The following is a 52,959-nucleotide window of genomic DNA, read 5'->3' on the forward strand; positions in this document are numbered from 1 at the left end:
ATTTTCCTTTTTAAGTCTAAGATTTGAAAATTCAATACAAGATTCTTCATGAGTTTGTCTACTTTGATCAAACAAAAAATGTCCACTGGAAAGTCAAATTAAATTTGTATGAGCATTGAATTACAACATTCGATATTCAATCAATTTCTCTTGTACCAATTCTTATTTTGTTGTTATTCAAAAACGAATGATTCTAGAAACTTGAAATGTTCACCATATACGAGTATTTATTTTATAAATTCCTATACTTGATAAAACTTTAAAAATATTTCAACTGTTTTTAAATTATTTATTGATACGCAGTTTTCATTTTTTTTCTATAAATGTCAATAAAATTGTATTCGTTGGGTCAAAAAGCTTGAAATTGTAATACAAGGTTTCTACTAGTTCGATTTTGTTGAAAAATTCAAAGTGTTTTCTATTGAAAGTTATTAGAGGTTTGCTTGAATTACATTCGGAAATTTACCAAGAGCTGTAATATAATATTAATTATTATTATTATTATTATATACTATTTATTTTATGCAATACTTATCTGAGGTACAATTAAACTATAAGATACACCGATGCAACGCAATATGTATAAATCAGGGGTGGGCGGGGTGGCCAACTTGCGGATCGCGTTTTATTAAAAAAAACCAATATTTTCTAATTAACGATAACATACTGTAAGACTACAAAAATTATAAGATGTATTTATAAACATTTTGGCTCTTGATATCGTTGCATTTATCTATGTCACTTTTAGACGTATTCATGTTGACCACTACTGGTATACACCTACATTGACAATTTTTTCCTGGTAGAAATCGGTTTATACGACCAGTGCTGAGGTATGCCATCTAAGGACAGATTTCAAAATTCTGTTTTTTACAAACGTATAATAAATATTATATTTCATTGTCCATCGCAAAATAGAAATAAAATGTTTTTCTTCGCGACTCTCTTCTCCGCAACAAAACGTTGGTTTACCGTTTGCCGCGTATAGTGGTCTTTACATAATTTCACTATTTTTTGTCTCAATTATACTTCGAATCTACGTTTATTATAATATTAAACTTCTTCAATATTGTACCTATTAAACTCATTGCATTAAAATATCATATCACAAAAGATTTAATATTTTACAGTAAGTTGTGTCCACCTTTATAATATTATAATGTTTGTGTTTTTTGGAAAATATTTTTTTACACAACACAAAAGGCGTACGATTTCTTATGATTTGTTTACTGTCATTTTAATATCATATCACCCATTAGGCACAACAGCAATATCATGAGAATGTTTCAATCGTTGTAAGGTCTTAACAATCATAACATGGTTACCATGATGAAAGTTACCGAGGTAATACATTGTCGGCTATATAAAGTGGTCATTTTCTGTTTATTATCATTATTTGCGCATTATTGATGAGTCGGCGGTATAAGTAGTCGGATGAATGAAAAAATATTTACCTACGATTATATTTTATTCCAATTACAACATCGACGCCAATTCGACGGTCATAGGTTTGAGGTTAATACGAATCGAGTTTTTTAATTTCAATCACAATTTCTCATATGGCTCCATCACGAGCAATCGCAGTCCACCAAACTGCAATTTCTAAATCTCATATTAATACATTGTCGGATTAATGTTTAGTCTTAGCTAAGATTAATAAATTAATTGATTTGGATGGTGTCTTAAATGTTTGAAGAAAACATAAGACATGCGAAACGGTGAAAAAGACGATAACAATAATTTCGTTAACACGCATAGTTTGTGAAGAGTAAACGCTTTTTTGGTTTATTTATTTTTTGAAAATTGTACTTAAGGAGTTGTCAAAATAAACATGACAGCAGTATAATATGAATTAAACAAATATTGTTTTTATAATATGTATAGATAAAATATAATAAAGGTATAAAGATGAGTGCGAGATGAAGAATAAGTGAAGTTCATGACAGATAGACTTCGACGCACTACTGAAATGTCGCTGCCGCGCGTTTACTGCCGTGCGCGCTGAACTGTCGCCCGGAAACGGAAGTTCAGAACAAGTAGTCTTGGACCAGCGGACTAGGGTAGGCGTAGGCGGCGGGTGCGTAGATGGGTGCGGGTGCTGGGTAGCCGACAACGGCCGCAGACGGGACGACGGCGGGCGCGACTGCGATGCCGTTGTAGTTTCTGGCCACGTACTGCGAACTGTAGGCAGTGACCACGGGTTGGGCGGGGGCGGCCACGACCGGTGCGGCGGCCACGAGTGGCGCGGGAACCAAGCCAGACGGGGCGGCGACGGACATGGCGACCAGACAGCAGGCGACGACGGCGAACAGTGACTGGAAAACAATAATAATAAAATATTAATAATGTTTTATTTTTTTATATAATATTATGTTGGGTGTATTCAAGTATGGCGGGCGGTCATGGGCGTCTCCAGACATTTTTCTAGGTTAGGGCAAAATTAATTTAAAAATAAGTGAACATTTTTTATACATTTTAAAAGTTATCTATTTTTACCAAATTGGCACGTTAAAGATAATGCTTTAGAAAATAAATTTAAAATCCAAGAGGGGGCAAGAGCCGCATCGTGCCCCCTCCAGGGACGCTCATGCGGGTGATGAAGGTTCTTCGAGTTGAGAGCTTATCATTATAACCTTTTCGAGACGAACTAAAGTATAATATAATAGAAATCAAAAATTGATCCGAATCTCATCGATCGCATATTGGATAACGAAAAAACAATAATTTTGAATTTTTTAAATATATTTTTTTATCTAAAACGGTTCTTCAATTTGAAACTAACCTGATATTTTCTAATAAGAACTAAGAAGTAATAATTAAAGTAAATTTTTAATATATCGTTATATGTCCGCATTCATTACGAGGAGCATTTATATTTTTGGGTAGTACGTTTTATCAGCCGCACATGCGAGCAATGTCTGTAGTGCAAGCATGCGGAGTGATAACACATAAAATGTTATCAGTTGTTAAAATAATAATAATAATACTAGTAATAATTACCATTTTGATGCTCATTTTGATTTTGAGTTAATCGCTGGCGATGATGGAATATAATACGATAGCTAGGTTGACTGGACGGATGAAGACTGATGCCCTACAGGTGTGTTGGTCATGCTATTTATACGGATCGCGAGGAGCTGGTCGGACAATAACAATAATAATTATTATTATAATAGAAATATACAATGCATAGGCGAATTTGTCAATGTCACATTAATACAATAATATTATATTATGTTACTTTCGCGTATTATAATTTAGTAATTGCGGATTATATTATTATTATGTTTTAAATCCGTCGCCCGAATAGATTATAATGTGTTGACTGTTGACGATTGGTATGTAAAACACGTGGACGACGGACGACGGCAACCGTGGGTGGTGGGTGGTGGGTACCTATTCCAGTGACCAATATTGTTATTTTTTTGGCCAACGACCAATTTAATTATCGATACTCACTTTTACCCGTCCTCGTACACTGGACGATATGACCTGCACCCGAATTGTATCACAATAAAGTCGCCTTCGTTATTATGTCATTTTTGGTTCACAGTGTAATCAAATGTTTTTTTTATTTTAATAATTTATTTATTTACAACGCGTGTCTAATGACGAAATCCGCAGCCGTTGCCAAATTCGACTGACGAGAAATCGGTACCAATGATAAAACTTTTTTATGGATGTAGAGTTGAATTTTTGAGTGTTTTGTACTGCTTAACGAGGTGTGTCCTGTACTCATTTGGTGGTTCAAAGTCTAATTTTCAAACCAGGAACCCTCCCCTCGTTTTGTATTGAAAATTGTTGAGCGGACAATTTTCTCGAAAACGTTGACGTATCAAAATTAGATATTTATGATAATCGGTCTTAGATATTGTTATATGGAGACAATGGTGATTGGAAAATTTTAGTACCTAATTAATATCGTTTAATTTACAGAAATTTTCTAAGTATGATATTTAAAAAAAATTATTTTATCATTTTATTCTCTTACCATAAACATTTTATTAACTGAAATACTATACTTTTAAATATTGATTTTTGAATTTGGCACATCAAAATGTTTAAAAACAATTATCGACTAAATAATTAATTCAAAAAATTCAAGTGGATATGGCCACAGAACATTCCTTAAGTAGGTATTACGAAAAATCTCAAGTATCTGATGAAGTGGTCTTTAAGTACATTGAAAAATTCCAAAAATCAGAATTATTTGAACAAATTAATTATTGAAGGAAAAAGCGGAGTATGACAGTATGCGTATTAAACACGCTTGGTGAATCAATCTGTATATGCACGTCTATTAATCAGACATATTCCATGCATGACAAAACATGTTTTGTATTAATTTCAATATTAATTAATTGAATTACAAAGTCTTGCCAAATAAGACAAGAATATAAATCATATTTAGAAAATATTTTTTTCACAATATTTTAATTGAATGAAACCTGAATGGTGTTATAATATATAACAACTATAAATTTATTTTTATTTTTTGATAACAATTCTCTTCATTATAATGCTTTTTTCCTAGAACAGTTTTTTTTTGATTAGATTTTTCTTTGACAATTATTATAATATTATTATACTATACTCAGATAATAATAAAAATAATTTATTTTAAATTTGATAAAAATATATTTTACTCAAACTACTTTTAATAATTTGAGAAAATAAAATGCGATATTAATTGAAAACTGACATTTTCGATTAAATGAGCATTTATTTATAATACATTTGAATTGAAAAAATTAAAAGACAACAATGAAAAATCACATTTAAATTAAAAATAAAAATACGCGAGAACAGTTTTCTGATGAATATCATAAATGTAAAATTCACATTTATAGAATTGTGTCAATTATTACTATTATTACCTAATGAATAATAAAGGTTTTTTTCTTTTTATTATAATTGACTTTTAAGTTACCAATGATATATCGGCCCATATTTGTGTTCCATATTCAATATTCATACGTCAAAATTTTCAATCGAATATATTATGTTCTACCTTAGTTCACGAAGTTAAAAATAAAGATCATGTGGTTTTAAAAAACAAAAAACACAAAAGTAGCAAATCAAAAGCGAACGCATGCAGTGATTGATTTCCTCTCAAAGTTGCAACTTTATTATATACAATTTAATGTAAAATGTATGTTATGATCAAACTAAGGCTTTCAGAAATAATTATAAATAAGTAAATAGGTCATAGTATCTACAATACGATCGATCATTATTTTGACAAACATTTATTATATGGAATGGACACTTTTATTGTTTACGAAATATATATAAATTATTATATAAGTCTTAAAATTTTTCAGAATGTTATTTTCTAAAATTAGAAAGTCTATAAAAATATTAACAGTATAAAAATTACCACGAATATGAAAATAGGTTACATTAGCGTCCGCAGGATTTTTTTAAAGGGGAGGCGACAAAATATTATAGTTTTTCAATTTTTCGTTTCTCTAAATAATAATCTGAACAGTGATGTATTTTTTGTGGTATATTTTATTTCATATAGATAGGAAATGTAAAAATTATTTATGAATCAAATGAAAATAGTTATAGTTAAAACTTAATATGTAATTTTAAATCTACAAATTTATTTTATTTTTATGAATAAATAAAATGTTACCATTGATTTGATAATTTTGGGTTTATAATTGAATCGTTCTAGCTCACTTGGCCATTAATAGGAAAAACTTGAAAGTATTATTGCATGCAATCTATAAAGATTTAATTTTCTTTTTATCGAAAAAGTAAAAACTTGGTTACTTGATTGACACAGCTATCGTCTTTGCTCTATTCCATTCCATAAATCTATAAAAGCAAAGTACTTAGTTCTAATAACGTTCACCACCGAGCGTAACAAAAATCACTTAATAAATAAAATTATTCAATTTGTTATAATTATAATAATTTATACTACATAATGATTAAGGATGGGATTTCCATGCATAATACATTGTTTTCGGAATTTTGAGATCACATGAATGATATTCGTTTTATAACATATTTACATATTACATTTAGTTTTGAATCAAAATAAGAGTCTTGGCACATTTTTCAAGTTCTTCAATCCAAAATTTGAGTTTGAAATTTAATTTAATATAAAATTCGATTGAAATAAACATTAAATAATGAAAATAAACGGTTAGTTCAGTCTGTAACTTTTATTACAATAATTTATATTAAATTAATATCTAAATTATTAAAAATTAAAAATTAATTATTTTTGTAGTGTATTATTCAGAACTTTTAGGACGAAGCATTTCTTTAAGGCATTCAAATTCCAGTCTTAATAATGATTACGATAATCCTAAGGCTAAGTAGTAGGCAGCTGTCCCTACTTGCGCACCCTGCGGACGCCCTTGATGGGTTATAAAAATGGGTATAATGCGGGACGAAAGTATAGGCTATATGACAAAGTTTGACGTTTTCATCAATCCGGATGCAATTTATCTAGAAAATGAAATCTGAGACGCAAGAAGTATATATATATATTATATATATATACATATCCAGGTCAGTAATAGGTACATGTAAATCCCATCCAAAATTATCAGGTAAAAAATTATATTAATAATCATACATAACTTAATTAAATAAATAAATTTATGGAAATATTGTTAATAATGTACAAAATATCATAAATCGAAGTGAAATATATTGTATCGATGTTTTACAATAGAAATAAAAATAAAAATGTGTCTATAATTAGTTGCCTATAATAATTTTTGTTACCAACATTGTAATAAATTAAACTACAATCATAAATTATTGCCAAACATTGTGAATAGCTTTTTACTTTAATTAACAATTATAGCCATAGCCCAAAAGGATTGAACATTTAAAATAAGATTTCTTATATAAGTACTGTTAATAACGAAACCAAAAATCTAAAAAGTATATAAACAGTTTTTATGTGTATAATACAAATTTGAACGAATTTAGCCGATATTCAAACAGAGGACAACAATTTAAGTCATTTTGTTGGACAGGTTAAAAACTAAATCAATTTAATTATCATATAAGTGACGGCATGTCAGGGTAGGTATTTTACTACTCTGCAAGTTTTTTTTTACAAAACGAACATTCAATATTTTCATATTAATGAAAAATTTAAAAAAAATGTATATCAAAAGTATGCCTTGTTTTATTATCAGGTAAGTTATCATTTTATTTTTTTTATCATAAATTCACTTGCATGTACCCTGTTGGAATATTTTTGTCTTCACATATACAAATAAAATAAATCTAAGTGTGTGTGTTGTGTTTGAGTTGTTTGTCTATAGCCTGCCAATTAAGTATGCGTTTGCTTATTATGCTAATTCTTAGAATTATGATGTTGATGACCTAAAAAACACACAAAAATGCCCTAAAAAAAATATGCAAAAATGCCCTAAAAATTAAAAAAAATTACCTTAAAAACTGACAATAGTTCCTTCTACTGCAATTATAAGCACGTCAATCAATAGGTCTAATGTCTATGTAAATCTTAATCTTGCTTATCGGATTTTTTCCATGCAATTTATAAATATAATACTCGATAAGCGTAACGTTTGATAAGCGTGTATGTTTGAAAGAGCACTTGTTTGATCAATATTATATTGAAAATATGTAACAAACCAAGTCTCAAACTTTAAATCCAAATCCAAAGTTAGATATTAAAATTTTAAATAAATTAAATTTGTTTCTGTTTGGGTCTGACATTTGCTCTAATTCAAAATTTGAGAAAAATGCTCCCCATTGTTTAAAAACTACAAAATGACTTAAAAATGTTGAAAAATAAAAAATGCAAAATAAAATTAGAACATTCTGCATCAAGTGAGCATGAAACAAATTTTTAGCTAGGATAGCATTGTATATAGAATCGAAGGAAAAAAAAATCAAAAGTCATCAACATCCTAACTCTACTAATTATACATAATATAAGGGTTGGGAACATTTCGTCTCGTCCATTGCGTCGATTGTATAATGCCTACGCCGCAAGTGGAAACGACTAATCGTAACTAGTAAGTATTCGGTTTGATTAAAAACAAATAATTTGCGTCCAAAACCTATCCTATATGAGCAATTCTTGTAGCACCCGTCTATTATACGTCGAAATGTTATGACCATCACTTCGAGATGACACAACACTCATCAAAATGTTGATTATTGTGTCAGTTCAAAAATGGTGTCACTGCGGCGAATATATAGTAGACGGCCATAATATAATATAATGTAATGTGATGTAAATAATTCGTTTCGACCAACGTTATTATTTCGCTCGTTGAATCTAAATACGGTGTCACCTATGGTCTACGGCCTTACAACAAATGCGTTTTTAGAATACTTTATCAGTAACCCAAATCCCAATCCAGATTGATGTTCAATATCCGATACGCGTACCGTCGTGACACACACCGAATTATATAACTTTATCAGGTCTATTATGCGTGCGCAGTCAATGCCAAACGACTTTACATTGTACGATAAAAAATTCAATTCGCATACCAACGAGCGATTTAATGATGAAATATGGTGGTCAGCCACAACACCAACACGGGTGGGACACTTCCAGAGTTTAGTCCCGTCGGTCCGTATATAAGCACAAGTCCGTCTCGGTCCGAATATCATTCGCTCGTCAACAGCTTGTAAAGCAATATCGACTTTCATCGACCCGTCAACAGACCGAACCAAACAAACATCTGCAAAAATGAACGCCATCATGAAAATCGTAAGTGTTCAACACCTGAAATTATTTGCTTATAATCCTAACGCAGTAAAAATATTAAAACGATATTGGTCCGACGACCAAAGTATTGTTTTCCGAAGTAATTATATTTTATGACAAAATATTATCACTGTGCGTGTGACGTTATAAATTTGATATTGAGTAGCATAGAGGCTAATTAATTAACTTATTTTACGTATCATATTATAATTATTTTTACCGAGAAATTATAACGAAATATCGCGAAGGAAGCCTAAAATTGATTTTACAGAGTTGTTGAATTAATTAAAATTAATTTAAATGAATTCAAATCATCGTTACTCGTTATCGAAGGAAAAAATGCATTTACGTGTTTTTCAAACACATTGATTTTTAACAAACAATTAAGTGATTAATTTATAGAAATAAAATTGAAATTTCAAGAGTGTTCTGTTATGTCATTCGATAAACAAAACAAAAAAATACCGCTTGCCAAGTCGGGTTCGGCGTTTAAAATTTCTTGATTATTAATTCTCAGAAAACTATTAACTTAATAATGTATTATTGTTTATTACGATTACAATAAATGATAAACAAAAATGCACTTTAACCGATGTTCGAAACAGGTAGGTTTCGAAGTCAAAATGGTATTTTTTTTCAAGTACGCACTGCGGCAAACATTTAAGTGTTCCGTTTATAAAATTTAAAATACTTTTTTAACACTTGAGTTGTACTATATGGGACGCATATCATACTTTTTAGCCGTCTTAAAATTTGAATTAAACTTTGGTACTCAGTTATTATCTACAATCTACACATCATATGACATATATGTGTGTATGTTTTTTTGATGAACAACTTTTAATGTTTGTAATAAATGAACTAAGATTTCCGACTAATAACTAAAAGGTTACTTACCTTTTCACTATGACTTGTACATTTTTTTTAAACATTTTTCTAATTTTCTACAAATTTTTGAAGTTTCAAAATTCAGATCTTTTCGTTCGAATTACCATAGTAGGTAGGTAGGTACTTACTTGATTGAAATTCAAGGAAGTAAAACAAAAAAAAATCAAATCTACTGACGTTTGAAAGTGTGATGTAAATGTGTGGCCGATCTATCGTTCCTTGTATCGAACCCGAGTTGATACAAACCCGTAAAATATACAATAATCTTTGGAGTTTTGTTCGTTTCATAAAATTGTAACGATCAACTTGATCATCATCTGATACTACAGTAAAGCTGTACACACACACACACACCACCAGGTGAATTTAAAATTAATAATATCATTGTTATACGATTTTCGAGTATTTCGCTTGTGATCTGCACAAAAATTGCCTATACCGAACCCCTTGAACAAGTGTTAGAGTGAATCGGACGACGATAAGTTATAATATAATATCTAACAAGACGTAATGACTAATACAGTGTGAAACTTCTTTTAACCGACACCTCTCAATAGCGGACACCTCCAAATGGCAGACATCTCCGAATAGCGGACGAAATTTAAGCGACCGCGAGTGTCCGTTATTTAGAGATTTCCCTGTAATCAATAAATATTACAATAATAATACTGTTTCGTATTTCATTGTACGTTCTGTGACCTAATGACTGATATTCCAATTCGTTTTCAAGAAATGAGGTCGTTAGTTGCAATTACACAACTTACTTGAACGTTGAAAAATTTGATCGAATCGTCAGTTGTTATGCCTAAAATTGTATTACTGTACACTAACTACAATATTTAAGTTATACAGATAATTAATTCATTTAATACTCGACATATTTCAAACAAATGGTTTTTAAATTTGTATTTTAAACTATAAAAAAACCAACTTATTCTAACTTATACTCCGCAGATATAACCTAAGTTACCATTTTCATCAAACTGACTTCTGACCGAGTGATGAGGAATTTGGGAAATTTCAGAAACTGACTTACATTCTAGTTTAGGTAGTTTTTTGTATTTAAACAACTTTAATAAACTCAACTTTAATAATAGTTGAAAAAAATGACTGACTATAACAACATACCTATTACGTGATATTAAATGTCATACTTGCTCGTCGTCCGAGAAAACTACCGAGGCCGAACGACGCTTACGATTTTTGTATTTCGTGTTTCTTGCAGACATTGGCCGCCGTCGCAGTTTTCGCATCCACCATGATGGCCATTTCCGCCAAACCAGCTGGACTCGTGCCCGCGGCCGCAATCGCCCCGGTGGCCGTCGCTGCGCCCTACGCCAGTTCGTTCACGTCACACAGCGTAGCCCATAGCGTGGCCACGCCGGTGTTGCCGGCCGCTCCGTACGTGGCCGCCGCCCCGGCGCCCTACGTCGCCGCTGCACCTTACGCGGCCGCCCCATACGTCGCCGCCGCACCTTACGCGCCTTACGGTTACTACCCGTACGCTGCTCCGGCTTACCTGTAAAGGCAGAGACGACGACGACGACGGCATGAATGGACGAGAGACGACCGGAATGACGAGTGGCCTTCAATCGCAGCCACTGATTCTTATTTCACTCTCATAGATCGCATTATATAACTCTTATAAATGAAAAAAAAAACTACAAATGTCACCGCGATACAAACACAATTATATGTGTATCACGCGTGCCACATAAGATGTATCATAGGTACCTACTGTTATTATAACATATGCATATATATATTATATATATAATAAACCATTATAATGTGTAAACCAAACATCGTTGTAATATATATTAAATTATACTCACACCACACATTTGGCGCAATGCGTTTTGATACTTTAAAACAATAATATATCATAATAAAATGTACAAAAATATAACGCTATAATATGATGATAAACGCTGACGATAAAATATTATGTTGAATTTCGTTTTCGGTCCGCTCATCGGTCCGCTCATCGGTCTGCTCATCGGTCTGCTCATCGGTCGGCCACTTGATAGTTGTAGTACGGCGACACGTAGTCAGCCTGCACCACCGCGGCCGGCCCTGCACCGGCGTACGCCAAGCGGTGGTCTGCCACATGGTGGTGCAGGACGGGCACGTCCACGTACGTCTTGTGCACGGTCACCGACGGCTCGATGGCCGTCACCTTCGGCACCACCGTGTGCACCGGCCGGACAACCGGGTCGAACCGGCGCAGCTGTTCCACGTGCGGTGACACGCCGTAAGCGTACGCCGACAGGTCCGGTTTGTAAACGGCCGTTGGCACGTAACCGACCACCGCGGCGTGTGGCCCGTCTGCGTAGTACTGTTGCTGTTGGTACTGTTGCTGGTACTGCTGGTGAAGGTGCACCGACTTGCCGACTGCGGCCACGGCTTGGACAGCCGCCGGCACCTGGACGCCACCGTAACCGTAACCGGCCGCGTATCCGGCCCTGGCTTCCGGCCCGTACTGAGTCACCTGCGCGTGTAGCGACTGCTGCAGTTGCGGCGCCGCGGCAGCTTCTGCTTCCGCTCCCGCGATTCCGGCAACGACGATGACTGCGGCCAACATCACCGTAGCTACTACAGTTGCACCGGTCATCTGTAATTATAGATAAAGGAATAGTTATGAATAATACCAACTGTACTCGAACCGAGTTTTTTTCTTCATATTTTAGCTTTAAAATGAGTTATTAAACTTTAATTTTTTCAAATTTATAACCATACGACATTATTACGTAACACTTTCGAACATGAAAACAAGAAAAACATTCACTCGGCACAGTTTATTCCCTTAGCAATACCTAGTTATAACTTATAACAGCTGTTTTACAACTTTTTCATTATTCTTCAATAGGTTTTCAGAAAGTTTATAGTTATATCGGTCCCTATTTTACGATCGTAAAAATATCATTTTAATTTAATTTAATTAGAAAAATAAAAATTAACCATGGGTTCTGTCACTGGATGGCTTGAGGAGAGACATACATGAGTGTTTCATGTCGTAAAATTATTTATCGTTTGTTCATATTTGCTTATTATATGTCTCGTAGCATAGATTATAAATATTATTTCAAATAAAAAAATAAAATATATATGTATCATAATATTGATCTTAAAAGTTATTTACTATGAAAAGAAAAAAAATGAATTATTTTTAAACATCGATAACCCCTAAAGTAAGGTATTTGAATAAACTACAAATCAAATAAAAACATGTTTAGGGAAGTTCCTGTACAATATTATACATGATAAATTATTATAAAAATATTATCTAAATATCATTAAAATTAAAATTACTGTAACCAACAACTATTAATGTCAACGTCACTAAACGAATGAACAAAATATGAATTTTAACTAGGTCGCTGCGAACATTGAAAACCTTCTTAAGGGCATTCAAATTATTACCTATTGAGTGAACCGATAAATACAATTTTTGTAAAATTTAAACATGACTTACATTTAAATAAACAATTTGTCATTCAAATGCGATAGAAGTGAAAAAAAAAATTAGACGAAAATAATAAAAATCCATTAAGCAATAAATTATTTTCTCGTTGGTTTTTGAAAATTTTTATTTGCATATTATACAATCCGTTTTATATTAGATTCTTTAGGTTAAACAAACTTGCTAACGGCGGTACGTCAAGCCCGTGTAAAAATGTACTAGGCAAAATATTTATAAAATCATCTCTGCAGGAGTTATAGGATACTATACACGATGTGAAATAGTGACAATAATAATAATATATTATATGTTTATTATGAAATTATACATTTCAATTAAATCATTTTATATTATTATTTGACTATTTTGATCTAATCAAGTTGATTTAAATTTATGAAATTCGATGTATTCAGAAAAATGCGGACTATATTCTGTATCGAAATAAAATGATCACTGCACTCGGTAATTTTAGAAAAAATTAAATAAATATTGCACTGTGAAGCAGTTTATTACTTTTTCTTATAGCGACATGTGTTTGGTGTAAATACGTATAAAGATTGTAAATAATATGTGTAAATTGTGCGATGAATATACACAGTGGAATAATTTAAGTGACAAATTTCCGAGAGACTATAGAAAAAGTTCATCATAAAGCGGGTTTTCGATTTAACATTATGAATCTTGTTTACATTTGTCCGGATCGAATTTAAAATTCAAACACGGCCGTGGTGGTCACGCGAAGGATTTTAAATCTAAACATAAAATATGTCGCATCGCTAATACGTGTGCCAATACATACCAAACGAATGTAATATTTTATCAATATGCGATTTACAAGAGAAAAGTAGGCACGCCAAGAAAGATTTCTCCAGTTGTGGGTGTTATTTTGCGAAGGTGTAAAGTAATTTATTATAAAAATAGGTACATAACAACAACAACCGGTTACGCTTCAATATAACAGTTTGTTTTGCAACACCGATTATTATTACCGACTTTTGGCGATATCGCTAAAAATCTAAACGGTAATTAATATAATTACTAATCATATGGACTACCCACAGTTTATCAACAACTCCGAGCAGGTTACGTCACCCACCTAATCCATTTATTGCTTTAGAAAAAAAAATACAATGTTATGAACCATACTATTGTAATAAAACATGCGAAAATAATTTATTTCTCTGTTCTCTTGCACGAGCAATGCAAGTACGACGATAATGTATTAGATTTAAACAATTAAATTATTATAAACGTCTCCACCTGCGCCTTAACTCTCGTCCAAACTAACTTGTAAAAAATCTAGTTTCATTAACCATCCCTGGTAACCCTCCTCGTCACCTTAAGCGAAAATGGTGCAGAGACCTACTAAATCCCTAACAAAAAAAAAGAGAATAATTGTTAAAACAAAATAATTAAAAGACGTATTAATAAGTGTGATCAGTGGGTGATGGCTTCTTCGTTCAAATTTTTCGTTCTCCCTTGTCATTAGCTCATAGTCGTATTGTGCCGTTTGCGTAGAGATTGTGTATATATTAATAAAGATTTCAACAAATAATCGATGTTATTACTGTGTTATTTATATTAAAATCTTTTGCACTTACGTTTGGTTGCACTGATGAATCTATTGTTACTTGAATGAATTACGTAACACCAGCTATAGTCGTGCTTGCAGGTCGCAGTCACTCTGCGTGTAGTGCCGTGGTCGATTTTCACAATGCCCAATTTATACTGAAAATATTCACAAAGAGTGGGGTATAGTGGAAAAACATCGGCGTATATTCATACATGATATCGAGCATCCAATGATCTTCTCGCAGTTTCTCTGGTCCGAACGGCCGTAATCGTCTTGGGAAAAAACAAACTTCAAAATCACAAAGCAGTGAAATTCCATTAAAAATATGGTCGATGATATATACCCGATACGTAATTAATTTTGATTTTTGCGGGAAAGTAATAAAACCATAGTTTCATTACATAGATCTTATTTGCAGATATAAACAAACGTAGGTATAAGTATTCCCTAGTGTTGACTGTATAAGTAATCTTTAACAATCAGAATTCGATATCACGTCCAATCTTCAATTACGTACTTGAGCAGTGTTTAAAAATAATAATAATAAATAATAATACATACGTATCACGCTGCATCGCATAACCGAGTGATAATGTCCAGCACTTATCTGCAGGGCAACAAGACGTATCGATGATGGTGTCGGTGCCTTATAGTTTATCATACAAATAGTTAAGCAACTCTGTAAACATTACCTAAAGGATGACATATTATTATCTCATTTGTACCTATAATGCATTACGTAACGATCACAATTTTTGGCAATATTGGGTATAGGTACGCAATATTATGTCGGGCTAAAATAATAATAATAAAATATATACATATTGTTTTTATGCTTATATACCTACTTTTTTCTTTTCTTTTTCTTCCGATTTAGAATCGACAACAGAGGAGGGTCTGTTTGCACAATACTATTACTCTTCTGCTGCCATCGTTTATTAATGAAAAACATTAAAAACATTTAAACACAGTACTTGACAAACGAATATATATATAGCGGAAATAATTAACATCAGAAACCTTCTGCACTTCTTCGTCTAATATACTAAACAATATATAGTTATTAATTATGATAACAGTGCCGTTTGTCGATCCTATTCCCGGCCTGGAATCCCGTTCTGCTGATTTCCCGGAGGGAGCTCAATCTTTTAGAGCAGCTCTTGATTCAGCTAGCCTCTCATCTTGCTTCTTGCATCTAAAATCATCATGACATCTTCAACCATTTCATAGAAAGCCGCGTGGCGCGTTGATTGGCAGCCAGTATACGATCGTTCATCATGCAAATCGGGACGTCGGGCTTGTACCTGCCAAGTGTGGATCATTATTGGTTTTATAACTTTTTAATACAAATGCTGTGTGTATGAATTGATTTCACCGTCCGAGAACCGACCACACGTATATTATAATAATATGTTTGAACAAATCTTTCTAGGTAGATGATACGACGGGTTTAATCTGTTATAACACGTTTTGTGTTGTATCACTTGTACCTAACGTACGATAACGCTATGACTACAACATATTGAACGATACGAACATTCTTACATAAATTCATTTTGACAACTTCCATAAATATAACACACTCGTATATAGTTATTATATTATTCAACGCAGTTGGCCGAGTAAAATAATATTAACACTTTTTTTCCATTATTGACCGCATACAACGTGTATCACGTTTACTGTTATAATATTATGCACATTGCGCATTGCAAATTTGCACGTGTTGTAACAAAAGTAGACGCCCCCCCCTTTAAAGCCCCGCAGCAGCTGATGTATTGTTGGCGAAAATTCTAGAAGTTTTATGAGCTCGCGGCAATAAGACAATACAATACACAATGGTTCCGCGTTTTCAATGTTAAATAAATTATTATTCCTAAGACCCAACATAACAACAATATATTATCGTCAATAACGCGCAGTAGGTGTTATATAGTTGTAAACAAATCGCAGTCGAAATGGGATAATTCTTAATCCCGATGATGAGATTAATATTATTATTTTATTATTCCGAAATTCTAATCATATCGAGGCAATAATATTAATCAATTAATAGTAATACTATAGGTTGTTTATTGTAATATTATCGAGATTGTACTCAATGTTTTATTTTTTGTATCGTGTCACGATCGCCGACGGTATCACCGCAGTGCTCCACGGACTGGCGATTGTAATGAATATTTTCTAAGTTCTGTAGATTAGAAAAAAAAATACTAAATGTATAAAACAATAACCAATAATCAATTTTAATGCTATAATATCATATGATATGTTTTTGTGGGGCAATAGTGGAAGAAGAGGGGGTGTGACATTTTGAGTTTTGTGTTTTAAATTATTTATTTATTTATGTATAATAAACGGGTATTAAACCCTTTAGCAATTCGAAAAATTATAGATACAGTTTAGCATATCTTATAATATATTTTAGATACAAAAACAAAATAAAAAATTAGTAGTACAAAATAAATGGTAATAGTAAACAGCTAAATGAAGAATAATATTATAATATATAAAACAGTAAAAAAAAATCATTAATTAACAAAGAATAGCTAAAAAATAAAATATTAATAATAATTAAGACAAATTAAAGGCCAAGTATACATACTGTCTAAACAAATAACGGGACATTGCAAAAAGATCAACATGATTTATAATACAGTTAGCCAATTATAGAGCTCTAGGAAAAAACGAGGTGGAAATATAATTATTTTTGCAGAGAGAAACATGAAAAAAAAATAGATTTTCTTAATACGTGAGTTTTTACATTAAAACCAATGAGAGATAATAATTCCGGAGAATAAATATGACCATTTAATAAGTCACATAAAAACATACCATATACCAGATACCTAGATCACATTACCTACACATAACATAATACTCGTATTTTATAACTATATACCTAATCAGTGACCTGGGGACGCCGTCCGACTTCCTTGTGGTGTCTCGGTGCTATATTTAAACTGAAGCTGTCTGAAATCAAAATTATTGGTCATGTATCCATCATTACACAACGATGATAACTTCAAACACGTTATTCACGAACTTTCACACAAAAGTCAAAAGTGTAATATAAAAATCCATTAAAACATAATATCTATGAAGGTTATTAATATACTTATTATTCTTTTGGTACAAACAATGAGTTCAAAATTATATATATATATATATACATCGTACCTATCAGCGTTATATAGTATATTATACTGATAAAAAAATATTCAATGGTTTTATGGGGTATAAGGTAAATAACCCACGTGCCGCATTCTGGCATTCAATGGACGCGCATCGCCGCTACGGGCGTTAAGTTCAATAACTTCATTTTTCCCCCTGGTGAAAATTCCATTATATTATTAACGTCACTATCGCACCTGCGATACATATTATACATTTTACTCTCGAGATACGAAAATAACGCCATTATTATTTTCTGATTCGTTCACATGAAATATTATTAATTTCAAGGGCGTTTGAACAACAATATACATACCAGACGGGTCGTCGTCGTTGTCGTACAAAGGCTGACGACATACCGTATCATCTCGGGTGCTAATTATTGATTATCGTAATCTTCGCAATCCACATGATAATAATATTATATTATAGCATAGGTATTGTATTATTAAGTAAAAACCAGAAGTTCTCAAACTGCCGTACAAAAAACTTATCAAATTGATGCATTATTGCATCATTATTAATATTTTGAAAACAATACCTATATCAATTTGGACAAAAATGCATTTTTCTTGTTAAATTATTGTCAGCCACGCGATTAATGCAATTTAATATAAAATATTATACATACAATTGGAAATTAGAAAATTATAGACCTAACCTAACCTCACCTTCCACAAATAAAATACAAAAGATATACTTTCATAAACGGTCGTGATTTCTCATTACTTCGCCTATTCTTATTTAACTCTGTGTTTGGTTTAAGGTATGCCAATGCCATTCAATCATAACAGTTCAGTGGAACGCTAGATATTTTGACGACATGTTCTGTTGGCTAAACTTGTGTAATATACATAATGTAAACGTTTTGAAAATGGATCTTGTGACTTGGAAGAATCTTTAATTTAATTACGAACCCTTTAAATATGAATATAACGACGATACCAAAATTATTTTTAGAAATTAGACTGAAATTTGCGATTGCTTACCTATTTCAAGTTACGATTTGAATTTTAAATATTTCATTTGTTAGTTTCGTATGTTGTACCTATTGGACAATTTTTTTTTAATTTTAAATTTTTGTTATAAAAATCACTGTAACACTATTTGACCTTGTGTAGTAATTCACCGTCTGAGAACCGCCATCTATGTCCATAATAATATCATCCGATTATAAGGGCCATCCAGGTGGAATTTTCTATTTGTTTCAATCTGCGAATTCAAATTATTATTATAAATTATAATAATACGTACACGAGTCCTGCAGTGTGATAACAACGATCGTTGTCGTTGTTGCGTTTTTGCTGTACAATAATATAATATCCATCGTGTCGACTGTCGATACTATAATATATTATACAACACGCCGTGCAGCGTAGTTGCATACCACAATAATATTTGATAGCACGATGGCCTCGGGGAGGTGTATTGTTTTTCGGGCATACGACGACAATGCAGATCTGCTACGTATTGTAAATGCAAACTCGTATAATACGATGTCTATACATACTTCATTATAGTATTATACGATGATGGACGCGAATAATACACGATACGATACGTTGACGGTATTTACAGTTAGGGCGGGAGACGATATTATCTATATTATTATATAGTTATCCTGCTGTATATAGTGTCGGTCTATGGTTATTATAAAATAAACCATCTCGTCATCTCAACGATTTTGTTCGTCAAGTGCTGCTGTAGCTGTCTTAAAAAAAATCACACGCGATAAGTCATCGAGAGCAAAATCGATCTTTTAACATGATTAATTTATTATCGGTAAGAATCGTTATTATACATATTATTACTTTTATTATATTATTCACTCATATTCAGTCATACGTCATAAAATTGTCTCTATCTGAAATGCGCCATCGATAAACTGTGTGTCCGTGTGATAATTATCTTGCTAATAAATGTTGTCCATATGTTCATCAGGGAAAAAATTATATTTTTACTTAATTGAAAATGAATAATTTTAACGAAAACCATGCCGTATTTAATAAATAATATTTTCTATCAAAAATATCGCTCATTACAACATTTTTGTAAAAAATCGGCAGTTAAGTAGTTTCCATATGAAAAACACGTATCGTCATTATATCTTTAAATGCCTAGTTCAAATACTAGTTGACGTGTAACAATAATAATGCTGCGCTCCAGCCATATGATATCATCACTTATAAATCTGTAAATAATAATGAAAAAGGATCTATTAAAAAAATTCCTTTAGCGACCTTCGACTCTGAATATTCTGATCGATAATAAATGTCTTGCACATGGTATGCTTTTCAATGGGAGGTTTGTATTAATACATAAGGGTGAAATCAGTATATACTACGAATTATAACATTATCAACGTCCGCGTAAATTACTAGTTACTACCTCAAGCTCTCCGACACAATCACCAATTCATAATTATTTACAAACCATGTAAGTACTATATTAGTTTTTAAAGTGAAGTGAAGTATACGCATAAGTGCAGTTCATTATACAGTAATGTTTTGATATAACTTTGATAAAATATAATGTACAGTGATTGCTACTTATTTTAATAATAATAGTTCAGTTCTACATATAACATATATAGTAAAGATCAAAATAAAGTTAATGTATATTTGCTTTGTATGTAAATTTGAATGTAAATATTGGTGAAATAATTTTTTTTTTTTTTTTTGAAAACTGCCTGATAGCTTTTTTATTAACGATCAATGATCTTTAACAATACATTTCAGAGGTATACATAAATATAAGATACTAATGAATAATATTTTGTAGATATATATAAACAAAAAACATGTTTGGGTTATCACTCCCAATGGAGAGGGCCGGCCTTAGTCTAACATTTTATATACTAAGTCATATGGTCTTCGGCGTTTGAGACGCCTTATGTCTTGAGAGTTGTCAAGTAGTTGAATTGCTGCTGGATTGGTGTGTTGATTTAGCCTTATCTCGTGTTTTCGGGCGAATTTTGTAATCTCTTCCTGGACGGAGGGCATCATCAAATCTCGGTGGATAGTGTCATTTCTGTCGTACCGGTACGCTGTGATAATAGTACGGAGAGCAATGTTTTAACAGCGTTGAATAATCTCAATATTGGACTTACTGGCACAACCCCACAGTTGTATTCCATAGGTCCATATTGGTATAATTATCGCTACGTACAAAAGACGTTTGCTTGAAATAATATATTGAATTGTTTTTTGTCCGTTTTCATAATATTTTTTTTTTTTAGTAAACCATTTATTAACTATAATAAAAATACTAGTACAATTAGTACCTATACTATAATAGACATTTTAAACATTTTAGGTTTAGCTACCTTCTTTAAGCATAGCTTGAGTTGAAGGTAGCGAGTTATTTACAAAGTTATTTCCTTAGAAATTAAAATATAGCATACCTATACAATTTACAAATATGACAAAAATAAACAACAAAAACAAATAAATAAGAAGTTATAAACTAGATACTTGAATTTACAAATTAGTTGTAAAAACATTAGTTAGGTATTTATTTATATTAATATTATTACTTAATCTAGGATACCTTTTGACATTCATTTCTAGGTAATTGAAATAAGTTGGCCCTAAATAGTCAACAAATTTCTGACCAAAACATTTTTTTGAGTAATTGACATTTAGATTGTATTTTAAAGATTCACGTTTATTTATATTCGGATCGAAATTTGGAATTATTTTTTAAAGAAAAAGATATTTTTTATATAACAGATTTAGCGGGAGTACACCCAGTTCTTTGTAATTTTCATTAGAGGAACTAACTCGATCTGTTTTATTTAGAGAGATACGAACAGCTCTATTCTGTAAAGATATTAGTGGTTTTAGTGTTTTTTCAGATGCACCACCCCATATAGTTATACTATATTGTATTTATTGTATTTATTTAACAAAATAACTTATATGTAACAGTTCGTAAGCGCATAATAATATTTTGTACATGGATATTCCATCTAAAGTTGCAGTCTAGCATTAGTCCTAAGTATTTGACTTTTGTTACCCTCTTAATTTTAAAGTCGTTAGAATCGCCAGCTATATGACTATCATTATATATTATTAGTTCCTGATTTGAAAACTGAGTACAATTATAAATAGAAAACGCAATAAAAACAGTTTTATCATAATTGACAGAATTACGATATAAATATAATTTGGTAACAAACAATAACGCATAATATCAAAATAAGTTATAGAATAATAATAAGTTTGTAATTACATAATATGAACATAATAAAATTATTACTAATTAATAATTATGTATTTACTTTGACAATGAATATCATCGAATACATTTTGAAATCCAAGAATTTATGTTTTCAAAAAAACATTTTGATAATGAACTTTAAATAATTACATGTTGTAATTTAAACATTGAATTAAACAATATTTTAAGATAAATGATTTTTTTAAATAGTTTCAACTAGTCTTATTATGCTGGTAATTGATTGAAAGCTCGACTAGGATAACCGAGTACCTAAAAGCTAATAGCTATACACAGTTATTCATGCATGTTTAATATAGTAAAGTTTTCTAAGAAATTACTCACGATATTATATTTCACGTTTCATAGGCACATTGTCAATAAGCTATATTAGTTGATTGTTGATATATAATATGTTTTTGTCATGTTCAACCGAGTGTCTAATAACGTGACTTATGAGCTGTTTTACCACGCGCTTAAAGATGTTTAATAATAAATGAAGTAATACAAATAGTCAAATCAATTAAATATAAATGAAATGTAATCAAATAACTTTACCTAGTTATGTATTTTCAGAATGAATCAGATTTTATATAAAAAAAAATACATTTTTCATTACAGTTTCAATTAACAATATATTTTTATAAAAGATAGCGTTGTTTTGAAAAATTATTTAGATAGGAGAATTTTTATGTAAAAAATATAGGTTCATGATTTTTAAGACTTTCATCAAAGTTCTAACTTCAGACACTTAAAAAAATTGAATGTGAATTAGGATCATATTTTTTTTTTAAATTCCAGTAAGCATAAATTAAATGATATTTAGAAAATGTTGCTATAATAATATTTGAGGAAATTTCAAGTTTCTAAAAATTGTTCATCTAATATTGATGTTTCGTTTAATATTTCAATTTTTTGCCCCCATAATTTAAAACCAGAAATCATCAAAGTTCAATATTGAAGTATTTAATTGTTAAAAAACATTGACCATTTTAAAACGAATAAATTCATCACTTTACCCTTTCTAAAAAATAAATATGATAAATAATTATATCAGACTCCCGCAGATTTATTACGAAACACATTTTTTTTTTTTTTTTTTTTTTTATTGATCATTTACAACTTCGGCAACAAAGGCCATTAGTTATTTTATTTTTTACATTACGTTTGCTTACATGTTTAGATTTGGTTATAAATATTGGTTTGCTTGAGGAAGTTATAATTAAATCTGCGTTGAGTTGGTGATTGGCTCCAAGGGCTGCATCGAGGTTGTGTGATATCCCGTATTTGATCCTTTCTTGATTATACTGAAACACATTTTGTGCCAGGTTTTGAATAATATAATTAGTGAATTCCTCATAAGTCTTTATACTATAACTGATAAAGTGATAGCCGATAACTTATAAGAAACAGTGCTTGAATTTAAGAAACACGCGGGGACCTTATTTTTATAAAAATATTTTAGTTTATCTCTTCTAATTAATAAGAAATTTAAATATTCCGGTAGGTACGGAAATTTATTTTATATTATATTCTTGCTCCCCCCTGTTTTTTTTCCATTCTAAGCACTGTTAATAAGTGATAATAATATATTTGGTTGTTACTGGTAAGTTTATACACGTTTAGTGAATATTTTAATAAATTCTTACATTTCAGCTATTTTTGTGGCTGACTACTGCAGTGTTGGTCGTTACTGGTCAATATTACATAAGCCAGCAAGTGCAAGTTCCAATAAAACCGTATCCGTATGCTTATCAATATTATAAGGCACCCGCCGCACCAGCTGAAATTGTGATCCCACCGACTACACGATATCTGACCGGTTACGACGTCTTGCACTCTTATGAACCTGTCGAAAAACACGGTTACAAGTACTCGTACTAAAGTGTTAAATTAAAAAATATATATATATATATATATATATATATATATATATATATATATATATATATATATATATGTATATTGTATATATAAATTATATATATGCAATAATATTAAGGTATAACCTAAAAATACTTATAAATTTAAAATCTATTAAATTATGAGTGAAGTATACTTCCAGTGTTAATATATTGTATTAATTCATCATTTGTAATATGTATGTTACATAATATCACACGGGTAAAATAAAAAAAAACGTATGCAGGAATATTTAATTTATTTTTAATTCCTTTGCCCCATATGTTAATAATTTTACCTACGATAGTAAAATATGGACCAAAAATTCATTTTATAACGAAAACATAGTACATACTCATAAATTACAGTAAAAATATATTTTAAAGTAATACTTAAAGATGATAACTTTTACCTGTACGTTTATAAAATTATTTTGAAAACAATTAATTTTTTACTATAGGTATTTATTAAAATTTGTATTTTTATAATAAAGTGTGCGTTGTAGTTTTTATATAATATATTCTATTAGATTAGTTTATGAACAACTGTATTCATAACTTTATTCTTACTTATAACCTTCAGTATACTCCAATTTATTTATTTAAAATGTTGGTAACTAAAAACGGCGTAGTATATGGGCAATTATAGTTACATAAATGTTATGCGAACACAGACATATTATTATTATCAACACAGTATTCTTATAAAAATGGATACGGCGATAACCAGTATTAAATATAAATTCAAGAAATACTATTGTTATGTAATTAAGTACACCATTCTAAAAAAAAAATATTTTTATTTAAGGGAGCTATCATTTAATTAAAATTATGTACCATATTTAAACAATAAAATACATTATAGTTTATGCATAACAGTACATGTCACACACAGCTATAATAATAGGTAATGAATACATCGAAATTAAATTATTTTTATACCAGCTCGAGATTACATATTATATTTGTTTTTAGTCTTTTAATTATTATTTTATTTATAATATTATTAAAATTACATTAAGTTTTTGGAAATAACAATACCTATAATACAGAATATTATTAGATTCGAATAATTTTAATTTAATTTTACAATAAAATAATTTAATTTAATTATTATTTCAACGCATGCATTTATGACTGCGTTCTAATAATTGTTAGTTTATAAAATGATAGGTAATATTATATATTTTTAATAAATAAAAAAAAAAATGTAACAAAATCAAAGCTGTTAGATATCATTGAAAGACATTTTTAGGTACGAAATTTTATTTTACTGTGGTCATTAGTTAAATAGATTATATCCGATGAAAATACATTTTTCAAAAATCGATTCATCAGAAATATTTTTAATTATTATTTAATTTCACATTTAATTCCCGGCATTATAATTATTAAGAATTAGGCATTAAACGTATATAACACTAGGTACTTCGAATTGTCGAAGATATCCAATCATCGCAATATTTTCATAGGTATTCAACGAATTTATCATAAATTCGTATTGTGCTTGTACGTATATACATAAAAATTGAATTGTTACAAAACTTCGAAGTGTTCCAATTGGCAATTATTAATAATTATTGTTGAAAACAATCAGAGGTAGTTAATGGGTTTATGCAATATACCCGTGCTGAACACTCTTATATTACGATTGCCATTGATTATTAAGTACATATATTCATAATATTATAATTAAAACTATAAATGTTATAAAATATGCATTGAATAAACGTGTAGTTATACTCGTATATGATGTAAGTTTAATGTCCAAATCGACGTGCATACATAATACACTACTACAGCTGCTGCGTTCTATAATCTTCTATATTGTATATTATATTAAAATATTATCACGATTGCCAAAAAAAGAACTACCTACCATGAAAATAATAACTATATATATTATATATAAGGTGTAACAGGACTATTTAACAAATTTCCATTACAAATATTAATATATTTTTTTAAATATAGTGTTCAGTTAAATAAATACGAAAACCATAATATAACATAAAATATAAAACATGCACTCACAACAGTGTACTAACTAAAATTAATTTTAGTGAATTTATTACCATCCAATTTATTTAATTATCATTGTGATACTATTATAATTAAAGAAGATTCTATATTCAATGTTGATTTGAATGGTCTTGCGTGATACGTATGTTTATAAGTTTTGAAATACTAGTTTTGTTTTCACCCTCACAATTTCCCGCAATTTGTATAGTTTGTTATGCATGATTAAACATTTTAAACGTACCTATAATACATTATTGTCATATTTAGCTTATATTATAAAACACGTATCATACGATTATGCATTTATTGTGATATTTTAAAGTATAAGGAAATAAAAAACTAAGTAAATATTATAAATTAACGAACCCGTATTCATACGCACGCATAAAAATGTTTTCGTGCAACGAACGTATAATTGGATTTAAGTATATGCATGCTCAATACGCATGATTTATTTTCACTTGTATTTTTTTACTCAGGTATACCCGTTTTCAAAAGGTAATTATATTGATACACAGTACACACATAATATAACTATCATGGATTAAATATAAGTGTAATAATATGTTTAAAGGTTATAATAATATATTTGTACAGTATTTAAATAAAACGTACCTATCGAAAATAATTCATTTATTGTAAAAGGTAGCTACTATAAGATAATAATTACCTACTCAAATATTTCAGCAAAAAGATTTACGATAGCGTAATATAAGTAATATAAAAGGATTCAACATTACAAGGCAAAGGCTTTTACACATGGCGCAAATAGGGGGGGGGGGCTTAGGGGGTATTAGCAACCCCAATTTTAAAATTAGCACCCTCAAATAATGATTGTGCTTATGTATCAAAAACTTCTTCTTTCAAAAAAAAAGCACCTTTAGTTTTTTTTATTGAAATTGCGCCTATGCTTTTACAATTAAAGTTTTATATAAAAAAATATTTATTTAACTAAATAAAATATTTAAAACACATATAAAACAATACAATATTGGTAATTTAGATTTTTAAATGTCAGATACATTTTCCTATCGATAAAGGAAAATAAAATATAAATTGTTAAAATTTGTTGAAACGTATTGTGAAATAATTAACAAAATTCTACAAACCTACCTAGATGATAATGTATACTTTTACAATTTTTATGTTTGAATAACAAAAGTTGCATATTGACAACATATTATGATCATCAGCTCAATACAATATTATTATGCACCTAGGTCCTAAAATCAGTTATACGTTGATCTACGAAGTTATTGAAACGCATTAATGTTATTATATAAAATGACACACTAATTACACTGATTTCTACATTATACTTTTATCGATAATAATTATTAATTACTTACAATAAATTTGCAGTGATTTTGCATGATGAGTTGATATTACGTATATTTTGATCTGTGATGTGAAGAAACATTAAAAATAATTGTATAAATATTTTTAATAGTTTATACATTTTACCGCAATAATAGAATAGGTACAAACATATACATAATATAGTTAGTTACTAATGTATTGTTAATTCTCATTTTTATGTCGCAACGTTGGTATATTATAATAAAAAATATAGATTATATCAAGTACAGATATTAAATATACCTATACAACCCTTTCAAGTTATACAACGATACATAATTTCATTGTTATGTTGGACTTAAGTAACGTTCAAAATTAGGTAACCACAAACCACTGACATTAAAAAATATGTATATATTGTAATATAATATTTTATTATACCAACTTGAAAACATAATATTAATTATTATATGAAATATTTTACTCTTTATCCGTGAACAGTAAGAACACAAACAGAAGTGAATTATTATCTAAACACAAACAATACAATAATAAATAAAGCTTATAATGTAAAAATAATAGTAATATAGAATGATTTGATAAATAGGTACCTTTTTTTTTTTTGTAGCTTATTCTTGTTAAATGGAATTCATTCAATATATCAACTGAAAATTGTAAAACAACAACTAATAGTATTAAAATTGCGAATAGGCCATATTGTCATATAAATGCAGGGCCGGGCCGAGGGCCTGGCAAGGTGGGGCGCCTGCCAGGGGCGCAAAATTTGATACAATTAAATTTGAAAATCTAGGAAGGGGACGCAAATTTTTATTTTTCCGGGAGCGCCGCTATAGATCGGCCCAGCCCTGTATAAATGTATAATAACTAGTACCTACGTACAATATTTGCTATTTATAATGCTTCAATATAAAAATACCATGATTAATGATTATATTATAATTGTAATTATCATATTTTATTCATAAAAATTGTATGATAAGTATAAAAAAAAGACAAACCCGCTGTCGAGTCTTTAATGATGATAATATAATAATACAAATATTTTTTTCTTAAATATATATTATATACCTATAAGTACATACATGAAACATGTATGGTGAATCTATAATCGTTCTTTAAGCTTAACACTATGGTTTTTATTGTTTGTTTTTAATATTTTAATATATATGGATAGAAACCAATTGATTTTTAATCGCACTGAGTATTAGCACAACTATCACGAAGAATCTTGCATTGCATTTTCAAACTTTTTAATTGAGCTGTTATAACATTTATGGAAAAAAAAAAACTAAAGATCAAAAATTTCAAATTCCTAAAAATATCTCAATATTAATTTATATTAAGTCTAAGAATTTTAAAATCATAATTTATATGTACTCAATGATAATGCCTACGCAATTATATTCATTTAGAAAATAAACTAAATCCACAATGCAATGCATTTAGTCATGAGTTAATTCACTTTAAATGTGTGCAGCCATGTGATTGACAATATTTGTTTATGATATAACATAGTAGTTACATCGTTTTTGTGCCTTGAGGTCGCGGAGCCACGGGGGACATTAAATTTAAATTTAGTAATAATAATGAAAAACGGACATATACCTAATAAGTAATAGGCATTGTTTCAATTTATACTACTGATGATTACTATTTACATGTGATACAATATAGGTAATTAGTAATTACCAATTGGTAGACACAGTAATTAACCATTAACAGTATTAAGTATAAAACTATAAAGACATAATATATTATATTTTGCGTGTTATGTAAAGGGTATATTTTATCGTTTACAATTAATTTTATCTTTATTTTTCAGTATACCTGTATTGAAATTTAAATAATTCAAATTCGTTCCACAATTTATTCAGTTCATTGAGTGTTCGGGGTTTTAAAAGAATACTTTAAATAGTGGATTTCTTTGCCGCTGTAACTAAACATCATACATTATACCTAATATTGTTTAAAAAATTCTTGTATTGCCTTTTTCACAATAAAATAATTATACATACAATATACATACATAATATAATATATATGCGTGTATAATAAATAAGTAAATTCTATCATGATAAATTATCATAATACGATACGTTAAAATAATAATAATGTGATTGATTGTATTGAGTCGGTCGTCGTCGAATGTAACAAATCTTTGAAACGCATATTTTAATATTTAGGACATCACACACGCGGATATTCCCAGTATAAACGATTGTAAAAAAATGTACACCATATAATAATAAAATAATTTTATGTTGTAAAATATACCGAGAACGGGTTGCATCATTGCCAGCTAGCTCCTCGGCGTCGTAGCATGAACGTGTGGCATTGAGTCGATGACCTACTCGCCGGTCGCCTGTCGGGAAACCCCGGTCGTAATACAGCCCTGGACCGCCACCGCGCCGTGAGATGCAATAATTGTTGAAAATCCGATTAGGCATAGATCGTTGGGAATGTTGGGATATACCCAGTTCGACATGGTCGCCGAATGCTAAACGGGCCGAGACTGTTCCGTATTTAGAAATATCAAAAAGAAAATAAATTATAAAATACCAAACACAATATTATAATATATTATTACCTGTTATGATTTCAATACGCGGGTAGGCGTATTTAATACGCAGAATATATCGGAATATTTCGAAATAATCACTGATGTACATTGTACATTCGTGTAATAACTTAAAAACGTAAATTATAAGTAAATCGATTTTTCCCATACTTAGTATATAATATGTTCAATAATGTAAATCAATAAATCAAAAAATGTTTTTTGTAAGCAATCGTCATTTAGATACTACATAACACATAATGATTGATATAGGTATTATTCTTTGTATTGTTAATTAAAAACAAAAACATAGAACATTTGTATAATATATTATGTGTTATAATAATAGATATTTAGATATTATACAAATTAATGCTTACCCATTAAAATTATACCATATTCAAATTGAGTACCTATATAATATAATAAGTATTAATGTAATTGTAATGTAATGACCTGGTCGTCGAAGAATTATTAGATTTTATTCATAATGTTAAAATAAAACAATAATATATCATTTAAAAAAGTGTGCCTTGACAACATTTTAATTAAGTAGTATTAAAAATAATTTTTTTTTAATTATTTTTTTTATTAAGTACTTGCAACATGCTTTATCAGAAGGTGTAATTTTTTTATGGAATACGCATGTCGATGGTTTTGTATTTGAATTGGCTGAAATCAGTTTTCTCGGATCACCAAATTTCAGATTTTTCTTTTTTTCATATTTATGGCAACAATATCCATTAATATTTTTTCCTCTCATTAATTCACATTAAAATGTATTCCAATATTGTACTACATAAAAGTGAAAGGTCTATATACTATATAGAATATTTGGTATCATGGATTTAATATAAAGCATAGTATGTTAATATTTAATCATAATTTCCTTATTATGATTATGATAACAATATTTATTAAATTTGTATTTACTCTGATTCACGGGCATGCTAGTGATTACGTTATTAACACACAAACAATAAATATAATAATATTATACAAAAACTTTATATTTTAACTACGAATGGAAATAATTTTTAGGTGCAATGTGCCATTTTACTGTACTGCAAATTGTAACAACTCTGCAGAATATAACTACTGTTATACAGTATACACAGGTCTAGTCTAAATTATTCTGTTATCTAGGTATTATATAATGTATCTAGTATGTGTAGCTTATTCAATTGTACCGATATGATACAACAAACTAAAGTATCCATTTTTACAGTAAGATTTCAGTGGCACATTGCGAATTATGTAGACGAAATGTGTCGTTGAGAAATCCATTAAAATCTCAGCTAAACTGAATTATGACCGACGCGTTCTATATGTTATGCGTTTCTTAATCCGCGGCCATTACGCTTTTCAATCGCAATTGTGTAAAACTATGTATAAATTGTAATACAAGCCGTATCCCGTGTATCTCTTTACATTGGTTTAAATACTATACCTACACTACCGCACCTGTACAGCAAGTAACTATATCTGTAGAATAAATTATACATAAATATGTATAAATACTTAAACTGCGTTTTATTCAACGGGAAAAAAATGACATTAATATCGAAATACAAACGATTGTGTTACATCACTACACACTTGACGTTTCGTGATTGCCTAACGGGGTTGTTGTTACATATTATATGTATAATAATAATAATTGTGTTTTCGCTTAATAATTTGAACGTTTTGATCTACATTAACGATTATTATAATTTAGTCCTCAGAAATAACATTTTAAAATTAATTGTTTCCATATCTATTCATACAGAATTATGAATTTTTCATGTGATTTAAATAATGGAGTATTATATTATTATGCAACACGGTTTAAAGTGCAGCCGCGATAGAAACTAATAAACATGATCCTACGATACGTAAAACATGATTTAAAAAAAAATTCAGAATTTAGAAAAAATTAGTTACGAGACAAAACCCGTGTATAATTCTAAATTGGCTTACCAACGGGAAATTGTTATGTCGAAGTCAGTGTATATTCCGCTGTTTTCTTTTATTAATATTAATTATTCAACATATTTAACATTCAAATATACTATGATCCGTTCGGTGATCGAAGCCAGCGTAAAAATTAAACGATAAGTGTTAAAATATTTTCGTAATCTTTTAAGATATTGTACAACTGACCTAAAAAAAAAAATATGTAGGTAAGGCAAATACATATAGTTATTACTAATTAGTGCATATAAGTACATATATTACTTTGTAATACATAACATTATCGTCTATGGAAATTTAACCACCAATATTGTTAACTTCAGCACGGAGTTGACAATTTGTTATACAATGTATATCAATACAATATAAATAACATATAAATAAAAAAGTATTTTATAATTTATAATGCCTATATGACATATTACTATTGTCACCATTCCGTCCTTCTATATGGCACGCTCCTTGATTTTTCCTTCACGAGTTAAACCTATGAAAATATACAGTACCAATGATATTATTAATTTTTCTCAATGTGTATAATCAAGAGTTATTTATATTATAATATTAGGTAGGTGGTTAGCTTTATATGGTTACTACTATTATAATATCGGCAAGTAAGTGAGATGTTATGTGAAATATTCTCTCAAAAATATAAAGCTTCCTACCTTATTACCTTTACCTACAGCAGTCAAACTACGTTTTAACGAGTAACGACGATAGAATTCATGTAGGTATTATTTTTTTCGCTTGACATTAATTTATACTTGGTTTTTTTTTTTTTTTTTTGCAAATGAACACCTTCGCTCAAAAAAATTATTCGAAAGTAACAATGATGAATATTATTCTAACTTTCAAATTTAGTGTAAACCCACTCACATCATTTTCTTTGTCTGCTTAATATAGGTACACATCATATAAATATGGACACACAGTTAATAACATGCAATTTTACCAACAAACAATCAATATTAGACGTATGGCAATATCGATAAAACCAAAAACTTTTCCACGACATTAGGCACCTACATTATTAATAATCATACCCGTGAATAACATCATATTAATTGGTTATCATTATTTTTATTCAAACGAAGCTACGAATATAGTATACCACTGATACTATAATAGCCATGATATGTAAAACCTATTTCAATTGTAACACTATATAATAATCAATGATTATATTATTATTGTATTACTAGGTATTATTATGTTTTCAAAATCAATAATTTTTAGTGTTCATAAAAAAAAAGGTTTCATATCGAAACCTATTAGCACTGGTAGACGTAAATAATTAATGAAATAACAATAAATATACATATATTAATATAAATTTCACCTTTTTTTTACGTAGGAGATACCCGTCGTAATAAAATATTATACGACTATTACCTATACTGCAACTTACTGAACCTTTTCTCTCAGCTCAACATTTTACGTAGGATAGTTTTACTGGCATAAGTGTTTTAATGTAGTACATAATTATATGTATGTTGATACAATCTACATGACGAAGTATATGCATGTAAGTTCCCGATGATATTGTACGAATATATTTTTGAAATTTTAGTTATATTATATTATTGCTTCTTAAACGAATAGTGTAGGTACCTAATAAACATACGATATATAATATGAGTAATAAGGGTATAAATATAATAGCTACAAAATAGAGTTATAAAAATATTATTTGTTATTATTATAAGTACTATATTATGTAAATGAGCATTTAATCAATTATATTTTACCTATAAAATCTTCGAAATATTTTTTCTTTTTAAATTTAAAATTTAATTTAATTTTAATTTTTAAATTTCAATTTTAAATTGACAGATCTTCACAAGAACGTAGAATACATTATACACGTTTATTTAAATATTTTAAATATACATATACTGTCTGACACAGCAAAAATATTTATTCTACGTGAAATAACGTTGCTTTGGAAACTAATAGTTTTCAAAGTTTATTTAAAAACAATTAAAAATGGTAACCCTGCATAGGCTATATCTTATAAACAAAGAAAACTGAATAATAATAGATATTTGTATTAACTTATATATACAACTATGAATGTCATTTAAAATATGGTACCTATCACTAGTGATTTTCTGAAAATTATTGTTAAACGCCCTATATGTCCTATAGCTAGGTTAAAGTTAATTAATCTATAAATACTAAAATACATATGGTAAAAAAAAACAACTTATTCTTATTAGGTAGATAGTTATTACATATCTATTAAAATTTTTATATTTATTAAAGTTTTAACATTTTAAACGTCAAAAGTTATAAAATTAACTGTATTTTAACTTACCAGAGAGTAATGTATATTATTACGATTATTTTACCATTTTGATGTATACTCGTATTTTTGACACAAAAATATTTCATAAATATTATACAAAATAATAATAAATATTTATCAAAAAATTAGGTCATAAAAGATAAAACAAAGAATAATATTTATTATTAACTTAGTTGTATTTTGGCTATGTATAGGTAAAATATTATATGAGTCACCATACAATTGATGCAATACTATACATAATCATCGTACCTACATTTCTAAATTTTGTACACGTGGTGAGCAGGTTGAGTGTTACGTCCGTTCAATCATATATACCATAATATAGGTGTTACAAATTTACATTAAGTTTTGTTCTATTTTAAATAATACACATAACATCAAAACGTCCAAGACTAGTGACACATTGAAAAATACATTTTTTGTTGTCAACGAAATATTGCATACTCGGTTAATATGTCATTAGTTATTATAATATTATATTATTATTAGAAAATTTCAAACTATCGGCACGTTTTTCTAAAAGAAGTCCGTGAAACATGGCTATAAAATTGTTTTGTCGATCTATATTATGTTATTTACTCTAACACAAAAGAAAGACCAGCAATATTATATGACACCTTTAGGTTATCTGTTGCAGTTTCATTACAGTAGTCTGTTGAAATACCTTGTGTGCAATCTTAAATCATTTTACTAATAAAATTAAAATAAATAATTTCATTTATGGCTAATTTTTCTTTCGTGTCATAATATTATGACAATACCATAGTATTCGGTTATTTTTTTCCTCGCGGAATCCAGATTATATCAGCCTACTTATATTCTTTTGACCGCGATGTACATATTATGTATAACTAAACTTAAAAAATGTTGGGGTAAAAAGATTATAATTTTGAATATTTTAACGGAAAATAAATACTTTAAATATTTTACTTTAATAAATTATTAGATTAAACCTTCTTAAGTTACCTTTGTAAAAAGTATTTTAAAAAACGTAAATTATTTTTGAAATTACGAGCGTCTTACGATAAATGAATCACCCGCCTAATATACCTATATAATAGGTGATTACTTGATTGTTATTAAGTATATTACGTATAATATTATTGTATCTCGTGTTAGTGCATGCGGTGGTGCGTCGGCACATCACGCTGCAGCTGAAGAAACCACTGCTATAATTGACGTATAATCGCGAACTTTCTATTACATCAGCGATTGACATCTATTTTCGATTCATGAGAACGAGAAATAAATCGGCTAGATGACTCGTTAAGTAACAGTATACAATATGCATAACTCGATGGTTTTAAAATCGGATAAGACTTGGCCCGTGCAATAGAGTACGAACTACGAATAGGTAAAACGGTAGATATATACATATATTTGATTATATGCATTAGCTACCCATCTAATAACGTCATAGGGCAGTCGATGATGACTATTAAGATCCGGAGAAAACAATAGATTTGCATCACAGAACATAGATCCGGTTTACCGGTCTGTTTAAGAAACAACCGTGGCCGTTTTTAGCCGACGAGAGCCTTGACGGTTTCCGGGAACGCGAGCGTCTCCGCCGCGGTAGCCTGCAACACGGTTTGTCCACCACCGCCGCCGTGCCAGCATCGAATGGCATTGATTGTTGCGAAGAATCGGTTTTTTCCGCCGCTGAGAGTGAACGGCCTTAGTCGGTTTGTTGTTGTTTTTCGGCGTGCCTTACTACCAATAATAGTGTTGCACAGTGGCCGCCGTGGAGGTGACCCCACGGTGGGGGTGAATATTATTATGCATTATTATACAGGTATAGAAGGTGGCCGGATGCGTCTTAAAAACGAAAATAGTAGGGACAGAAAAATACATAATAAATCCTGCTGTTACCGTAATCCCAAGTCAGTCTGTGATCGTTGGAGAAAGTATATTACGGACGTCCAAGTGAAGAGACATAAACACTGTTGAACTTGCGTCTCTGTCGTATTTGTATATTCTAGGACGAAAGTCACAACAACGCATTGGATATCCTGATAAAGGTAATATTTTGTTTCATTTATTGATTTTGATTACGAGTTGTAATTGTTAAAGTTCTCTTACTTTTCGGTAAGTTATTTTTTATTTATTTTATAATTTAAAACTTGATCTATTATACACCTGCAAATAATTTGAAACAAGAAATTAAATTAAATTAAATTTATCAATTGATATAGAACAATATTGTGTAATAATGTAGGCTTAAATTTCATCAGTACTTTTTTATAGCTAAATGGATTAAAATATTTGAGACTTCTAATTTCTCCCGTTAAAATGTGGTAGTAAAAAATAAAACGTATAATGTTAATTGAAAATATTGTGTTATTAAATTTATTTGAATACAATTATTATGGGTATCTGTATATTTTTAGTTTTTTAGTTAAAGTTCTTTTAGGAAATTTAAAAGATTTTAAATAGTAAAGCATTATATATATACAATGCATTTATTAATTATAAGTCGAACATTTTGTTTTTGATCTAAACTGAGCATTTTTATGATCGAGTAATTGAAATGTAATTTAAACACACATCATCGTTATAATATCTGATCGACATTTTATAATAGGTTATTTACTATACTAAAACTACTACTAATTAGGTATTAAGTAGTAAATTAATTTGTAAATTTTTTTCAATTACCTTTTAACCAATAGTCATTATATATGAAGTTACTACTACTACTACTATACTAGTATACTACTAATAATAATAATGAATTACAATAAACAATTTAAACTTAAGTATATTATGGTGGTGGACCCTGCAGAGATATTTACTATTTAACTTAAATTTTAGTTTATTTTTACATTTTACTAAAGTAAAATTCGATCGAATAAATTATTTTAAAAAGTCACATACACTTTAGTTATTATAATACGCTATACTGCAGTTAATAATTAGGTTTATAAAAAAAATATTATTTGTAAATAAATTGAAATGTATATCTGGATTGAAAGATAAATTTCGTTTGCATCCCCGATACCCAAACGTTTCAGAATTCACGCCAAAATATGTCCACCACCCTTATTTTAATGCTTCGGCGGGATGGTCAGCGAGATATCTCATCACGTTTAACGTTAATCGTCTACCGTTGACTTTATATAATTTATTATTGCGATACTATATAGTATAGACATATGTCTATGAAATTGTCACAGAATACTACCAATATAAATAATAACTGTAGTATCATATAATAAAGAGGTTGGACGAGGAAACGACGACGGGCAACGGTATATAAATTATTATAACGATTAACGATACGATAAACGAGATATTATGTAAAACCACTTTGAATCAAAAACATAATAATATTTTTATATTTACTACCGTGTAAAGGCGGTGTGCTTGGTCCGTTAAATAATCCATTACAAAAAAAAACATGATGGTAATAGTTATTTTAATGTAATGCAGTACGTCATGTAGGCATAACGATGCAGTCACCGCCGAGGTCACCGATACCGTGGTAATAGGTTCCTATATAATATTATAATTTATACTATTCACTTTCTCCGTTCGAACAACGCACGCCAATAACCCTCTATCGTGATGAGCCGTGGTCTTATTATTACGATCGTCGTACGCGTAATTCTTTTTCCGCTTTTAAATCGTTTTTCTGTCTATCTCATTCTCTCTTCTATAGCTCTCTCTGCCTCGATCTTCGGCTCGTCAACGTGTTTATTGCAGGTGTAAGCAATTTTATGTGTATCACAGTTGCGTGGGCCGAACACGTCCAGTTCCGGACGTCCGCGTCGTGCCGGGCGTAGGCTGATGCTGCTGATCGCTATCACGCAATATTTGAATTTCTCAAAATGTTATTATTATTATTATTATATTTCACGTTACGTAAAATCATCGCTACCTAGTTAGTTGTTTTGATTTTCTATTATTTTTATTATTATTATTATTATTATTATCTACTCTATTTTCTGTTTGTTTCGTATAACAATTTATTTTTACTTGTGCAAATAACAGCAAACAAATATTGTATGGTCTGTATTTATTATTTATACATAGTTATATTATACTACTTAAGTCAATATAATATAAATCTCGTATTTATTAACTGAACGTTCCGAAGCATTAAGATCAGTAAATTTAATAAAAGGTCATTGAGCGATTGGGAGGAGGGTGCCACACTACCACGAGTGTCGAAATGTCGTGTTATTTCATCATCCCGGTAATTATATAATATGGCGAACGATATCATTGTATAAAAATTTAGTATAGTATTACGAATAGCTTCATTTTTACCATAACGACACGTGGTGTGGTATCTACGTTGGAGATGAAACTTAAAAACAACGGTAATTGCATAACGATGAGAAAAATTAAATTTTCGTCAACGATCCAAGTTTATTAGTGTAGTGTATTGTATGTATATTATACACTGAGTACGTATGTGGGTTATTGTATTGTTTTCATTATTATTAATATTGTTATCAAACGCATCACATTTCAACGGTATCATATAATGCCCGAATTTCCTGGAACTCAGCTCCGACGACAGCCACGGCTCACGCAGAAAACGTGTCCGCAGAATAAACCACCCTTCACGCGCCCACCGAGTGGGTACATGCGACCCGTGTACGTAACATTAATGTTACGTAACACAATTATTGCAAAGTGGTACGGGTGAACCGCGTGCTTGCCGTTTCGACCGGATACTAAAACACGTTTTTCGAAAGCACGCCGTGTGACTGCATTGAGGACTGAGAAACTGTGGATGATGATGATATAGTTAAAGTGTTTTTACCCGACGTACTGATCGAAAAAAAGCGTGTTTTATTATTTCATCACAGAGAAAAAAAATGTTCTGTTTATTTATTTTATTTCTGAACTTGAGAGTCGTTTACAAGCGAGAGAGGTGTCAGTGATAAATATTAAAAATCTTTACGGGTGGCAAACACATAAATATTAAATTTACTCGTTTGAATTACATTTTTTAAAGTCTATACATATACTCACGTATCGTACACTCGATTTATTATTGTGTTTTTTTTTTTTTGAGAACTTCAACATTTGGTTTAGTCGCGTATTATTGTCGCAATATAAATTCTAATTGTTTTGCATTCTAGAAAACGTCTGTCCCCGTCTTGCAGTTTTCGAACGTAATCCCAGACCGTTCTGACGTTTCAGTTGTCAACATATATTATAGCTACAACTAAACTCGACGCACATATCAACTACTGTTGTCTGTTATTATGCATTCTTTTCGACGTTTACGTATTTATTTAATATGAAGGTATTTAAATATACAAACCACGTTTGTCATGTTGACTTAAACTATTCCCATTAAAATTATCTCAGCAGCGTTTTTTTTCCTCAAAATAATTATGCTGCATGACTGTTTCTCAAATTTTGCAAATACCTAGAAATTTATTTTTAAACGAGAATCATTTTGTAAATTTTTAAGCTAATGATGACTTATAAATCTAAATAATTCAAAACGACGTTGTTTTAAAGCAAATTTGGAAATTCCAGTTTTAAGAATTTAAATGGCTATATTAATGAAAAAATTGAGGTTGTATGTGATTAATGAATGAACTGAAGTTAATACTGAATAAATATCGATGTAAAATTACATTTATACCAAACTATATATTGTGCAGATTTACCAAATCAATAGAAGAAGGGTGCTGAGAAAATATCCACATAAATTAATAAAAAAAAAAATATGAAGACAGCCAGAAAAATCAAAAAATCAACGACCCCCGAACATTTTCACAACAAATGTTGCACGCGTAAATGTTGTCATTAGTCATTACATAATATTCGAAATTTCGCTTTCTGTGACTCATGTTTATATTATAAAAATATCGTAATAGGCAAGCATAAAACGACCGGCCCAGCACGCGCGTAGGTATACATAAATGCAATATACATCTATATGATATATAATAATAATATGTAATACGCGCGCAAACGAACGACGATTGTTTTCGCGAATGCCGTCATCGTGAAAATGAATATATCATCGTCATTATAATAATAATATAAATAATATTCGCATGTCTGCCTTTAATATTGTATATTATATTATATTATATTGTCATCGGTCGACCTCGGCGAGACGACGATCCATACCGCTCGTCGATGTTACGTGATCGACGTCGTCATTATAAAACATTATAACATATTACGCGTAGGTACCTCTATGTACGGGGAGAAAAACGAAAAAATTAGCAAACCATTGTTTTCACGCGTCCCTAATTTTTTACCTCTCCTTCTCACCACCCACTTGGCACTATAAACCGAGCTACTGCCCCTTCGTCGTTTGACGACGATCGCGTCGTGCTCGTTTTTATTATCGCGTTTAAGCCGGTCGTTTGGAATCCAAATCGTATATAATATTATCATCTCTCTCACTCGCTCGTCTTCATATTTGTGACCGATGACATAATAATAATAATAATAATATTAATGATAATACTAGCTTTCAAGGTCGACGGCATGTCGTGGCATTGAGCACGTGTGTGGGAACGGCGGCGGAAAAAAAACCAAATCCGGTGGGCGACCGAAAGTGAAAGCGTTTTAGACTCCGTTCGCTTTCTCTTTGTTCGCTGCACAATATTATCATAATATGCACGCACTCCACGCCGCGCTACACCATCTTTGAGTATAACCGCCCGCCCGCCTACGCGTGATCGGAATGGAAAGAGTTTGAAAATCAAATAAAAACATTATTAGCGCGCATACTTATTAGGTGATTATGAGTACGTCATGTTGATTATAATAATTATTTGTTTAAACTTTTTTATTTTTTTTAAATTATATTAAATGATATAGTTTCAAGTATATATTACCTATATATTATTATGATCACAAGCTACGCATAGTTGGTCACAGGCTGTTTTTACCGAACCTATATTACGTACAAAATTTAGATTTTCTTCAAAATCTGTATTGGGATTCTATTCTAATGGATATTTCATTTTGTAATATACCTACCCCTTCGTAAAGTGGTTTGAAATCATTTCTGGTTGTTTCGGGCCGGGCATACGAATATCAACGACCTCGCCTTGATATTATTTAATAACCTGACGACGCGCAACACATACGAGTAGTTATGAAATTTTTTCAATATTACTATTGAGTATATATTATACAATATATACCTACTTAATAATATTATACCCACGTTTTATTATTATTTTTATCATTATTATTCCGTTCTATTATATTATACAATATGCCAATATACATTATGTGTTTATATAAATTATAACGCTTGGCACTGGTCATTTTGAAATCTTGTCAATTTTTATTACTTTTTTTTCACAACAAACAATAGATCCCCGAATTCATATAATATTGTGACGAATAATACGCCAATCGTGTTATCGATCACATATTATCACAACCATTATATAATATAGATCCGTAAAATAACTAATCACGTTACTTCATCGCTTAAAACGTGCTCACCACATGCATGCCACGTTGATTTTAAATTAGTTTATACTTTTTTTCATTATTATCCAGACTAGAGAGTGCGCCATTACGAAAAACGCCGCCCAAACGTCAAATACAGAGTCGTCACAGTTACAGTTCACTTTGACGACTGCAGAATTGTGACACTGTAATATTGGCAAATATGTGCGCTAAAATAATATTTAAAATCGAAACATGTAGGTACTGCGTACGTCGTACACAATATTATATATTTTTACCATAACGACATAATATTATATGAAATAGTCTACCGGCGTCCGGCCTAGGCAATTTTAACACACACCAGGTTTTCCTACAGATAACCTAATAACCTGTAGAATGATAACAATAATATTCTCTTCATATTTCACCAGAAGTCAAACACCCTTCTTATTGTTTCATCTCATTCCAATTTCTTTGGGTAATAAACTAATAACACTCACAACCATCCAATCCACAGAATACTTCGCGCCCTAAATAATGTCTTAATGTCAGTTTTACCTCTTATACGTACCTACTTATTTTACAACTATTATAAATAATATAAACATTTCTACCGTTGAAAAATAAAAATGACATACACTCGTACTGAAAATAATATTAATTATTATTATTATCATTATCATAAGCAATATAGTTTTTATAACAACATTTTTTTCTCTATCTGGTCCACAGTTTAACAACGGCAAAAAGCAACAGCACAATGAGATTTTTGGTAACGGGCTCGTTCTTGTTGATCGCGCTCGCCGTGCATGCGTCAACTGCAGAGGAATGGTCGTGGGGCAATGACAAGACCAAAACCAAGGAGCAGAAAGTTAAGCCTTCGGACTCCTTAGTAGCCACGGACCGTGAAGCCAAGTCGATAGACTCATATTCGACGGCTAATGACGACAGCAGCCAAGAGAGTGAAATCTCATCTACCAACGGGACGGATGCTCATCCCAGACATCTCATCAGAGATAGACTGTGCGGCTTGGGACTTATGGAGGTAACAAATTTTTGTCGCTATATCGTTAGATATGTATTATGCAGACACGAATAAGCTAAGGGGATCATCGTATAAAATACGAAATAATGGTAAAATCACAGGTTTACAAAATATTAATATTTAAAAAAATTAATAAAATTAATTTTTTGTACTTGATTATCACTATTAACTATGATCTATAAAGTGACAGTACAGATGCAATAAAATAATTAAAATTGTGAAACAATTTTTATAATGTATACGAATCTATGGTTTAGTTATACCAACTATATACGATTATATTATTATGTAGACATCATACAATCGGATTTTGGCTTGAACGGCAGACGCATGCAATAGGATATAAGTTATATACTAACAGTTTTTTTTTTAAATTTGTTTCCAGTGTGACGATGACGAGTTGGTGGAACCCAAACGTTACATCGGTCCTCAAGATTTGATTTACGCGCAGCCCGTGTCACTGAAACCAGTCGGACGTCCCATCGCCGCCATACCGATTAAGTCGACCGGATCACCACTGCAGTCATCCGTTGGATACGGCCCACCACGTCCCGTCCCGTACCCGTCTGGCAGTTCGTCTTACGGTAATGGCCCATCGTCGTACGGTAACGGCCCACCGTCGTCATACGGCAGCGGCGGTCCGTCTTCGTTCAGCTCCGGCCCACCCATACGCAACAGGCCTGGATCACTGTACGGCATCAGCAGCCGACCACCACAGGTGTTTGAGTCCGAGGCCGCCGAGTCATACCGGCCCAAACAACCAATTTTAGGAGGTGTTCCATCCGTAGCCTTGCCAGCCGGCGGCCTACAACAGCACGTCCACCATCACTACCATCACGGCGACGGCGCGGACGGTATCAAGGCCGCGTCGGCCGTCGTTGACTCAGGATTCGGTCCAATAAGTGGCCCAATCGGCGGTTCGCTGTACGGAGGCGGTGACGGTCCTCAATCTTTGTACGGACAGAGCAGCAGCTTGACCAACAGCTACGGGGGCAGCTTCGATAACTACGAGACTCCAGGTGGCCCACTTTACAAGAAACAACTCAACATCAATGCACCTCCACAATCGAGTAATATATAGTTATTGTAGCCCGATACGTGTGAGCAGCGGCCCGCTTATACTTAAATATTTTCGAAAATTAATTTATAAATTAGGTGATCGTAATTGACGAAAAAAAAAGAAATAATTTTTCCTCCCTCTCCTACAAAACAATCCACCAACGATAGTACGCCACTGCACGTGTGCGATAATTACTGTATATATAGAGACCCGCTAACGTGTGTGATTTCACTTGAACAGATTCGCTGAACGGACCTTACGCCGGTGAACGGTATCCGTCCTACGAGACCCCAAGGGCCGACAACTATGGGTGCTATTGCGTGCCGTATGACCAGTGTCTGCCACATGAAGTGGCCCGCAAGGAAGACGGCATCGCGGGTATCGACCCAAGAAACCTACACCAACAAGGCAAAACCGACATTGAGGCCATCGGGCTTGACGAGGTGGTAGTCACTGACGGCAACGGTACCATCGTGTCACACCACAAGCCGACCGCGGATGTAGCCACCGACAAGCAGGCCAAAGCGCGTCGACGCAGGGACGCCACACAAAGCAAACAAGACGCCGAACCGGTAAGTGCCCGCGGTCTATGCACATACCCCCCTAAAAAAAAGTCCCCCGAAACCCAAAATAATTTGACGTTTGAGGACAAATTTGCCTATGACTATATTTTACGATTTATATAATATTATTATGTTTTACGACACATGACGAAATATTACATTACTCGATCCGACTATATCGTTTGCGTTATTATAATACCTACAATACTGAATAGCACTTTTGAACGTTCGATATACTTCATGCAATGTCACTGTGACTTATAAAACGTTTGAAACTGGACTTTTTAGCGATATCTCGAAAGACCTACTTCGGTGGACGACTTAATCAGCAACGGATATAACGTGGAGATTCCATACGACGACGACCGCACCGATGGCGTAAGTGCAATTAGATTCATGCGCGCCAAAAAACTAACATACATAATCACTTCTACTCAACACCAAGTAGCACATTGTACATTTTTACCTGATGTTTGCAAAACTTTTCGAGTCGCGGCCACTGGAGGTTTGGGTCACGTTCCTAAACGATGTACCTATTCGTGTGCTTTTGTCTCAGGTTCTTTTGTTGTTTTTGACACAAATCCTTGACACGCATTAATATGTAAAAACAAAATTTGCTATACGTATTTTTGCCAACGGTGATAATTAAAATCGTATGATGATCATAGTAATTATGAATGACGAAATATCGCATAAATGAATTATCATTCATCACTGTTGTAATTTAACGTAATTCAAATTTCCAGTAGCCGATACGAGAAAAATACTTTTCACGCATGACACTCTGATCACAATACACTCACTCAATACGTTACATGTTTAACTAACGGGTTTACACTTACCTACTTAAAAAAAAAAAATAAGGAACGAGTTGAAAATTGCTAACTACGCATACCTAACTATATTTATACATATAATTTAAACACAAACAATAATGATCATAGACCGTAGACTCGGAAAAAAGAAAAGGAAAACACAAAAAAAATATTACTTCCGTTCGGAAGCGTTGCGAAACATTAAAGTGTGTAATATTATGAAGAATATGAAAACTATTTTTTCCGCGTACAATCTAAATTCTAAATACATTCAGCGCTATCAAAATCCTCAACATATAAATATATAATATATACATAATGTTATAACCGTTATAGGTATATTTAAATAAGTCATATCTGACTAATTTTACATGTAAACTGTGACTAAGTAACTTGACATTTTTTTTTTGAATTGATAATATTTCAATTGTCATTCGAGCAAATAATATCGCACATTTTACTACGTTTGTGTGCAGTTTGCACTAGTATTCAATAATATTTTCATTTATTTGTCTTTACACGATTTTAAATTTTCTCCCGGGTATATTTCAAAATGGAAAAACTAAAAATTGTATTGACAAAGACAAATGTGTAACACACGGTTATGACCAGAAGAAAGACCACGTTTGTATTCTAATTCTATATGTTTGTTATGTTAATATTGAATGACGTAATAGGTATACACAATGTATACATTACATTCTATTTTGTATTTGCATTTTGTTTCACTAAATTTCACTCTTCACAAACAGTTAACGAATGAAAATGATCACATTGCGTGGTGTGAATACGATTAACAAAATTATTCATATGTATTGACATAGGTACTGTCATAGTAAATATACTATTTAAATGATAACACGAATGAAGTTAGTTCGTAAACAATAACAATAACAACTGATTGAAATATAAACATAATAATTTCCTTATATTGTACATTGACTAACATTTTTTGGCATAGCTCATAAAACCTTACTTATTCATCTTAACTCGATCAAAATAGTTTTATGAAAATAATATACGAATATTTCGCGATTATATTATGCTCACCTGAAAAATTATACCTACATTGAAACGAATACATCCCATCAATACGATTATATCTGACAACGGTAGGGCAGCAGAATAGGTTTGATCGGGTGGTGTGTATGTGTTTACAGCGAAAATTCGGGGGTCTTCTCGGGGGCAGTTCAGGAGGAGGAGGCGGCGGAGCCGAAGACTCTGACGACACCGGAAGTACCGGCGTCAAAGTCCGACCCACGTTTGGAGTATCTTTTGGACTACCTTCCGGCGGCGGTGGTGGCTACCCAATTAGCCCCTATGGTCCCAATCCCTCAGTGAACCCATACGGCCATTCCCTGGGGGGTGGTAACGGCCTTAACCTGGGTTTAGTCAGCGTTAACCCGTTATTGTCGTTGCAAGTCAGCAAAGATGAGTATGGTGAAAAAATCGTCAAACCCTGGGTGAACTTACACGTGACACCCAACGCGGGCCTAGTGCACAAAGTCGGCGATATCGTACACAAGCTCAAGTCACCACACTACGGCGGTGGTTATGGACACGAATATCCCCCCTCATATCTTCACCAACATAACCATTACCACGTGCCACCTCCACCTTCACTACCACCGTATCATCATAGCGGCCCTTCGTATTACGGCCAATCCAAACCATTCTACCACTCCAAGCCATCGTTTGGTGGGGGATACGGAGGAGGTGAATATGGTGGTGGTTACGGAAGTGGTGGTTATTATGGCGGTTATAGTAACAGTGGTTATGCACCCGAATATCACTCGTACAGGGAGGATGAGTACGATGACCACGGTGGTTACGGTGGATCACCTGCCGGAGATTATTACGGCCAACAATCTGACGATTTCGATTCTGACTCGTACTATAGGAGTTCCAACGTAACCGGTAGTGGTAACAGTGGTAGTGACAACGGTGGTTACAATAGCCACGACGAATCGTCGTCGTTCGGCGCCGCGGGTAGTCCAAAAGTAGCTTTTCCCAACGACCGACAGTCTACGGGGTCCATTAAATTCGTAGGTGGCAGCCAACGAAGCAAAAGAGATGTGGAAGAGGTGAGATAGATAAAACGTAACACTGTCGGGTTTCTACTTGTGGCCCGACACTAACACGTGGTGGCACAAAATATATGTTCCAATCGTCTCGGTGAACGGAACAAAGTCAAATGGAGTCAACGTGTTTCTAATGATATATACCTACCGGAGGTTTGGGTTTTCCTACAGGTCTGTTTTCGGAAACAACAAAAATTCGTCTTTGGGAGCCCGTATTTTAATTAATTTAACCACACAATTTCAAAAAAAATGTGCATATACCCTCCCGCCCTAGAAGTTTGACTAATGTATACGAAATGTCTTATCCCCAATTTCCATATTCTATTTGACTTGGCTCTACCACCCAGCTATACATAACACTAATCGCTAAATATAACAGATGTTTGGAACAAAAAATTGCACGCGATTTCGATTCGTCGTCGCAAACGATCGTACAATAACACAAAATTCTAACTAAATATCTAAGAATTCTAAGATATGTTCACACAATAAATGTATACCTTTTATGCAGTGTAAATAACAATGTTTTCTATGCAATGAAATTGGATCACATTAAACGTACCTAATAATAATAATATCATCGATAGGTTATTAATCATCAATTAACAAAACGAAACGATAAACGCTCAAATATGAGTAATTTAATATAGGTACCATGCCATATTTTTGGTCCGAAAATAATGTTATATTTCGAATCAAAAATAGGTACTATAAACATGTACTTATTTTATTACACTCGCTTAACTCGCTATGCTACTTGGTTCAACGCCTTTCATTTGACCAGAATCACATTAAACACATTACAAACATCACTTTATTAACCGTTTTAGACATGCGAAAATTGTCTAACCATAACGCGTATTCAAATAACAATAATATTATTTTAAATATAATAATCATTATCGAAATTAACATCGCGCGAAACGTATAGTCGTAGACTTAAACGATCAATGTGTGTGTGTGTGTGTGTGTAGCGTCAGTCTTCGTATTCGGCTAATGGCCGTTGCGGTCCCAGACAAGTGTGCTGCAGACGACCACCAGTACCTATCCATTCGGGTTCATCTTCCAACTACGTTAGCGCCGGACAATGCGGTAAGAGAAACACGCACGGAATCACCGGAAGGATCAAGACGCCGGCATACGTTGACGGAGATAGCGAATTCGGTATGCGGCACTAAATATAACTACTTATTTTAAAATTATGCTCCAACCTGCACCCTGCACACTGTCACCCCAACCTTAACGAGAGTATATTATTATTATATTATATTATTTTAACTCACCGGATGTTGTTTTCGTCTGCAGGTGAATACCCGTGGCAAGTGGCTATCCTCAAGAAGGACCCTCAGGAGAGTGTTTATGTTTGTGGAGGTACACTGATCGATTCGTTGCACGTGCTCACTGCCGCCCACTGTATCAAGACGTAAGTTTCAAAAATGTTAGATTATATTTATTCTGTCATCCCAATATCCAAGAGTTCAATTATTTATTATTACCTAATTTATTCGTGCACACAGGTACCAAGAACAAGACTTGCGCGTTCGTTTAGGTGAATGGGACGTAAACCACGACGTGGAATTTTACCCGTACGTAGAAACAGACGTTGTCAATATGGTCATAAACCGTGAGTTCTATGCCGGCACGTTGTACAACGACCTGGCTATACTGCGAATGGACAAGCCCGTTGACTTTTCCCGGAACCCACACATTAGCCCAGCTTGCTTGCCGGACGCATTCTCCGACTTCACCGGACAACGGTGCTGGACAACCGGCTGGGGCAAAGACGCCTTTGGCGATTATGGAAAATACCAGAATATTCTAAAGGTAAGTCTTACAAATTGTTGAAAAAAATAGAAATTCTAATTTCAGTGTTTGTTCAATGATGCGAATTAATGAGTTTTTTTTAATATCGTCGGGAAGAAATTAGTGTTTTTAATATTAAAAATATTAATAAAATACATTCAACATTAATTATTAGAAATAACGGTGGAAACCCTATATTATGATCAGCTACAAGTATCCCCCGATTGATTTAGAAAACAGGATTTTCAGTTCTTTAACACAATAATTTAGAAAATACCATTTCATTTATTAATTATGGTTGTCATATTGAAGCGGGAAACGATGATTTTTACAAAAAAATAATTTTTACAGTTTATTAAAAAAAAAAAACTGTAACTCGTTTTCGTACGAAAATGACAACACCGAGAATCATGAGCGTGTATGATGGCAATTACGTCGAAATAGAATTAATAACTATAACACCAATAATCGATTTTTTTTTTTTGTGCATAGGAAGTGGACGTACCAGTGATTTCTAATCGCCAATGCGAAACGCAATTGCAGCAGACCCGCCTTGGGTACGACTTCAAGTTGCACAACGGTTTCATATGCGCGGGTGGTGAAGAAGGAAAAGACGCTTGCAAGGTACGTCGATAGAAAAACGTATTATAATGTATAATACGAAGTACACGTTGTACACATACTCTTAAACTAGTCGGTGATTTATCTAGCATCTTACAAAGACTCAAATTTATCTGATCAACGGCGATATTTTCTTATACGTTTACAGGGTGACGGCGGTGGTCCATTGGTTTGTGAGCGCGCCGGTTCATGGTACTTAGTCGGAATCGTCAGCTGGGGCGTGGGATGCGGACAGCCTGGCGTGCCCGGTGTCTATGTCAAGGTGTCGCACTACTTGGACTGGGTCAGACAAATCACCAACAAATACTAGGACGAAAGATGAATCCGAGCGGATTATTATTTTTAATTTTTAAATTATTTATTTTAAATTTATATTAGTATACTTACTATATTTTTTGAAATTGTCGTGGTGAACAAAGAAATTTGATTTTTTTGAACCCGTGTTAGATATTATACTTTATTAATATTTATTGATTGTATGTAGAAAGATTCCTGTATAATATGCACGCCGTAAGTGTATTGCGTAATATTGTATTGTATATTGTATTTGTAGTTTGTTTTAAACGGCATACATTTGTGTAATCGACAAGGTCGAAAAGACTGATAGGGTTGTTTTTTAGGACTTAAACGGAGGAATCTGGAATTCTCTACAAATAATATAAAATAAAAGACAAATTAATTTCATCTCATTCAAAAACATTACGAAGTACTCATCGTATGTTTTCTTTAATATGATCCAGTATATTATACTCATGTGTGTTACTATAATATGTTACCATTGATATTTCTATATTACATTATTATTTCATCACTTAAACCTATGTAAGTATTGTGCCACAGTGGTAGTAGAATATAGATAAGTAATTGTATTATGTATCTGTTTTTACACTAATTATGTACCTATAATGTTAAAAACTTTATGTATTAATTTTTAACATGATAATATTATATTGTATTGTATAAATTATACATATTATAACAAACAAACCCTACATCCAATACCTGTAAATAATAAATTACTTGTGCTCTTAACGTATAAATAAAGTAAATGTTGTACCTATGCATATTATTATAGAAATAAGTTTCTAATAATATTGTTCCATTTAAATTATTATTATAATTATAAAAGTTTGTATGGATCTAATAAAAATATATTTTTGTATTTGAAATTATAACAGCTAGTGGTTACATTTTATTTTTTCTTACCTTCATCCATTAATTTTTCAAAAGATATCAGTTAAATGTGAAATCATATTTTACACTTGTCTTCGTAAGAATATGAAAAAGTTAAGAGTTCCTGTACGCCTTATTGTACTATATTAATTTCTACTATTATAGGATCGTAAAACACTAATAAAGCCATATTGAACCATTAAAGAATTATCATGATATATTCTGAAAGAAACGTTTGTCAGGATAGGAGTCGCGGGGCTATTACGCCTTATGTAATAAGAGATGTTATAAAGTAAATTATGGCTATGTTGTACAAAAAGTTAAACAAATTCAACACCTTACGAGAGAGCTACTGCAGTTTTCGCGGTGGCAAACTATTACGTCGTGTTCAACGGTGACGGAAAAAACAAAATATAGTTAAATCCTTTTGGGCTATGGCTTAATATATAAATTATAATAAAAATAACTTGTACTTGTACATACTGGTATTTATAAATATAATATATGAGAAGGTAGTAAACTAGAGTGGGTACATACCACGTAATATACAATTATAAATTATAAATTATATATGATTAGAAAAGTAAATAAATAGATAGTTTCTTATATATTATTGTGCACACATTAAGTTTTTACAGATACAACTTATAAGTATAAATAATATAACTACCATTTAAATAATTAATATAATTACAAATCCCCACTAAAAATTAATCATTATAGTGTAGGTTAAATACATTGTATAGGTATAATATTTTAAAGATAGTTTACTTTTTACCGCCAATAATAGCTACTATTTACTAATGTCCATCTCCATACCATACTTTAACATAGTTATCGGGTTAGACATTGATATTCTTAATGTTCATTTTACATTTTTTAATGTATACAGTTATCTTGATAGGTATGTATTTATTTGCACTACAAAAAAATAGGTATAATAAATAGGTAGGTATTTAACATATTATTACAAGACACAAGTATAAATACAAACCGTTATGAATTTATGATACATTTCACTTATTTAACTTATGTGAGAAATAGATACACAATACCAGAATTTATTAGAAACCAGTGAGTCGATAAACGTACAATGAACAAAAATAGAAATGAAATATGGAATAAAATTATAAAAAAAAGTTAAAAAATAGTGATTGTCAGGCAAAAATTAAAATTTATAATAGCTATTTAACTAATGATACTCAATATAATGTCTTATATTATTATAAAGGAAAAAGGAAGGTGCATTGTTTATTCTAAAAATATTGTAAAATATATGGGTAACTAACATATTTTATCTTATTTAAGACAAACTAGAAAAGTTAGTTATTAGTTTTTAAAATTACTATATCGTTGACAATTAAATTAAAAAATGAGTAATGTAAAAATACTGATTGTCCAGCAAATATTCTATTTTACAATTTAATCTTACAATCAATTTTACTTGTAAATTGTAATCAGTACAATATATTAATAATTGTATCATGATGAATACTGTGAAGGTACCTATAACTTCATATCTCTATTATTATCATAAAGCTTAAAACTTTTATCATTATTTAGTTGTTGAAAAAGTTCTATATTATAATTAATATTTATATAATTCTGTATTTTTGTAAATCACAAACATGTTTGATTTCATAGAAATTTTTTTTATTGGTTAAGCATTGGTTATTAGCTTTAGCAAAAGTATTAGGTACATTTTTACAAAGTCACATGCATTGTACAATTCGAATTTTTAAGATATAAAATTATGTTTTGGTTATTTGAAAAAGGAGTAAGGACATATTGCTCCGTACGGGTTGTCAGGGATGTTGAAGTCTTTCCTAGCTTCATCGAAGTTTGGGAAATGGACGATGATGTATTTGATGGAGTAATTTTCATTACATGTTGGCTATAGGGGTGGATATGTCTTCGCCATAAGTTGATAAAAATTAAAACCTTCACTAGATTTCTTTTTGGTAAGTATTTATTAAATTATAGCAATGTGATATTAATATTAGGTGTATTAAAATAAATTGATTTCATAAATTCGGCATAAATGAATGCATAAAACATAAAAAAATATTGAAATTTCACAATATTTCCTTCTATCGGGAAAATTGCCAGATTTGGACCTGCACTCCTAACCAAAGACTATAAGATATAATGGACTTGAAAACGACATGATTGGTATGGATAGGAGGTTGACCACTAAAAGGTTCCTCACACTGTCTAGCAAAGCTGGTCACTAACTAGTTAGATAGTTAAAGTTAAGTTGGAACGCTAGTTTTTAAGTAACCTAACTTTATACCT

The 52,959-nt window shown here is 31.3% G+C and overlaps 4 protein-coding genes and 1 long non-coding RNA gene across 6 annotated transcripts; 3 read left to right on the forward strand and 2 right to left on the reverse strand.

The window, feature by feature from the left end:
- Positions 1–1,757: 1,757 nt before the first annotated feature.
- On the reverse strand, positions 1,758–8,648 carry LOC107173794 (uncharacterized). The gene is made up of 3 exons (XM_015524476.2): positions 8,506–8,648; positions 3,001–3,137; positions 1,758–2,315 (listed from the first exon to the last, which is right to left on the reverse strand). The coding sequence occupies exons 2-3, from the start codon at positions 3,013–3,015 to the stop codon at positions 2,028–2,030; spliced, it is 303 nt and encodes a 100-aa protein (XP_015379962.1). The 5' UTR covers positions 3,016–3,137; positions 8,506–8,648; the 3' UTR covers positions 1,758–2,027.
- Positions 8,586–11,416, forward strand: LOC107173793 (uncharacterized). The gene is made up of 2 exons (XM_015524475.2): positions 8,586–8,728; positions 10,839–11,416. The coding sequence occupies exons 1-2, from the start codon at positions 8,708–8,710 to the stop codon at positions 11,136–11,138; spliced, it is 321 nt and encodes a 106-aa protein (XP_015379961.1). The 5' UTR covers positions 8,586–8,707; the 3' UTR covers positions 11,139–11,416.
- Positions 11,398–14,823, reverse strand: LOC107173792 (uncharacterized). The gene is made up of 2 exons (XM_015524474.2): positions 14,678–14,823; positions 11,398–12,227 (listed from the first exon to the last, which is right to left on the reverse strand). The coding sequence occupies exon 2, from the start codon at positions 12,225–12,227 to the stop codon at positions 11,622–11,624; it is 606 nt and encodes a 201-aa protein (XP_015379960.2). The 5' UTR covers positions 14,678–14,823; the 3' UTR covers positions 11,398–11,621.
- A 4,625-nt stretch (positions 14,824–19,448) lies between these two features.
- On the forward strand, positions 19,449–24,195 carry LOC149056557 (uncharacterized). Its single transcript, XR_016191106.1, has 3 exons — positions 19,449–19,605; positions 23,698–23,939; positions 23,984–24,195. It is a non-coding gene; the product is annotated as an uncharacterized LOC149056557 (long non-coding RNA).
- An 11,774-nt stretch (positions 24,196–35,969) lies between these two features.
- LOC107173785 (uncharacterized) lies at positions 35,970–50,666 on the forward strand. Of its 2 annotated transcripts, none has more exons than XM_015524463.2 (10): positions 35,970–36,129; positions 42,236–42,548; positions 42,934–43,618; positions 43,849–44,180; positions 46,147–47,070; positions 48,042–48,231; positions 48,373–48,490; positions 48,585–48,891; positions 49,363–49,494; positions 49,640–50,666. In XM_015524463.2, the coding sequence occupies exons 2-10, from the start codon at positions 42,264–42,266 to the stop codon at positions 49,799–49,801; spliced, it is 3,135 nt and encodes a 1,044-aa protein (XP_015379949.2). In that variant the 5' UTR covers positions 35,970–36,129; positions 42,236–42,263; the 3' UTR covers positions 49,802–50,666. The 2 variants fall into 2 exon arrangements, with proteins under 2 accessions (XP_015379949.2, XP_089080666.1); XM_089224540.1 differs by lacking the exon at positions 35,970–36,129 and adding an exon at positions 41,735–41,757.
- Positions 50,667–52,959: the final 2,293 nt, after the last annotated feature.

Source organism: Diuraphis noxia, unplaced genomic scaffold (assembly GCF_037042655.1).
Source record: "Diuraphis noxia isolate RWA-SAM2 unplaced genomic scaffold, SU_Dnox_SAM2 contig0003, whole genome shotgun sequence".
Classification (NCBI taxonomy): Eukaryota; Metazoa; Arthropoda; class Insecta; order Hemiptera; family Aphididae; genus Diuraphis; species Diuraphis noxia.

Bases quoted from the DNA above. Each gene is read 5' to 3' on its own strand.
- LOC107173793 (XM_015524475.2), top strand. From the start codon at position 8,708: ATGAACGCCATCATGAAAATC. The intron at 8,729-10,838 runs GTAAGTGTTCAA...TGTTTCTTGCAG, and splicing joins TGAACGCCATCATGAAAATC to ACATTGGCCGCCGTCGCAGT.
- LOC107173792 (XM_015524474.2), bottom strand. From the start codon at position 12,227: ATGACCGGTGCAACTGTAGTAGCTACGGTGATGTTGGCCGCAGTCATC.
- LOC107173785 (XM_015524463.2), top strand. From the start codon at position 42,264: ATGAGATTTTTGGTAACGGGCTCGTTCTTGTTGATCGCGCTCGCCGTG. The intron at 44,181-46,146 runs GTAAGTGCCCGC...ATGTGTTTACAG, and splicing joins GCAAACAAGACGCCGAACCG to CGAAAATTCGGGGGTCTTCT. The intron at 48,892-49,362 runs GTAAGTCTTACA...TTTTGTGCATAG, and splicing joins AATACCAGAATATTCTAAAG to GAAGTGGACGTACCAGTGAT.